Source organism: Impatiens glandulifera, chromosome 1 (assembly GCF_907164915.1).
Source record: "Impatiens glandulifera chromosome 1, dImpGla2.1, whole genome shotgun sequence".
NCBI lineage: Eukaryota > Viridiplantae > Streptophyta > Magnoliopsida > Ericales > Balsaminaceae > Impatiens > Impatiens glandulifera.
In genome coordinates, this window is record NC_061862.1 from 12,999,689 (window position 1) to 13,060,636 (window position 60,948).

The following is a 60,948-nucleotide window of genomic DNA, read 5'->3' on the forward strand; positions in this document are numbered from 1 at the left end:
ATCCGTCGTTTGTCCAAATTAAATAAAAATAAAAATAAAAATAAATACCTTACACCAGATTTAGTGGCCCAAACATTTTAAAGTCTTTTTTATCGGCCCACACCTTTTAAGCTTTTTTTTTTTTTTTTCTCAATTTGAGTCGCTTATTCTTTTAAATTTATTTTATTATATATTATTTAATAATCTTTTTCTTATCCCATGTTTTAATTTGAAACCAAGTTTCTAAAATTTACTCGTAAGATTCTAAAGTTACTTTCGAGAATGCTTTGCTTGAGCCTTCTATTTTTAGAAAAAAAAATGTTGGATGACTTCGATTTAGAAATTAACATATACAATCAAGCTATATATATTATATAAATAAAGTTGATAAATTTTATTTAAATATTATATTTTTTATAATTAATTGTAAAATGCAATGGAGTTAACTGACAGTTACTTCCTCCTTCCTCTAATGCAACTTAAATAGCTAGGTATCAATAATATTAATATTATTATTATTATTAAACCAATTAAATTTAACTCATTAAAGTGATAAGAATTTGGACTTAAAAGAGAAATAATTATTTCTTATTCTCTATCTTATTAACAAATCATCTAATTAAAATAAAAAATGTAAAATAACTAATTTTCTTTTTTGAGAAAAAAAACTAATTTTCTTACACGCACAGTTAATTAGTTAGGCTAGTAATATCATTGTACCCACTTTTTTTCGTTTAATAATCGTTACAATTTATTTTATTATATATTATTTAATAATATTTTTCATATCCCACATTTTAATTCGAAACCAAGTTTCTAATAATAAAAATAAGATACTTCCGTTTAGAAAATAAAATAGGTGATAAAATTAAAATGGATAAATGACAATTTTTAGTATACATAGGAGTTTTTGTTAAATTTAAGACTATCCTCAATTTTTTTTTTTGTTTAAACAACATTTTTTACATTATTTTGTTATATTTAGAATTCATACTTAATTCGGTTAATTATTTAACGTTAATTATTAATTTTTCTTTATTATAATTTTTAATAAATAAAAATCAATTGTCTTTATTTCCTCGTTTCCATTGACCACACAATAGGACGTTCTCCACGGTAATTTCGTTTATGAGTCCCTTTGATGGATTAATTGATTCTCAACGTCTTATGGTCATTATGTTTAGTTTTGTAGTATTGCTTTGTTTATCTTGATTTTTCATAATCTTAAGAACTGCAAAATAAATATAGAGATCTGAAACAGACATGCGATTAAAACATTATGTTTAGCTTATGTCTATTTCGTATAGTACATTGGTTGAACTTTAGGAGATGTTTTGTTATTAATATGTTTATCAGAATTCGTCCCAACATTTTATTTTCACGCGTTTCTTAAGAGGTTAAGGATTTTCCTATGTTCTTTTCGCTAATTTGTGCTTGTCCGACATGAAGATGAACCGGGTAAACAAGTGAAAAGTGTTGTTAGGATTAAGAACACCAGTAAGTCTCACGTGGCTTTCAAGGTAATAATTTTGATCTCTGTTTCATTTATCATATACATATATATAGGTGTTGTTTATTTTAAACTAATCTTGTTAAGAGAACGTGCAATCAAATAAGCCCATCATGCTAGATATATGACCTATAAGAACATATTTCTTCAGATTAAAAATGCTGATTTTATATTGATAGGTGTTATTTATTTTAAATTTGATCTTGTTAAACATTTTTCTAATTGACCAAAACATCAAAATGATGATTTCTCTCCATTATTTCTTTTCTAGTTAGTCAAAAATTATTTCATAAATTGGTATTTTTTCTTTAGAAGGTAGGTGGTGTTTAATAAAACGTTTATTGACATGATAACATTTATTTATTAACTTGAGAGCCCAATTTATTTATTTTTTTGGCCCCTTAGGTTTCTAATTGTTCGTTGCATTATTAACACCGATATAATAGTGAGGTTCTGAAATTTTTTTTCTAGTCAACTTATATTCGTGTTATAATTGATTAATTAAAATAAGAGAAATGCAGTCAAATAAGTCCATCAGGCTAGATTGTCTCTAGCTTAAAAATCGTTAGATTGTCTCTAGCTTAATATAAGCTAGTGACAATCTAACATGATAGGCTTATTTGACTACATTTTTCTTATTTTAATTAATCAATCATAATATGAATATAAGTTTGACTAAAAAACAAATTTCAGAACCTTAGTGTTATATAGTGTCAATAATACAGCAAGCAATTAGAAGCCTAAGGGGCAAACAAAAATTTGGCTGTCACATTAATAAAAATATGTTATCAGGTTAATAACCGTTTATTTAATGAGAGCAGATCTGTGTCTCACAAGCAGGTGTCTCACACTTTAAAATTTAATTCATTTTAAAATTAATGTGGGTCTCACGTCTACATTTAATGTATAATTTTTTTTAATTTCGAAGTGTGGGATATATAAGGGATTGCTTATGAAACAACATATCTGTCTCCACTATTTAACAACACCTACCATCTAAATTTATGAAATTATTTTTGGTTAACTATATAGGAAAAGAAATCACGATTTTGAAGTTTTGGTTAGCCAAAAACATGTTTAACAAGATCCGTTTAAAATAAACAACACTTCTCAATGAAATAATCATTTTCAATTTGAAATATCTCTTCTTACAGCTCATATATTAAGCTAGAGACAATCTAGCATGATAGCTTATTTGACTGCATGTTCTTAATTAATAAGATCAATTGAAAATAAACAACACCTATATGCATAGTGTTAATACAAGATAACAGTTGAAAAGAAAGAGAACAGAGATCAGAATTATTACCATGAAAGCCACATGAGATTTATTTATTGGTGTTCTTAATCCTAACAACACTTCTCACGTGTTTGTCCGGTTCATCTTTGTGTCGGACAAGCACAAATTAGCGGAAATAATACAGGAAAATTCTTAACCACTTAAAAAACGCGTGAAAATAAAATGTTGAAAGGGAAATTAAAGGATGAATTTTGATAAACATATTAATAACAAAGCATCTTATATGTACTATATGAAGTAGACATAAGCTAAACATAATGCTTTAATCGCATTTCTATTTCATATCTCTACATTTATTTTGTAGCTTTTGAGACCATGGGAAAATAAGATAAACAAAACGGTATTATAAAACTAAACATAATGTCTATGAAATTCTGAGAATCGATGAATTCATTAGAGAAAACTAAAAGAAATTACCGTGGAGAACACCCTCTTCTGTGGTCGTTCGCCAAAAAAGAAATGTGGATGAGAAATGGAAGTAGAAGGATTTTGTTGTGTGGTTGGTCGCCCCTATTGTGTTCGCGTAAGTTTAAAGGATTTTGTTGGTTTAAGATCGCGCGCGAATGCGGAAAAAAATATCAAGCGAATGCGGAAAAGAATATCAATGAAAATGAAGAAACGAGGAACAAAGAAATTAAGGTTTTATTTATTAAAATAAATATAATGATGAAGAAAAAAATAATTAACAGAATTAAAGTAAGAGTTCTAAATCTAATAAAATAATATAAAAATAATTTTTTAAATGACATAAGAAGAGTGAAAATTTTCTCGAACAACTCTACTAAATTGATTATTCATCCTAAATTAAAATATAGGATCAAGCTATATATTATATTATATAAATAAAGTTGATAAATTTTATTTAAATTTCATATATTTTGTCTGATTTTGAGATAATTAATTGTAAAATGCAATGGAGTTGACCGACAATTACTTCCTCTTTCCTCTTATGCAACTTAATCTCTAAGTATCAATAATATTATTATAATTAAACCAATTAAATTTAACTTATTAAATTGATAAAAATTTGGACTTAAAAAGATTAATATTTTTTTATTATATTCTCATTAACAACCCATTTAGATAAAATAAAAATGTAAAATAACTAATTTTCTTTGTAAAAAAGAAAAAAACTAAGTTTCTTACTGAGCAGAGTTAAGGCTAGTGATGTCACGTGCCCACAAGCATGTGGAAACCTTCTAACTTTAATTAGTACAAATTATTCTTTATATAATGTAAAAAAAAATAATAATTAAAAGATTTAGCATTTAGGTTTTTATTAATTTTTTAATTAATCACTTTTTAACAATTATATTATTCATTTTATTAATTAAAATACTAAAATATTATATATTTTAAATTATTAATTTTATTTTATTTATATATATCAATACATTTTAAGTCTTTTTACTAAAAATAATCATCAGTTCCTCAAAATCATCCTCAATCGTTATTTTTTTTCCTCTAGATTTAAAAAAAAAAACTCAATCCAAACAAGACCTTAAATTTTTTTAATGTTTTGAAAAATAAAATAATAATAATCATGTGAAATTTAATAAAACAAATTATTTGAAGTAGGGACAATATACTAATTTTCTTGAAAAGCGTGTTATATAATGAAAATTAGGTTACCTACCCTAATAAATGAATAGCTTAAAGTGAGATGTGAAATTGTTATCTATTTCTTTGCGCATCTCCATATAATCAATTGATTATTTATATATAGGGTGACTTAAAAAATTGGAGAAAGGTAAAAAAAAATTACAGAATTAAATATATTTTATTTGATTTATTTTTTAATAATTAAAAGTACGGGGATTTTCAATCCAAGATCTGATCTTTCGGAATGATGCTATAAAACTCCTCATGAATCATTTATGTATATGGCCTTTTGAAAAGAGTGACTATTAATAGAAAGAATAAAATTTAGAATTTTAGACATTGTTATATATAATAAGATAGATGTCAGAGAGTTCTCATTAAATACATTTTTAAGTTTAAAATAATGTCATTTTAATAGTCAACTTTTAAAAGATAAAAAATTATCATTTTAATTTTTTTAAAACAATTTAACTTGAAATGAATGTGGGTATTACTAATTTTTTTTTATTTTTTTTATACTCAAGACTATAGATGACAATGGAACGGCGATCATTTCCGTTTCATTTTACTTTGGAAATTTTTTTATTATCATTCTTGTTCTGTTTATTTTGAAAAATCCATGCAGTGCATTATTATACAATATTTTTAAAACAAAAATCATTGATAAAATTATATAAACGATTTTTTTAAATATTATATATATTATAAAATATATAAAAAATTATATTATTATAAAAAAATATATTAATTTTTTTTATAAAATTTGAAAAATAAATATATTAATAATGTTATATATTTAAGTGTGGATTAGTGTTTTGAGCAGAATCATTGTGAGATCGGAGTATAGTCGGGTAGAGAACACAAATAACATTCTTATTTATCCTCGGTCAACTACCGATTAAACTGGAGAAAAACCGTCTCTAACTGAACAATTCAAATCGAAAACGGCTGAAGAAATTATCCTTATTTACCTGTGTTATTGTGTAATGCTACCCTCCAAATATCATTTTGATTATTATGATATGTGGAGCATCATATATGGTTGCATTTACAAGCATATGATTTATATAATGATCAATGATTCTCTTTAATTTGTCTGGAAAAAAAAATGAATTTTGAAATATTTAATGTGTCATGTCATGCCTAATTCAATAATAAACTTTAACTTTTGAAAGGTTGACATAATTCTTTTAAAATTGATGCTAGTTTCGGTTTTTGTAAGGGTTTTCAGATAATAAACACTGATCTAAAAAAAAAAAAAATCAATTCATTATAAAATGAATTAAAAAAACATTAGTATATATGGTTAGGTTAGACTAAACTATTAAAAAAAACAAATTATTGTAAAGTAATGGAGTAAATATTTAAAGTCAAATTAGTAGTTAGGATCAGTATACTTTCCCTCTCATTTTTAATTAAACAACATTTATGTCCCCATTTCTAAAATCATTGTTTAGTTAAAATTTTAAAATAATTTCAAATTAATTAACATCATTTAATTTCAACTTTTATTAACTATATTCCTCAATTTATTAATTAAAATATTAAATAAATTTTAATTTCATTTTATCAAAAATACTTTATTTTTTTAAATTAAGAATCGATTCTTTTAAGGCGTCATAATTGCTTACATACATGAGTCATGATAGGTAGAAATGTGGAATACATATATGCACATCAAAACCGTGAGCATTGGTCTACTAAATTTCAAAACATCAATTTATATTTAAATAATAACAACTTATACCTATTTTCTTTTATATATATATATATATATATGCCTGGTTTGTTTCAGGTTATTTAAATAACCTAAAAAGAGAAAATTATGATTATGGATAATGATTTTGATAAAATGATAATTTTTTTTTTATAAAAAAAAAATCTAAAAAGTATTCATATATATAAATAAAATAATAATAATTTTAAATATAAGGTATTTTAATATTTTGCTTAATGAATTAATTGATTTGATGGATGAGAGAAACAATGATGTAATAATTAATTTTGTTAGGTTATTTAAAAAACCCGAATACGAACCAGACCATATATATATATATATATAAATAAATACAAATATTATTAATAAAATTCGATAACATAATTCATATATCACTAACAAAATTTCAAAAACACAAATAAATATACTAAGATTTCTTTTTTATTAAATCTAATACTAAAAATAATTAACAATTATGAAATTAAATTGGTTTACTAATAATATTAATATTTTTAATAATATACTAACAAAATTTTAAATTCAATGATTTCTTTAAATATTATTAATTTAAATGTATCTTATGATTTAATAGTTATAATATATTATTTATAGATTTGATTTGTGTTCCTGTCTTATTTAAATATTTCATCGGTGACGATGAACCGACAAATTGAACAGTAGTGAATTCGATTTCACGATGATTTAGTTAGGCCCTTACATATGGTAGTATATTAATGCTAATGTAATAAAAAAAAACAATTAAGAGATTTCTCTTCTCTGTCATAATGAAAATGAGAGAGAGAAAGGTCCATTGTTGTTATTATTATTAATATTATTTGTCTTTACTAATCTTACCTACAAAAGATTTCTCCAAACATGAACAAGATTTTTCGTCTTCAACCTCATAATTAATGCTCACTGACACTCACTTCAACACTTCTTCTTCTTCTTCATATATACTTATTTGATTTTGCAGGAAATGGATCATAAAACAAGCTTCTTAATTCCCAGCAACATGTATTCTAATTCATGGCTAACCTCTCCCCACTGTTCATCTTCTGGCATTACCAATTCTCCATTACAATGGCTGAGATTCATTTTCCTCTCTTCATGTCCACAAAGGGTTTTGTTTTCCATCACTAATTCCATTTTCCTACTTACCCTTCTTCTCCTACATTTGATTCAAAGACAAACTTCCAGAACCAACTTGAGTAAACCCTTGATTGAATCCAACAAATCCAGTATTAGACTCACCGGCTGGTTCAAACTATCAATTGTTTTCACAGCTCTCCAAGCAATATGCTTCACATTGTTGAGCATTTATGCTCTTATTCAAGGTCAGTTTGATCAACCATGGCAGATTATTGAAACTGTTTTCAGGTTACTTCAATCAATAACCTATGTTTCTATATTGATCTTGATTGCCCATCAGAAGAAACATTCACCCATCATTAGGGTTTACTGGATTACCCATTTTCTGCTTGTTGTTTTGCTTTCAACTTCAGCTATAGCTAGATTTAATGATCAAATTGATCCGAGCTTGAAACTTGATGATTATGTTTTCTTACTAATCATTCCTATATCCACATTCCTATTCATCGTTGCTGTTAAAGGGTTTTTTGGAGTTGTTAGAGATGATTCGAGATCAAGATCGAGTGATCCGGTTGATTGTAATCTAACTGGCTATGCAACAGCTTCTATTCTTTCTAGAGCTACATGGGCTTGGTTGAATCCATTGATTAACAAAGGATATGAGAAAGCTTTAGCAATTGATGAGGTTCCTTCGCTTTCGTATGAACACAGGGCGGAGAAACTCGAACAATTGTTCGAATTGAATTGGCCTAAACCGAATGAGAATTGCAAGAATCCTGTTAGAACAACATTGATGCGTTGCTTCTGGAAGGAAGTCGTTTTTACTGGTTTCTTAGCGCTTGTGAAATTAGCTGTTACGTTTGTAGGTCCTGTATTGATTAAGGATTTTGTTAGTTTCGCTAGTGGGAAGAGAAGTGATAATCCATGGGAAGGATATTACTTAACAGCCATCCTTCTTGTTTCGAAAACTATTGAAGTTCTCGGTTCTCATCATTTTATTTTCCATTCACAAAAACTCGGTATGATGATCAGGAGCTCGTTGATGACTGCGTTGTACAAGAAAGGTCTTAAACTTACTTGTTCTTCACGGCAGGCGCATGGGATCGGTCAGATTGTGAATTATATGGCTGTAGATGCTCAACAGCTATCTGATTTAATGGGACAATTGCATACACTTTGGATAACTCCTCTTCAAGTTTTTGTTGCTTTAGGTTTACTGTATTACTACTTTGGCATCTCCATGTTCTCCACAATGTTCTTAGTTTTGGCAGCTTTGACGTTTGTTATGCTTCGTACAAGCCAGACGAATACTTACATCTTCTCATTGATGACAAACCGTGATTTGAGACTCAAGGCCACAACAGAGCTGTTGAGTAACATGCGCGTTATCAAATTTCAGGCATGGGAGGAGCATTTTAAGAAACGGATTGAATCCATTCGTGAAAAGGAATTCAATTGGCTTAGCAAAACATCTTATGCATTCGCCAGCAACATGATCGTGCTCTCGAGCATGCCTGCTTTCATGGCGGTTATCCTTTTCGCTGTTTCGTTATGGTTAGGCTATTCTCTTGATCCAGGAACAGTTTTCACAGCCACAACGGTTATTAAGATGGTTCAGGATCCAGTGCGAACGTTTCCACAAGCTCTCGTATCGTTTTCACAAGCGTTCATATCTTTTAAAAGGTTGGATGTGTTTCTAACGAGTCAGGAACTGGACGATGGATCGGTGGAGAGAAGAGATGGATGTGATGATGGTAGGATGGCTGTGCAGGTCACTAATGGAAGATTTGCTTGGGATGATGAAGGAGATGAAGCTGTTCTGAAAGGCGTGAATCTTCAGATAAAGAAAGGAGAGGTTGCTGCCATTGTTGGAACTGTTGGATCGGGGAAATCTTCCTTGCTGGCTTCGATTCTCGGCGAGCTACATAAAAAGTCTGGAAATGTATGAACTGAATGAAGCTGAACTAATATTATATACACACATTCTTCATTGTTCATACTTTTCGCTCTGTTTTGCAGGTGAGAGTTTGTGGAACGACGGCTTACGTTGCTCAATCATCATGGATACAGAACGCTACAATCGAAGAGAACATCTTGTTTGGATCGTCGATGGATAGGCAACGGTATACGGAAGTGATTAAGGTTTGTTGCCTCGAGAAGGATCTAGAAATCATGGAGCATGGCGACCAGACTGAGATAGGTGAACGTGGAATCAACCTGAGCGGGGGACAGAAACAGAGGATACAGCTAGCAAGAGCAGTTTATCAAGACCGCGATATATATCTTCTCGACGACATATTCAGTGCTGTGGATGCTCATACAGGTTCAGAAATCTTCAAGGAATGTGTAAAAGGCGTTCTAAAAGACAAGACTGTTTTACTCGTCACTCATCAAGTCGACTTCCTTTACAATGCCGATCTCATATTGGTGATGCGAGATGGGATGATAGTTCAATCTGGCAAGTATAATCAACTTGTCAAATCTGGAAAGGATTTCAGTTCAATCGTGGCTGCTTACGAATCATCCATGGAACTCGTGGGAAAGAATATAACAACAACTGTCTCGACTGAAAATCCAGAGGAAGTGCTGAAATCACCGCATGCCCCCTCATCGAGTGTAGCTTTGGAAAGATCGCGATCGGAAAAGGGAAGTGGTTCTAAGCTGATAAAAGACGAAGAAAGGGAAGTTGGTCATGTGAATGCAGAAGTTTACAAGGACTATTGCACAGAGGCGTATGGGTGGTGGGGGGTGGCATCTGTGGTGGCGGTGTCATTGTTATGGCAGGGATCTTTTGTGGGAAGCGATTACTGGTTGGCGGACGAGACTAAAGCTAGCAATAGTAGTTTCGCTCCGCCTCTGTTCATCGGCGTTTACACAATCATAGCAGTTATATCGTGCGTTTTGGTGCTTATGAGAGGTGTTCTAGTTGCATTTTTGGGTCTCAAAACTGCTCAGAAATTCTTTGATCAAACTCTTCATAGTATACTTCATGCTCCCATGTCCTTCTTTGATACGACACCTTCTGGAAGAATCTTAACTCGGGTCAGTTTTTTTTTTTGAAACAAAAAAAGAATAGTATGTTAGTCATGTTTGTTTGTTTGTCTATTTCAGGCATCAAGTGATCAAACCAACATTGATTTCATTATTCCAATGTTCTTGAGCCTTGCACTTGTGATGTACTTTAGCTTTCTCAGCATTGTGGTGGTTACCTGCATGAACGCTTGGCCGATAACAATTCTTGTAATTCCGCTCATATGGATGAATATTTGGTATCGGGTAAGAGAAGAAAACATTCTATTAAATATGAATAATAAAGAAGAAATTTAGTTTTGTTTTTTTGTGAGCTGCAGAGATATTATATAGCAAGTTCTAGGGAGTTATCGCGTCTTGATTCTATAACGAAAGCACCAGTGATCCATCACTTCTCGGAAACAATAGAGGGTGTTATGACGATTAGGTGCTTCAAGAAACAAAACGACTTCTTTGGTAAGAATGTGGAAAGAGTGAATGCAAATGTAAGAATGGATTTCCACAATAATGCTTCAAATGAATGGTTTGGATTTAGAATGGAACTTATTGGGTCCATATTCCTCTGCATTTCTGCATTGCTTATGGTCTCTCTGCCTAGCTCCTTTATCCAGCCAGGTATTTAATTTAAATTAGTTACTAGTAATTAATGTTAAAAACTAACTAACTAATACATTGTTGATCGCAGAATACGTAGGATTAGCGCTTTCATATGGGCTTTCCTTAAACGGTGTGATGTTCTTTGCGGTATATATGACTTGTAGTGTTGAGAAGTACATGGTTGCAGTTGAAAGGATAAAACAATTCATAAGAATCCCATCTGAGCCAGAATGGTGTAAACCGGAGTCCCTTCCTTCCCCAGATTGGCCTATTCGTGGGGATATTGAAATACAGAAGTTGAAGGTACGGTATAGGGAAAATACACCTCTAGTTCTGAAAGGTGTTATGGCAAGGATTGAAGGTGGTGAAAAGGTGGGGATTGTTGGGAGGACTGGAAGTGGGAAATCAACTTTGCTTCAAGTCTTCTTTAGGCTGGTTGAGCCGAGTAGCGGGACCATTATAATTGATGGGGTTGATATTTGCAAGCTCGGGCTTCATGATTTGAGGTCTAGGTTTGGAATCATCCCACAGGATCCTGTACTTTTTGAGGGAACCGTAAGAAGCAACATTGACCCTCTCGAGCTTTACTCTGAGGAAGAGATTTGGAAGGTAAGTAGAAATTTGAATAATAATAATAAGATTCAAGGATTTTCTTAACTGGCTTTGAATTTTTTTAATCAATGTAGAGTTTAGAACGGTGCCAACTGAAAGAGGTGGTTGCTGCTAAGACTGAGAAGCTCGATGCTCCAGGTAGGTCTCTTAATTTGGATTTTTTATGCAAAATGGTTTTAGCTTGATCTAATGTTTTGCGTTGGTTGATTGTAAAAAGTGGTGGGTAGTGGAGATAATTGGAGTATGGGGCAGAGACAGTTATTGTGTTTGGGAAGGATAATGTTGAAGCGAAGCAAAGTTTTGTTTATGGATGAAGCGACGGCTTCAGTTGATTCAAAGACCGACTCCATTATCCAAAAGATTATTAGAGAGGATTTCACATCTTGCACCATTATAAGTATTGCTCATAGAATCCCCACTGTTATGGACTGCGACAAAGTGTTGGTCATGGAAGCAGGTAGGTCAAGTGTTCTATCTACTGTTAATGTATTTATTATCACTTTTTGTGACAAATAATTGATCGATTGTGTAGGATTGGCAAAGGAATTCGACAAGCCCAGTCGATTACTTGAGAGGGCTTCATTATTTGGTGCACTTGTTCAAGAGTATGCCAATAGATCAGAAATGTGAATGAAATGAATGGTTGTGTTAGTGAGTGAGTTAGACAAGACTTTAGGATCATGGGATGAAAAGTTTTTTACAATAATAATAATAATAAATATGTATTTTATAATTTGCTTTTGTAATACATTAAGACATTTGCACTACATATTTCATTTGTTACCTTAAAATATTACAATTCATTGCAGTTGTTCTGATCCAAACTATGTTCAACTTAACGGTCAAGTAGCTTCTGAAGAATTACCTGTAAAGTTTACAAAACTTAAATTTTAATGATGTCAAAGTTAAAAGCTAGATCTTCATTTCATGCATGAGTAAAGAGCTTACCGGACAGGAGCGATATGACTTGAGGCCATCATAGAGCTCGTGGGAAAAGATAAGAAGTTTGACGGGGCGAAATTCAATAGACATGTTGGTTATTCTGTTGTCTGCAAAAGCGATTAGTTCGCATTCTAAAAGATGCTCAAACGCCTGTCAGGATCAGTGACAAGAATATTAATCAATTTTTATAAAGCCGAGTGGAACTTAAAAATCAAAAGCAGTGTTCAAACGCACCCTTAAGCAGACGTGCCTCGAATAAGAATCTGATGTCTGAAAAGAATTCTGTATGTCTTTGTACTCTGCCAGCCATGTGTGAATACATTCATATTCAATGGATATTCAAAACATATTTGTAGCAATAAGTGAAAGGGAACCAACAATAGATAATAGCATAGATATATATACAGAAATTAAAGAGAGAGAGGTATAAGTAGACCTTTCATGATAGAGTTGAAGTTGTATGACTCTTGCTCTTTGATTTCTAATCTCTTCATGCACACTAGAATGTAGAGTTCAAGAATCGAGCAATCTGATGAAAATAAGTTCCAATTTACATTTGGAAATTAGTTCTCCACAAGGAAGTCTGGATTTTCTCAGGGCCAAAAGAATATACCCTTATTTAACAGGTCATATAAGCAAGTTCTATAAAAAAAAATGGCAAAAAGAAAATATCAATAACTCTACCATTAAGATATTCCTGCTTTGGCTGCCTTTTGGAACTTAAAAGAGCCGAATTGAAGTTATCAAGTGACAAAAATCCAGATTTCATATCCATTGCAGAAACTGCGAGAAACCTGCACCGAAAAAATCAATTTTATATCTTTACACGAAAAATATGTTTCATAAACCTAAACAGATGTAGAAAGATACTTACAAGAATCTTAGTAGATGACTGAAACTTGAATCAATACTTGTTAAGTTATTAATTATTTGTTTGAATTTATCATCATCTAATATTTTCTGGCAAAAAGAGTCAAGGATTCGCTGATAAGGAAGAAATTTGTAGATGCTTTTGTAAGCTTCAACTTTAAGTAAGCTATCTAAGTAACTGTGAGAAATATATGTTAAAAGGATACATGAAGCTTGAGATTAAATTGTTCTACATAGCGGGAAGGCAGACTTGAGTCCTTTGGAAGTAAAAGAACATGCTCCACCAATCTGCACAACCGCTGTCATATTCATCATGAAGCAAGAAGAACAACAAGACAAAAGTTTAACATGCAAATGCAAGGATAAAGTCTACCACCTTAAAGAGTCTTCTTTCGAGGGGGGAACGAACAACAACTTTCGATGTGAGAAACGAGATCTTACTCTCTTCTCCAAGAGCTGATCAGCATCCTGCAAATAAATTCCAGATTGATCAACTAACTATCTAAAAGCTTCTGTTGCCAGTAAAAATAATTCTTTCAAAGAGAAATTTCGATAAAACTACAGCAATGCGAATCACGCATCTCATGTAGCATCACATACCAGATACGCACAAGATATCAATAACTCACTGGAAACTGAAAGAAATGAAACATACCAGTCGGCAACTTAGACCAATAACTACAGCTTGCGATGAAATAGATTGCAACGCGTCCAGCAAGCTATAAAGCAACTTTTGTTTACCCTAAAGAAGTAACAAATATTAACATGGGAAATATTGGAAATCATAATAAAAGAATATTGGTATCGCGCGATTATACCTGTGCAAACAAGTCAAACTCATCCAGTATAAAAATGAGCGTTCTATGAGCCAATCCGCATTCCCTGTGACCGTAAACATGTGGATAAGAATATGCAAACAAAGAGAAAATCAAGACAAAGTTGATTTCAGCAGGAATTTTGAACATGGCCATAAAAACGGTACAAGGATTCACCTTAACATGGCTATCATGAACTGCGAGTTTTCATCAAACGATGCCTGCAAAAATAATACATCAGTGTCAAAACAATGATTATTACGGGATAAAACTACATTCTATATGTTACATACCATTTTTGAGAATATTAACTCATTGTCCAAACAAAGTTGATTAGCAATTTCCTGAATGATAAAAACAGAAGACAAAATTGTCATTAGAGAACTACATAGAATGGAACTATAAACAAGAAAGTTAAAGAGTGTAACGAGCAATCACACACAACATGTCAACATTAAGTCTTAATAAAGGTTGATTACATTAAAGTATTGTCTCACCAGTTATCAAACTTTACAAATTCTATCTCAAATCTACATAACAATGTTTACAACATGAATTAGAAGACTACATAACAATGCATGGAGCTCTAGTTGAAGAATCTCATAAAAAGGTGAAAATGAAGTCATTCCGCTCTCCCATTTCAGTCTGTTAAATCAATTTAAGGTAGATGGAGCACATAAAGAAGACCATGAGAAATTGAGAACCCAATTATAAACTTAGTCTATGCCAGAAGATCTATGATAAACTAAAATTCTGTAAAGCCTCTTAAAAATGTGATGTGCCCTTTATCTATTCCTGCACTAATGATCTCCTAAGATATAGATAAAGTTATGTAACCGATGAATCACTACTATGTTTATGCCACGATCCTTGATTTCATATCCTAAAAATAAATTAAGAGTAATACATACAATAATAATGTATTATAGGAAAATGACTAACCTTGATTGCACTATTATCATCACTGTGTAAAAGCCCTTCGAGTTTAATCTATCACAATAAAGAGCAAAGTTTTCAAGCCAAAGTATAAATACTATATTATAGGAAGCAAGACTTTTAATTTAACAAGCTTGCAAGATAATCAAACCAAGTTTCATAGTAAAACAGCACATACCACCGATATCATTTCTGGATAATCTTTGAGTATGTCTTCAAGAACAAGCTCCAGTATCTAAAAGATCAAAGCACGATAAGGTCACACAAGGCTTGCAAAATACAGACGAACAGTTTAAACATTCTACATATAATTTATAAGTTGAAATTTAAACCTCATTTTGTCCACATCCACGAGGACCAAGGAGTAGAACTGAGTTGTTGCAAGCCTCGGAAACAGAGCTTGATATAATGAACTTCAACTTACTGCATCCATCAGAAGAATAAGTAACAAAATCATGGAATAAGAAACAGATTGTGCAAATAAATAGCGGTTAATTTGATTTTCAATGAGAGGAAGAACCTGTAGTTGCTTTCGGGGGAATCGGAGAAGAAGGAGAAGATAAATTTGGGATCGCAAATCCTTTTGCGAAGGAGAATCAAGGATTCCGATGACAGTTTGAGTCGGTCTGCCATTGTCGTTTGATGAGAATCCGTAGAGCTTCGGCAATAATGACGAAACTTCAGTCTGCAGTTAGAAAACCCGATAATGTGAGAAATGGCGGGAATAGGCTGATTACACCTAAATAATATTTGTTCTTTTTTCTATTAACAAACCAAACTGGGCCTTGGCCCATTTACAAGTTCGGCCGTATCATTTATGTCTTTGCATCATCTATTTCGGAAAATATATGTAACACCATCGTTTATACTATTTAACAAAAAAACAAAATGCTATAAAATAATTTAAATCTTTTTATATAATATAAATAGTTTAATATCTTTATAATTATGAAAAATAAATATAAAAAAATTACAAACATAAATATATTAATAATAAATATTATATAATATATATTTATCAATTTTTAATATTAATAGTAGACAAGGATCCATATTTTGGTAACTACCAATCAAACCATAAAAGAATACTTTGATAATTCAAAAATGAGTTACATATTACATAAAAAAAATGAAATAATACAAAATAACATCTAAAAAAAATTAAAATAACTAAATAAGAATGTAGATATTAAATATATAATAAATTTATAAAACTAAAATTTCAATTTAAAAAATTTAATTAAGCTGAACAAATTAATTAAGCGATATCAGAAAATTTTTACTAAATATTTTGAGCGGTAATAAAAAATTTCATTGCCCGTGGATAAGGATGGTTAAATAGACTTGAATATTTGGGTTAACAAAAAGTTATTAAGTTATTTTGGAGATAACTCTAGATCTAAAAAATACAGACAATAGAATACATGAGTCATCTGACATTGACGAATGCATCTGGATCACCCCTATCATTGATGAATACACTTGGGGCACCTCTAGCATTGACTAATTCACATAGGTCATCACTGACATTGACTAATGCATTTAGGCCATATTGACATTGACTAATTTATCTGGTCCACCTTTGACATCGACTAATGCATTTGAGCCACCTCTAACATTACATTATACATCTGAGTCACATCTATCATTGACTAATGCATTTGAGTCACCTCTAACATTGACTATACATTTGGATCACCTCTGCATTGACTAATAAATCTAGATCACATCTGGCATTGACTAATGAATATGGGTCATCCGACATCGACGAGTGCATATCATCCAACATTGACAAATGCATCTAGACTGTTCAACTTTGACGAATGCATCTGTAAAGTTGTCTTAGGACAACTCTGGATCAGAAAAAGAGATGAGATAAAATATATGAGCATTGATTAATGTATTTGGGCCATTTAGGAGAATTCAAGTCAAAGTAGAGATTTATTGACTTGTCTTGAATTGATGATACAAAGAAAAGGAATATTGAACAAAAGAAAAATATATATTTTGGTTTATAATCTTTATTTAAAGAAATAAGATTAACACAAAAGAAAATCTAATCTTTTGTTATGGTAATATAATTAAGAAAATATTGTGATAATATTTTGGAGATTTTTTGTCAAGATATTAGTGTTGATCTAGTTGATGCTTATTTATACGTGTAGTCAAACACTTTAGAAAACCGAAGTCATTGCTTTGAGAGCATCGTTTTCAATCCCAGATTTATATCTATTAGAGTTTCAGAGGACCGAGTATTATATAAACTTGTATCATAACCATAGTCTGTCATGATTTAATCTATATTTTGTTCTTCTTAATAAGATTCTCTCTTCTAGTGAACGTAGCCAAATTTTATCTTGGTGAACTGCGTTAAAATTTGTATCTCTTTTATTGTTTACGTTGTCTCTCGTATTCCTGTTACAACAAACTAGTATCAGAGCCGATATTTAAATTCAATTGTTTGTTTTTTAATTGAGACGATAATAGTAAAAATTAAGATCGACAAATTCTAGAGAAGAATATAACGTGGTATATGAAGATGTGGGTTCTACTAAAATGATAGGGTTTATGGGATTGCTGAAGTTGTCGGTAAAAGAAGAACCCTTGAGATGGTCATTCTGGAGAACAAAATGACAAATCAAGATACGGACTCTACTGAAATAACATAGCTTATGAGAGTAGAGTATGGTCTCCATCTAATAGAAAACTTATTTTGAGTAGAAGCATCATCTTTTGATGAGAATTTTACACTTAGCTCAATTGTGAGGTCTGTAGTAGAAAATAGTAGTGTTGATAAACATGTGGAGTTAGAGTTTTCTCTAAAAGAAGAGGAACACCACCACGTTGAGGTTGAGTTGTCAAAGCCTAAACTATTAGATTCTCAATGTTAGAAGTTATTCATTAAAGTGTAGTTAAATGTCGTCAAAAAGGATTGGAGTTAGACCACCGTAGAGTTATGGTTATGAGGATATGGTTGGTTATGCACTATATGTTACTATGGAGAAGGTGGATACATCAGAACCATCCACTTACAAAGAAATTGTATTCAATTTTGAAGTTACACAATGGTTTGCAACAATATGAGTATTCAAGTCAAGGTGAAGATTGGTTGAATAGACTTGAATATTTGAGTTAACAAAAAAGTTGTTAAGTTGTCTTGGAGACTGCTTTAAATCTATAAGAGATAGACGATAGATCATCTAGGTCATCTTGCATTGATTAATGCATCTATGCCACCTCTAGTATTGACACAACCTCTAGCATTGACTAATAAATCTAGGCCACATCTGGCATTGATTAATGTACCAAGGTCATCTCTGTTATTGACTAATGCATCTAGATCACCTCTAGCATCGACTAATACATTTGGGTCACCTCTGGCATTGACTAATGCATTTGGGCCATATCTGACATTGACTAGTACATATGAGTCACCTCTAGCATTGACTAATGCATTTGGGACACCTTTAGCATTAACTAATGTATATGGACTACCTCTAACATTGATTATACATCTGAGCAAAATATGACATTGACTAATACATCTAGGTCATCTCTGACATCGGCTAATGAATCTGGCCATTCGACATCGATGAGTGCATCTAGGTCATTCGACACCGGTGAGTGCATCTAGGTCATCCGACACTAGCGAGTGCATATGGGTCATCTAGCACCAGCGAGTGCATATAGGTCATTCGACACCGACGAGTGCATTTGGGTCATCCGGTACTAACGAGTGCATCTAGGTCATCCGGTATCGACGAATTCATCTAAGCCATCTAACATACATGAGTTCATCTGGGCCATCCGGCACCGATGAATGTATCTAGGTCATCCGACATTGACAAATGCATATGGGTCATCCAACTTTGATGGATGCATATGTTAAATTTTCTTAGGGTAACTCTGGATTAGAGAGAGATGATATATAATATATATGGGCATTGAAATATCTCTCGACAAAATTTATTATGTGTACTAATGTATTTGGGGCAACTGTGAGAATTTAAGTCAAAGTAGAGATTTGTTGATTTGTCTAGAATTGATGGTGGAAAGAAAAAGAAATATTGAACAAATGGAAAGTATATATTTTTGGTGTATAATCTTGATATAAGGAAATAATATTAACACAAAAAGAAATCTAATTTTTTGTTATGATAATATAATTAGAAAAATATTGTGACAATATTTTGAATATTTTTTCCAAGATATTAGTATTGACCTAGTTGAAGCATAATTAAATGTGTAGTCGAACACTTTAGAAAGCCGAAGTCTTTGACTTAAGAGCATAATTTTTAGTCTCAGTCTCCCAGATATGTATCTGTTAGGATTTTGGGGGACCAAGTGTTATATAAACTCATGTCATAACCTTAGTTTGTCATGATGTAATCTTTATTCTATTCTCCTCAATAAGATTCTCTATTCTAATAGACATAACCAAGTTTTATTTTGGTGAAACACGTTAAAATTCGTGTCCCTTTTATTTCTTACATTCTCTTTCGCATTACCATTACAACAAGGATGATAATGGGGCAAGATTACGTTTATCATCATGCCCCATTTTACTTCGGGAATTTTTTTTTTTACTACTATCCCCATCCATTCCATTTCGGGAGTCCCCACAGGGTACCATTATAACATATTTTCTAAAAGAATACAAAAAAATCTTTGATAAAATAATATAATTTTTTTAATTGTAATATATTGAAAATTTATATTATTATGTAGAAATAAATTTCAAATTCTTATAAAATATGAAAAATAAATAAATATATTTGTGATATTATATATTTAATTTTGTTTATTATTGTTTTGGGTGAGATCAGGACAAGAGATACAAATATTATCTTCGCTCCATCCTCGGTAAACTACCGATCAAACCGGGGAAAACTATCCATAACGGGGTAATTTAGATCGGAAACTTCGAGCTAAATTATAATAGTCATCGTTACCCATGAGTTTATAAGCAACGTTTAAATTTATTTTATCAAGTGATAATTGTGAATTTCCACATATAATTAAAATAATAACAAAACTAATAAAAACGAAAATGATGATATAAGTGAATATTCAAATAAAAAATTATTTTAAATAATTCATTATTAAAAAATGAGAAATAACTATACATATGACAATTTCAATAAATACTTAAAAAATTTATCATCAAATTAATCGACATCGACATGTATAAGCAACAAACAACGCACCAAATACTGATAATATTATTAGGATTATAAGAATTTGAGACGACAAATCTAATATAATATAATTAAATATTGTGTCAAATCAAACAAAATAACACCAACTAAAAAACGAGACATTCTTCCATACTAAAAAATCAACTAAAACCCAAAAACTCATTTTACAACTGTATATAATAATAAAATCATTTTTAATGCATTTTCAATCCTAAGAATCTCTAATTGAATACTAGAAACATGAATTACATTTTTTTTGTTTCTATATCTTTATTTTATTATTATTATTTTGATTATTAATTTTACAATTAAGTTAACTAACTTAAATATTTAAAAACAACAAACAAAATTGTCCAATCAAAATGTGTATTTAGCAATAATGCATATGCAAAATAATCATTTACTCTACTAACAAAACACATGGACATTGATCATGCTAAAAGCTAAACTCACATTCAAGATAATCACTCAAGCCAGCTAATTTAAAATTTCCCAACATAATAAGCTACATGTCTTAATCAATATATAGTTGAACCCTAAAGTTTAGAGATTCGATTCATATGTGTTAATCGATATATAGTTTCGAACTCTAAATGTTAGAGATTCGATTCTCATTTATAACATATTAAATAGAATTTTTGAATGTTAAATATTTATTTCATCGTAAAAAAAATATATATATATATATATTATGCATTAACAAAATAAAATGGTTGTGTATAATATATTTTAAAAAAATGGAAAGATTTGAATGAAATAGGTTTAAGAATTAAGATTTATCGGAAGATTTTGTATGAAAAACATAGTTCTTTTTGTTATTAGATTTTCCGTAGTACTACTTCTTTCTAAAGCCGCCGCCTATTCGATATCTCGCATAAACAAAACTTCCAGATGCGATTTCCAGTTGTCTATCTAATTTCAATTTAGCTATTATCGTATTGTCAGAAAGATTCAAGCTTTCTTTTTGCGAATTTAATTTCCCCCCTTTCTTCAGCTTCACTCCTGAAACCGCAAACCCTAAATTCGCCCAAAACTCAAATTCTGTTTCATATTCTTCTTCTCCTCCCCAATTATCTGCAACCCAGATGTCTACGGCGAACGGAATCCATTAGATGGGGACTTACATCTGTCTAGAAATCCATGGTTGAACAGATGGGTGCTCTAACGAGCAATAGAAAGCGCGGGGATTACTCCAGTTTGAATAAAAAATCTCCATCACTGCAACCACTAGATCTTGCTGATACCCACATTGCGAAGAAGCCGAAACTCTCCTCGCCTATGCTTCAAATCTCCGATCGATTTGTATCGGCGAAAGAGAAAACCTCAGCTTCTTCGAGGATATACAGGTACCCGGAACCGATTAATCGGCTAAGGAGGGAAGTTCACGCTCCTTGTAGAGTACGTAGATTTGGGTTTTCTCTTTCTTGCAGAATAGACCCGAACAGGAGTTCTGCTGGCATCACCCCTAAAGCGGGCGTAGACGACAACAACGTCGTATTCATGGGAAATGTTCTCAGTTCGCATAATGACCAGGCCAAGAGTTATTCGGGTCAGAGTTTACGGAATTGGAGAAAGGATAAGGAAGTGATTGATGTTGACGACGATCCAGTTGAAAATGATGAGGAGGCGGAGGTTCAGAAAGAGGGAGGAGGAGAAGAAGAACAGGATAATAGGATTGAGCCCATTTTGAAAGTTCAATCTGCAGAGAAATCGATGCAATCGCTTTCAATTGATGGAGAAGTGAATGGTTTGAATATCCCAGTTCACAAAAAATTACTGGAGACAGCAGAAAGGCGGAATTCGAAACTGAACTCATTGAATTTCCTTATCGAAACTCATGAGAAACGTCGGGCTAAACTGCAGTTACTTCGTCCAGTGAAGAAAGTTGAGCAGGAAGAGGTGAATTCAAATCCCACCTTAATGGTTATCTATTCCTAAGTGTAAAGATTTATGCTAATTCTGTTAGAATTTACAGGAAATAATCACAGATAATATCCAGGAAGCTTTTGTTCCTCTCACCCAGAAAGAAGAGGCTGATGTAAAAGCTGCCTTGTCTAATTCCAACAGGTATGGGTTGATAAATCCATTGTTTTCTTCTTCACAGAGAATATTTTGATTTTATTGAAATTGAATTTATAGGAGGAAGTTATTGGTGAATCATGGCCCCTCTAATATTGATATAACCGGAGAAACAATAATGTGCTTGAGGCCCAAAGCATGGTTGAACGATGAGGTAACAAATGTGTAATCAATGGATTTCAAGAGTATTGCAGTTTTTGCTTAATAATTATTAACGCAGTTTCTCTGATATTTCATAGGTTATAAATGTGTACCTAGAATTGCTGAAAGAAAGGGAAAAGAGGGAACCAGAAAAGTTCTTAAAATGCCATTTCTTCAATACATTCTTCTACAAGAAGGTAAGATTTGTCCATTATCCATTAATTCATTCATGAATCATGACTTATGATGCCATATGTGCTTATTTAAATGAATTTCCACTTTCAGTTACTTAATGCAAAGACACCTAGTGATTTTAAGAGTCTCGGTAGATGGACTACTCACAGGAAGCTTGGCTACCATCTCGTTGATTGTGACAAAGTATGTCCTCCATTGATTTCTCCACTTTCACTTTCATTTTCACTTGCTAAAACTCGACTTCTTATACTTTCAGATATTTATTCCTGTACACAAAGAAATACATTGGTGCTTAGCAGTTATTAATAAAAAAGATCAGAAATTCCAATACCTAGATTCACTGGGAGGAACTGACTCACGCGTGCTGAATATCCTGGTATGAACTTCTTCTGTACTTAGTTCGACCCAGATCCAGATATATAGACCTGAAATCATGCTAGTATCTTACATTAAAGAAAAAGATATATAGACCTGAAACTAGTTTCTCAATTATTTACCAGGCTAAATACTATGTGGAAGAGGTTAAGGGAAAAAGTGGACAAGACATTGATGTTAGTAAATGGAAGAAAGAATTTGTTAAGGACCTTCCTGCACAAGAGAACGGGTGTGTTTATATATATATATATATGTGCATTGATTTGTAGGTTCCATATCTGTTTATGATCTTAAACCGACTGTCGAATATTCGTAGGTTTGATTGTGGCGTGTTTATGATAAAGTATATAGACTTCTACAGTAGAGGCGTCGGGCTCTGTTTCAAGCAGGTAAGCAGCAATTTTGTAGTTAAGAATTTATGTAAGATTTCATTATTCCCAATTTCTTTATTCGTTGTTTTCAGGAGGACATGCCTTATTTTCGGCTTAGAACAGCCAAGGAGATCTTAAGGTTGAAAGCTGATTGACCCACATCCAAATAACAGCTTCTTTGAGGTTCTGTTTTTTGGAGTTCTGAAAAATTTAGTGGCTAGGTTGATTCATATTTTGTGTGTGAAATTGAGGTTTGGCTTTTGTTATTGTTTTACCTCGGATGTTTAGCTGTTCAAGTTTTACCTTGTGTCATCAGATATTTAGAACATAGTCGATTTGAAAACTGTTTTTTTTTGTCAGTTATAGTGAACTTTTTGTTTTAATTTTGGGAATTATATATAAAAAATGTGATAAACTAGTATGATTTTTTTTTTCCTACTTTTATGTTTAGTTATTTCTGTTATGCACACAACAGGAAAGAAGCTGTAGGGGATAATAATAAAATTTCATAAATAACACTAAAAGTGTAATGTAATATTCGAAAATGAATTGTAAATCTAATAAAAAAACTAAACCCTAAACTAATAATTATGTCTAAATTCTTGTTATTTCAGCACTTGACTTCTTTCAAAGCATGGCCGAGATATAAAAATGTCGGGTCAGTTGCACCATCTTTGTAGTAGGCAAAGACTAGAGTGGCGTCGTCGAGCATGCTCTCTCCAACAAAACTGAAAAACAAGTTAAGATTTTTACATCATTTAAAGTCATTGCATCAAATACAAAATCTCTAGAATAACAAAGTGAATATTTTTCTTACAATTGGAGGTCATTGATTTTGGACAACAAAAATTTGATAGCTCCTTCGATGTTCTTCTTGAATACCTCTGTATTAGCAGTATCCAACTTTGTTATCAACACTTTGATAAACTTCTTCATGTATGCCATAAACTGTCTCTTATCGAAAGCAGGTTGCTCCTGAGAGTTATACCAATTTGGTTTGGTTCATTAACATTCATTCAAATAATGTATAATCTACAACAGTCGAAAACAACTAACCTGAAGCCTGAATGTGTCAACAATATCGACAACTTTGACAGATTGATCGTCAACACCCTCATCTTCACCACCTTCTTCAGCAGACGGGTTAGCACCAATGTCCACATCCAAAGCACCCTTTACCACCCACTGTAATAACCAAAATCAAAACAAGGTTCATTCATGATATCTCTTGATAAATTGAAACTGTAACTAGTTATTGTACTAACCTTTCCTTCAACTTCCCACAAGATCCCATTATGAATTTCCTTATAAGGGAAGGAGTCTGAGAGAAGCTCATCCCCTAGAAGAAATTCACCAAAAAGTCATATTATTTAAGAAAAGATAATGATGATATATTTTGCATAGAAATTGCAGTAGTTGTGTTAAACAATCAAACATATTTCAAAGTCGCAGTTGAGATCGAAGAACATATGAATGTAATAAATCAAATTTGTATGAATGATGATCATCATCATCAAACTAAACATATTGATTGAATGAAGATGCACATAGAAAGAAAGAGAGCTTACCAGTTAGCAAGTCCTGGTAGAGTAACATGATTGATTGCAGGCTAATTAAGAAAGAATTCCAGGAGGGATTAATTCAGATAGATGGATTTGAAAATTGCAACTCTCTATCAATATATATATATATATATAAATATTTGAAGGTGGAATCCGAAAACGATGCTCTAATTCAAATTCCTCCTTTTCCTTATGTAATTTTATTTTATTTTATTTTATTTTGAAAAAGTATTTTTCAATTATTATCAATAATTTGTTAATCTGTATTTTTCTAAGCAGTTGCTGAAAGAGCTTTGACCAATCTCTCATGTTAGTTGTTGACGGATTAAAATACGGATATAAGTTACATTCTTATTCAATTATATATATATTAGTCAAAAAAATTCTATTTTATATCACATTAAAAAAAATAAAAAAAATAAAGAGAATATTAACATAGTGAATTTCCACTTTCCTCTCTTATCTCTTATGTGAACCAAAACACTTAATATATATAATTTTTATTATATTATTCCGAAGAAAGAGCTTTTTATTTTGATATTTAATATTTTAATTTAACAGTTAATATATTTATATGTATAGTATTCAATTAATTAGCTAATTAATATATATAATTAATATTATATATTATTAATTATTACTATTATCATTAATATTATTATATATTAACTAACATTATTACTATTTATTTATATACAATTAATTGATATGATTTAAATATAATAAAATAATATATAATAATAAGTTAAAATAATAATAATGTGTATTAAATAAAAATAGTGAAGATAAATATTCAAATTCAAATTTCAATATAATTTTAGTTGAAAAAGTAAATATATCTTTTTATAATTATACTACAATATTATATTCCAAACACAAATTTATAAAATCTTGGAGTCATATCTATTACTATTTGTATTTATCTCAAATTTAATAATAATAAAAAAATTATTCACATTGATTAACCTAATGCATAATAGCTGTTATTTTAATAAACAATAATTAATGGACAAATTATAATATAGTTATAATTTCATGAAATTCCCATTTTCTATCCAATTATAAATTACCACATTTTCTATCCAATTATATAATTACCACATTTGCTATCCAATTATGAATTACTTTAATGTGGCCAATAATTGTGAATATACACAATTTAATGTCATAACTATATATAGTGTAAACTTATATGTACACTCTTAATCCCATCTTTGATTTTCTCCATTTGTAAGAAGGTTCAAAGTATCATTTTCAACTTATAACTTCATTTGGTTATGGCGTCTGCAACGAAATGCACCATTTGCCAAAAGGCTGTCACTGTGGGGCTTGGTCGGTCCTCGACCAGGCTCATATGTGGTCATTGGTTTCATCTTGGTGCGTTTGTATCTTTTTACCAACCTCCTTTAAGTTTTGTTTTAAAATAGTTGATTTCTTCTTTGATAACACAATTAATGTGATACGGTGAGTTTCATAATATATTATTTTTTACAACAGATTGTATTGGATCGTATTTCAACTACCAAAAGTCTATGGCTTGTCCTAGATGTAACATAGCGGAGGATGGGTGTTGGCTCTATCGAACCGATTGCTCTAGGGTTGTCATATTATTAAGTTTTTCATTCTATTATAAAAATCACAAGATGATAGGTATGATATCACTCAGTTTGCTAACGAATTACTTTTCAACTGGTAATTAGGTTCCGAGTAAGAGTAACAAGATTTCGCAAATCGAAGATGCTCGAGGTGAATACTTTTTCAATTTTAATTAATATACACATATATAAAAATTGTTTTTATGCATCTAATTGGTGATAATACTATTGTAGTCTCCACTCATCATCCAAGAGAACAAACAAATGACTTTGTTACCCGATCACCGGCCAAACATTAAAGGAAATAGAGAAAGGATGGTATAAATTGAATCAACAATAGTCTTATATTTCTCATTATTTGTAATAGTAAAATTTGAAGTTTGATTAATTAAACTTTTATGAAGGTATATTAAATTTGGGTAAATTTCCTATTTGATTGTTCAAATAGTTTGGGTTAATTTATTTTATTAATAATTGTCATTAGATGAGGGATAAGGACTACATTGAGTCAAATGCTTAAAGTTTGGGACTTCATTTATCTTTGTTTCAAAGTTGAATAAAATTTTAATTGAGATTAACAATTCAATCCTGGTCATAAATTATTTATGCAATTTTGACATTTTTTAACACGATTAAATAATATGTTGTTGATTTCCCTAACATCCTAATGAAAATCAAAAACTTTTTTACTTTTTTTATTAAAAATATTTTGGTCAGACTTTTGCAGCTTAAATTATATACTAATAGGTTAAATAAAAAAAATTATGTGTTAAAATAACTATTTCAGTAAAGTATTTTTTGATAAAATAATTTATCGCTTATTTAATTAATTAAAAAATTGTTTTAAAAAATATCATTAACTCAAAAATAGTTATACATGATATATTATTTTTTAAATAATATAAAATAACATTAAAATAATTAAAATAATTAAATGAGAATTTAGATATTAATTAGTATAATAAATTTGTAAACAATAAAATTTTAACGAAAAACATTCAATAATCTTACCTTTATTTCAAGAAATAAACATTCAATAGTCTGTATTTCTTTTGTTGTAGGTGGATTACATGTTGATTGTTAGCCCATGTCTAAAGTCTGTTATGCATGTATAAAAATTGTTTTGTAAAAATTTTGACATGAAAGACTTAGGTGATGCTAAGAAGATTTTGGACATGAATATCATTAGAGATAGAACACAATTTTCTCTTGTGTTGAATCAAAGTGCATATGTTGCTAAAATTTTGAGTAAATTTTTTATGTCTTATGCTAAATCTGTGAATGTGCCTCTTGTTTCCCACTTTGTGTTAAGTAAGGATCAGTCTTCAAAGACTGAAAGTGAAATAACTGAAATGAAGAATGTGCCTTATTTCAATGTTATAGGCCTGATATAGCATATAAAATTAGTTGCTTGAGTAGATTTATGTCTAACCCTGATATGCCTCATTGGAATGCTTTGAAATAGTTTTTGAGATATCTAAAAACCAATGTTGATGTTGACTTGATTTTTTCTAAGTGTTTTGTAGGTACTAAGTTGGTTGGTTATGTGGATTCCAATTATGCTAATGATAGGGATAATAGAAGGTCTATTACTTCCTATGTGTTACTTTGTGTGACTCTTGCATTAGTTGGAAGTCTCAACTTCAATCTATTGTTGCTTTATCTACTACAGAATCTGAGTTATGTAGCTGACACCGAAGCTTTTAAGGAAACAATTTGGCTTAAGACTGTTTTGTCTGAAATTGGTTTTCTTGACAAAAATGTGGTTTTGTTTTCTAATAGTTAATCTGCTATTCAACTATGTAAAAATATTGTTTTTCATTATAGAACTAAGCGCATTGATGTTAAGTTTCATTACATTCGGGATATTGTTGAAAAGGGCATTGTTAAGTTAGGAAAATTTCTTCAGAATTTAATCCTGTTGATATGGGTACTAAGTGTTTACCTGTTGAAAAATTTATTTCATGTCAACGGATTTTAAACTTTGACTTAGGGAAAGCTCTTTGAGGTTCGTTCTTTGTGGACATGGTATTCTTTGTGATCTTGCCTTCAATCTTTGTGATTTTCTCATTCTTTGTGCTCTTGCGTTTGATCTTTGTGATTTTCGCATGATTTGTGCCCTTACGTTTGATCTTTGTGATTTTCGCATTCTTTGTGCTCTTGCGTTTGATCTTTGTGATTTTCGCATGTTTTGTTCTCTTGCGTTTGATCATTGTGATTTGCGCATGTTTTGTGCTCTTGCGTTTGATCTTTGTGATTTGCGCATGTTTTGTGCTTTTGCGTTTGATCTTTTTGATTTTCGCATACTTTGTGTTCTTGCCCCTGTTCTTTGTGACACGAGTTTACCTTGGGTATTCTCTTTGTTGCCTCGGTGGTAATAAATTGGCGATGATGTGTCTTATGATTCCGTGATTGTGTTTTGTACTGATTTGGGACAAAGGTGGAGATTGTTGGAGATTGTTGGATATTGGTTGGCCCAACATTGTGGTTCAATCTCTAGTAACTCACTTACTTGACTTGACCTAATAATATAAATAGATATTACTCTCTTGATGAGAGACAGACGTCAAGCTCCTTTGTGGTGTTTGTAGACTAGAGAAAGGGCTGTCATCTTTGGTGAGGTAGTGGTGCAACGAAATCGATAAAGAAGAGGAACTGAGCCAAACTTCAATCGCATTCACACCCAACACTAACGGTAAGGAAAAGATAATACAGACAAAAAACAAGTCACATGAAACTAGAAGAAACAATAAACTAGGTTGAATATTAAGATGGATTGTTTATCATTCACAAGTAACAATCACAGAAAGCATATGTTGAATTGCTAACATATCCAAATTAGCATATAATGAAAAAGTACATAAAAAGATGCATAAGATCATTAACCTTTTAGGGAAGCTCGTAGAGCCTATGCTCAATGAACTCGGTAAATTCTATGTCTTCAAGTTCCTTAAATACATCACTGCGTTAATTTTCTGCCTCTTAGATTCTCTACATATGTCATTTGACCTGCATCTCGGTCCAATTAACAAAATTAATTTGTAACCTATTTCTTGTGCAGTCTGATAAAATTAAAGGTCAGGAACAACATAAAATATATGCTTAATTGAATAAACCCTAGCTTTTGTAGTTTTTATTGATGATATGTTAGGAATGTAAAACGAATGTTAAGAATAGATAAATAAAAAGATAGATAGTGAAAATTACGTAGCTGAGAGATAGTGAACGAAGATATGAGTGCTTTTGGAGAATGTTAAGAGAGCATCTCTTAGGATATAAATATCTCCTTCCGTAGAAATAATGTTGTGAAGGAGAAATAATCGTCTGGCGGGGAACTGTAGGTGAAACGACACAAAGAGAGTGAGAGACGCGCGAGATTTGGGGAAATAATTATAAAAGAGAAATACCGAAAGTTTTGTGCCAAAACTATCGCTTTTTCCCATCCGAAATAATACCGAGAAATTTACACTCCCAAAACTGTCAGTTTTACACTCCCGTCCAAAGAAAAAATTGCGTGCCTTTTCGCACCTTACCTTATATCGACAACTTCTATAAAACTATCGGTATGGGATTAATATTTTTGACAGTTTCTAAATCACTGTCGGGATTTAGATATATACCAATATATTTTGTGCATCGTAGGCAATATAGTTGGAAAAGCCTATCTTTTCACTAGTCAGGTCTGTTGATTCGTTGAAAACGGTGAAAAGGAGATCGATTGTAATGTGGATGCATCAGCCATTTGAATCGGTGTGAGTACTTTTAGAAGGAATGTGCATTTACTTTGAAAAAAGAAGCGAAGCGATGCCGTATTTCGATTCTATGTGATTCTTGCCTTCATTTCCCATGAATCATGCAAATTTTCTACTTGATCTCGCCAATTGTACGCGTCTTTTCTCTACATAAAGCCATCATCTTTTTCTTTCTTACTCATTTGAATCGTATTCAATGCATAATAGATTCATAAAAAATGACAAATAATACAATTTTTTTAATTATAAAGGCCACGTATAGTTTTTTTTACGGATTTCTATGCCGGTTAAGCAAAATCTCATTTTGTACAAATTTTACAATGCAGACCCCCAAATTTTAAAGTTTCAAAAGAAGTGGTCTCAATTGGCAAGTAACCCCAATAAGGAGCTCTAATTTATTATTTTGGCCTAATATATAATATATTATTCTATACTATAATATGCGACCAGAGTTTCTAGTAAGACATAAAAAATCACACATAGAGAGAAATAAATAAAAGTAAGGGTCAAATATTCAAAGTTTCGGTGAAATGATTGAGCAGACGAACTATGTCGGTTTTGGCTTGAATCATAGGTGGTGAATCATTGTAGAATTCACTAAAATCTAACTAGTCTATATTTTTATTTGAACTTCTCTCATATACTCGTTTAAGTATTACACATCGGTGAGATATTTTTTTGTCATTGTTCTTGTAATCCACTGTTGATGGTAAAATCTTTGTATTAGTGAACCTCTAGAGTGCTACAGAAGATTTTTGGTGTAACTCACTACAATATAGTAAATGTTCTTTGAAGAGGCATATAGTAGGTCTCGTATTTTTTTATCCTTATAGGATTTATCACGCTAAAATTGATGTGTCTTAATGTGTTTAATTTTATTTATTGTTATTTGATTTAGTTCTCATGATTGTCTCATTGTGGCAAACAAATAGGAGATTAACAACTATTCTGCCGTTGTTATCAAAAAAGTTTTCCCAACAACAATCAATAATATTTTCAATCATTAATGAAATCTAATCGGAGCAACCATTTCTCGGTTTCGAGACATGTTTCCCTCTTTCATATAACTCTACAATAGATTATTTAGTTTCTTTAACTAACAACATTGGTAGTTGTTTGATTAAGGACTTGGGTGGAAAATATACGAAAAGGATGTGATTTTATGCACATTAAACCACACTTTAGTCATTAATTCAAAAACCTCTCCAAGGGGGGTTTTTGTTTTAATCCAGTGTTATATTATGTGTCGAGAATTTTATTAAGATATTCTCATTGACATCATAATATAGCTCAGAATACAATGATTCCTCGTCGGACACATAGTGAATAAAAATTGATAATTAATGATTTTTAATTTCAGAATAAAGGGTTCTAATAGGAGTTGTTTGGATTATGTCTTCCATAGGTGACAAACATCTTCTGCCTAATCAATCACTTTTTGTTCGGACAACAAATCTGAAATAGGATAGGGGTTGATGACCTCAACTTTTGATACTTCACCATCCGTAATATTTTACAAGATCTCGTGACTAGAGAAGAGTCGTCTAAAATTCCGTTTAGATCATATTTGGCAAAGTAAAAATGGGGGCACCCGTCTTGTTCCCTAACAATCACTTGTTGCACTCCCCTTTTCAACATGCATGATGGAATCGCAACTCGAGGGTTGTGGAAACAGATACTCGATATGCGCCAAAAGAAAGAGAGTGAGTTAAATTAGGAACATCTCACTTCTAATTGTATGTGTTAAGCATATTGTTTGGTTTGTATTTGAATGGGTCAACTATGTCATTTATACTAATTTTTCTTAGCATCAAGAAAATATGTTGGCTCATTTAATCTCTCCTCATCCTACACAATATCTTTCATTCCCATATCAAATCTCTTTAAATTTGTCATCTCAACAACTAGTCTTTCAACATCCACAAGGCTATCCATATGGATCTGGTCAACGTAAAATAGAGTTATCACCGACTCTCTTGTTTTCCTAAACAAAGTCGATAGATCCAATATAGACATATTCAATGTGTTTATTCAGGATGAAGGAAAGACGACAACGTGATGTTAATATCATACAATCACCCTATACACATGTGTTCTACACATGTGTTCTGTTATTAACACATATAGATTCCAGATAACGAATATGTGAATTAGAGTGATGCACCATCACTCTAACACAATTAGTCTCCTATAATAAGTAGTGTTCTCATCGAGCTCAATAAATCTCTCAAGATTATTACTGTATCGACTAAGAAGATCATTATTCCACATATTTGTTGGCATTCCAAACAATCAAGTTCATGTACACTCCCTATCTATGTGGGGTCTTATGATGTGTTTTGACGCAACAACCTATGGATTCTCAAAACTAACTAACAGACCATCAACGAGTCGTTGAATTCCTCCTCAACTAAGGTTTAATACACTTATCAATTGTCATGATAAATGTTTTAAATTCATTCCATAAAGCAACATATTTTTCTCGAGAATTGAACTCGTACCAAAAGACGCTCTAATTAGGTTCGAGCCTAAGACGCCCTCAATTTCAAGTCAATGTTTAAAGAGTTTGGCGTAATAGTTTTAATTAGATAAGTCTATCCCAATCGTTCTTCTTTTCTCATTCTTTATTTCTGAGTAGCTACAACTCCAGGGCGCGCCTCTAACATTTGAAATTCAATTGGGTCCAACATGAAATGTCTTTGTCTAGTCTACCCAAACAGTCTGTCTCTCGATGCCCACTACTACTGCAAAAGTCTGAGCTTCGACCACACAAAGTTCTAGTAACACCGCTCCGAGCCAAGTTTGTTGCCTAATTTGGTTATTGAAACGGTGTCTAGTCGTGGACTGGTCCCTTTCTTGAGCTCTCCATATACCACCAATGATAATAACATTACAACGCATAGCCTCCCCAAACGTGAAGTGCCCTAGAGGTGCTTTACCCTCAAAACTCAACTAAGGTTATTCGTTCAGACCGCACTAATCCACATACTTACCAAAAAATCAATCTTCGAAATAATATGTCCATCGAAGATAGACCTCTAGTTGTTATTTTGAGGTTGTGACTTTACAAATCTCACTCCCTCATCTTTTTATACAAATCTTTTTTTTAAAAGTAAATTTTATTTAAAATTACTTTTTCTAAAGAAAAACATATATCAAACATGGCTTTGAGGGATCATCCTAATATAAAAAATAAAAATAGCCACCGTATAAAATCTTTAGTACCTATAGTCATCCTGTACCTTTGGACTTGGAGGCTTGGAAGGGAAGGGAGGTTGAGAAACGGTTGTTGACCGTCACTCAAAGTGGCGCGGTGGCACCATACTTTTGATGCAGATCTTCGGCTTAAGACGACGGAGGTACTAAACTCACATCTCGCTATCTCCTTTGTGGTTCTTAGGATCGGATTCTGAATCAAGGTAGCGTTGTTATTTTGATTTCTCTGCAAATGTTGATACTTACGCTACTGGGTTTTTGATTACTTTGTGTGAATGATAAGATAACCCATCTGGATTTAACGATCTAATTTATAGTGTAGGAGACGACTTTAGTTTATTTCGTTTTCCCTTTGTCTGATTTTAGGTCGTTTCCGATTGAAGCTGCAAATGAATGATTCCCAGTTTTGTTTGTGATTATGGAAAGTAACAAAGACGAAGCCGTAAAGTGTGTTTCCATTGCCAAGGAAGCAATTGCTGCAGGGAATAAGCAGCGTGCGCTCAAATTCATTGGTATTGCTCGTCGTCTTAATCATAATTTGTCTGTTGATGATCTTCTGTCTGCATGTGAAGACCTAGATTCAGCTTCTTCCAGAAATGAAAAACCCATTAGTAGGTCGAAGTCCGAACCAGCTTCCTCCATTGTTGATGAAATCTCGAATGTGGGAAGGAGTTATACTGAGGAACATGTGCAATTAATCAGGCAGGTCAACAGGAGTATGGGTTACTATGAAATCCTTGGAGTGGAGAAGAATTGTTCAGCAGATGAAATCAAGAAGGCTTACAGGAAACTATCTCTGAAAGTTCATCCAGACAAGAACAAGGCACCTGGATCAGAGGAAGCCTTTAAAAAAGTTGGAAAGGCGTTCAAGTGTTTGAGTGTCGAAGATTCAAGAAGACAGTACGATCAGACAGGTTTAGTGGATGAGTTTGAAAACAATCAGCAAACAAACAATGTAAGGAGGCGTAGGAGGAGAACAGGGAATGACTTTTTCGACGATGATTTTGATCCAGATGAGATATTCAGGACATTTTTCGGTCAGAGTGATGTGTTTGGTTCGGCTCGTGGTGTTTATAGAACTAGAAGAAGAACAACAAGAACAAATCAACATCAGAGGGGGGATAATGAGGGTGGTGGAGTTGGACCAATGTTGATTATTCTTCAGATTATTCCTTTTATGTTGATAATCTTGCTTGCTTACCTTCCTTTCACAGAACCTGATTATTCTCTACAAAAGAACCAATCTTTTCAGCTCCCCATGATGACCGAGAAACATGATGTGGAGTTTTTCGTTAAGTCGCAGGAATTTGACCAAAAGTTTCCTCCAGGAAGTTCTGCTCGAGCTGAGATTGAAACTAATGTGATAAAAGACTACAAAAATATGTTGAGCCGCTACTGTCATATAGAACTACAGAGGCGGCAGTGGAGCAGAAATTTTCCGACTCCTTATTGCAACAAGTTACAGTCCTTTGGAGTAGCAGCAGCATCATGAAGGTTGTTTCTTTTATACAAAATCATCGTTTGGACTCATTCGTGTTGTTTTCTACCTATTTTTTCATCAGACGGAGTCAGTCTACAGACCTATATGGTGCATATTCTGATCTTTGATGAGTTATGACTTTTAAGTGTATTTCTTTCTATCTTGAAATGTTTAAATTTTGTGAGAATTTTATTTTGTTAAAGGAGACAGTTTTAGCTTTCAATAATATTATCTTCAAGTTTGTAAACTGGTTAGAGATTTATACTTGTTCTTGTAATATATACTTTCAAATTAATTAAATCAACCAAAACAAGAGAAGATATTTTTCATTTGCTTTTAAATGTGCAAAGTAAGGTTTTTGATCAGGCAAAATCACAAGATGTGGCCAAAAGATTAGAAATAATTTATGCATATGATTTAAATTGGAACTAGAATGGTGTTGGTTAATTCAAAATATAGTAAGTAATCAAGTTATATGGATAAACAAGATTATATGGCATTGTTTGATTTAACTGCAAATCACAATTAGTATTAATTTGTAACTAAGCTGAAAAGTTCAAATATTACACATTAAACCAACAGAATAAGTTGGAATCAAACCAGACCTATGATTAATGGAAAAGTTTAGTTTTCCTCTCAAATCCTGGAATTGGGTACCAGTCAAGCTACACTGTTTGTCCATATTATAACTGCCTCCTTCATTTTAAGGCCAAACATCCATTCATGGAAACTCAAATCATTTTACCAAAGGTATCAGCTTATAAATGAATCTGATACAATAAGTATTCGCTTTTTGTATGGTAAATATGAGGTTGATGCGTGACCAAGCTATTATAACCTCCTAATTATCAACTTAACATAAAAAGAAAAGTCATTAGCCGTTTTATGCATAACAGCCCATGGGAGAAATGTACTGATGATGTGTGCTAGGGCTTTAGAGGTATAGCTTTAGTACTGTGTTTTCGAGCTCTTTCAACCTTTGTTCCGGGGATATAAATCTGCTTATCAATCCACAACTGATAAAATTCATCACTCTGCAAGAGAAATTAAATGCAAGATATAAAATAAGGGATAAATCAACTCTTTAGATCATTAAGTTCATATCTCCATAACAGCTCTAGTGGTGCCTTAGTAGAGCACCAAAAGTGGAAGGATATTTTTTTTGTCAAAATAGAAACTTCCATAAATAATCAATCAGACCAGAAGGTCAGTGTACAAGATATTGGCCAATTCAACTGGTAAAGGCTCAATCCTACATACATAATTCAAAAGAGAACAAAGTTATAAACTAAATAAAATTTATAACTTCTAATCCAATAGACTGGATAGAACCACCGACCCTTCTTTAACATCAATCACGTTTGAATATTTTAAACTGTTTTGGTGCATGTGTCGAAATCACTTCCGTTTACGATTCATCCAAGTGGAAGTAGTTGAAGAAAGATGATCGCGGTCATTTTAGCACAGCATTCTGTACGTGTTAGGGCTAAAATTTAGGGTAGTAGTTGTGATGGGCCTCGTTGATGGGTTTTGGACTAATATTGTTAGTTGGCTTGATTTCTGTTTACGGTTTTCCAAGCCCAGTAACAATATTAGCCCAAAGCCCACCAAAAAGGCACATCACAACTATTACCCTAAACTTAACCCTAGTGCACATCACATTCATTTGTAAGGGAAGGAATTGAAATAAATACAGCCGTACAGAATGCCGAAAATAAAACTCTGGAAACAACTTACGACATAGTTATGAAATTGGATTTGGACATGGATGAGAGCTTTATGTGGAATTTAAACAAAGTATGCAATGAGCGCGGAGGCCATCAGCGCCGATTGGAAGTCTATCCCCCTAGTCATGTGGTGGATAATTTGGAAGGAATCAAACAGGTTTGACCTTTATTAGAAACAAAAATCTATGCAATGATTATTTTTGGTCCAAAAATGGCAGTTGTAATATTTATGGTCCATAAAATATTTCCACAATAATTTCTAACATTTCTTAGTATGAAGCTCAAACTCAACCAAAGATGGCATACATATAATTAATTCAAGCTTGCAATATCAATAATTGTCTATGTTTGTTAAAATATTTGATATAAAAGGAACAAAATATATAAATTAATAATAACGAGGTGTCTCATAAATACGACTAACCAGGTTGTTCTTCATTGATTTTCTCCTTTGAATCTCGCATTCGCTGTTATTTAAGCACCCAGAAAACAGGATCTTGACATTTCTGTTATATAGAAGTAGGTAAGAATCATCTTTTTAATAATAATAATAAAAGTGTAATAAGACATGCAATTGTAGAACAAAGCATAAAGGCACATACCAGATAACTGTCTCTGCTGTCAGTCATATCCTCTACTTGTTTGTGTACCGAGATCATCTTACATTCTGAATTTTATAATCATTTTGATAAAAAAAAAAGGGAGCGAGATTTCTGAAATATTGGATTCCATTTCTTTGTTTTGTATTTCAAGTAAAAAATGAATAGAAGTACATTGTAGTCACTCTAAAAAGTGATCCCCATAGAAGAAAAAAAACATCATAACTTTGTAGGAAATTTGAAGCTTTCAATAAATGTCTCGGATTCTATAAAACCTACCAATTTGGATCCTAACCAACCAATAGAAGCCTGGAAATAAAGTTTAGTATCTCATATAGCTTCCAGTACCTGTCTGTCGCCAACAACTACTACATTTTTATGTATCTCCCCCTCGTCTGACCCAAAGAGGTCAAACATCTAAGAAGTCTTCTTCTAATACATAACAAAATTGCAAATCAAATCTCCTTTTTGTACACATATACAGAGGTATTAGCTTTTGTAGTCTCTCTGTAGAATCGAGTCCTGGCTTCCTTTTTATTCTTTACTGGCGCTGAAACCTTGGCGACTGATGGCTTCAATTGCAAGACGAACCAGACGAACAAGTTCCTCAACATCCTGGAAGCTAAAGTCTATTACTCTCTTAACAGAAGCAATTCCCTCTCTATTCTGAGCCTTTTCGAAAATTACTCGAGCAGCTGCAAAAGCATTGTGAGATTTTCTGGAAGCTTCCATACCACGGCTTATGTCCTTTGTCTGCAAAAACATGTTTGAAATCATTGACAAGCTCCAATGGGCTTAGATAGTTTTTTTCATAAAACTAAAACATGAAAAAACAGAACACTTACAAAATCAAGCAGACGAACCAAGCTGGGACGATTTCGAGCAGCAATAACATGATTTCCAGCATAAGTGGCATTCATATCCTTAGCCTTATCCAAAGCAGGTTGATTGTTTAAGTTATCAACATCTGATGCAGAAGATGATGGAGATTCACCTAATCAAATGTTCAAGAAGAAAAAGTACCACATAATTAACAAAAGAAACAAATAAATTGCACCGCTATATGACATGGCCACACTTTTTCAATGATATCAACAAGGGATAGCAAGTTCTTAAATTTTATATCATAGGTGTAGTTGTTTGACATACTAAAGTGTATAAATTCACATTCAAGTGATCTAGAAAAGGAAGCCACACACAGGATCTCTAATAACTAAATTTAACCATCTACTCTATGTTACATTTTAAAACTGCAAGCAATATCAAGAGTTAAGAGGGAAAAATACCATTACTTCATTCCAACAAGAAAGGAAGTTATGGTCCCAGTTTGCCTTATACTAATACAACAAAACAGTACTGAAAGTAAATAAACCTTCTTCATACTGAAAAATCCTAGTTAAATACCTGGAGGAACCACTTGTAAACTTGCTTGCAAATCATGCCGGTCTCGATTTGTGCTGGTATTTTTGTAATAAACTACCTTCATGTAAGCCACCTCCATGCATTTATAGACCAGTGCAGCTGCAGCCATTTCTTCACGATTTTCATATTCATGGACACATACTCTGGCAGATAATTGGAAGGATAAAAATCAAATATTAAATTAAAACATTAGCTTTAAAACTGAAAATTATTAAACTTCTAGAATTCCTATATATGCAATAGATGTGTGTTGCCATACGCAAAAAGAAGAGACTCATAGAATGATAGAGGCAAATAGAGCTGAGATTAATATAAATACAGTATCTTATCAGCAGAATTGTGACACAATAACTTAACCATGTAAATTGAATTTTACCCATGACTAAAGCTGAATAGATAATATGGACCAAGGAAGGATAGGATCATATTAAATGGCCAACTAAGAATGCAAGAACTGCAAGATTATAAAATGTGATGGTAAAAAACCAGGCATATTGACTATCCAGAAAGAAAAAAGAAATCTACGTACATATGAACCATATTGAGCCTATTTGGAAACGTGCATTTTCTCTCCTTCTCATTTGGGTACGGGTACATACTAGATTACCATTGAACAATTGTTTAATTTGTTTCAATTTCTATATATTTGGTTGGTTCTAAAACTAGTGTGGATGCTTTTATGATAGAGAAATGGGAAAGGAAACAAATGGGGCTTCCATATAGGCCCCATTATTTGTCACCACCAGAAGTGGGTGTTTTTTATGCATATTTTTTTTTGTTTTTGACAATGCATCATCTCTTCTGCTCTAAAGGGATGAGTTCTAGAGTATTCATTCCTTACGAGTAGCCAACGAGTAACATCAACATTTAAAGTCCATAACATTGATTTCATTTCTTTCAAACTAGATACGCATTGAACACTAGGGCAGACCAATCGGGCATGATAATGTGTGCTAGCAAATAGAAGTCAACAAGAAATATTGCTCCACTACTCAGAAACAGAGACTTTTCATAGTGAAGAATAGTAAAAAATGACAATGCATATGTAACAATGAGAATGCTAAAATGAAATAGAATTATTTTATAAAACTTACAATTCAATAATTGACATATTCTATTAAATCTTCCTGACAAAACACAATAACATTCATTTTCCAGGGACAGTAGTTTATCAAATTAGCAATCAAATATGGATAGTTTATGTACCTTCATATTAAGAAAAATATAAAAAAGTACCTGGCAGAAATATGCATTTAAAGAAATAGATGTAAATTCTATAATTTTTTAATTTCCTTTGTTTCATTAGATATTTCACTTTTATTCTAAAATAAATGAATTTGGATTGGCTCACGTTCGTTTAGAAGATGTAGAACCTTGATCAATCAAATCACTCGTATATCCCACTTCAACTAAATTTGATATTACATATTCTTGATATAAGAAGAAAATCTTAAACTAAATTTCCAATTATCCATAGAATTACTACTGCAAAGCTACCATGACATAGTAGAGGACAGTCTTCTCAAATATATATCACTTACTCGCAAAGTTTGGCCGTATTGCTATAGATTTGCATCAGAGTCAATTCCCCTTGTTTATTGTTATCACTGCTACAAGTTTCTAGGAGTGAAGCACCATGAAGAAACTTCAAAGCAGCTTGGAAGTATGTCTCGTTGCACTCATACACAAACCCAGAGCCCTACAAAAGTAAATATCATTAGAGCATAGACACAAACTGTGTTCCAAAGGAAAACTGTATTTCTTTTAGGAAGGATGGAAATAAGAAAAAAAAAGATGGATCAAAAATAAGAACCTTAAGATGATCTGCATAATCTCTCAGACCTTCAGCCTCTTTCAGGACATCATTAGCAATAGAACTAACACCATCCTGTCTTAGTGGGTTTTGATCAGCCAGAACTTGGGATACCAACCGGCTAGAAACATGTCCTTGAGTGGAGTGATCGCCTTTCTGATGAACAAATCCAGGTTGTTTAACATTCTCTGCACCACTATCAACATATGGTTCCTGTGTTCCTTCATCTTTGTCTGTGTGGTGATGAGGTAAAATTTCTGCTTTCCCACTAGGCCATTTGGAAGAAACATCTCTACCAATACTTCTATTATCCTTGATAGTTCTTGTGCCAGATCTGACATCATTAGACACCTCATGGAGGGATTGTGGAAGCCGAATGACAGTTTCATCATCCTTCAGACTCTTTAATGCACTTATATCTCTCTTCATGCCGATTGTGTCAGAATTTTTTAGCCTCTCAATACTTTGATCTGACATTTTATCCCTGTCCTTCAACTTTACCTTTCCAGATTTTTGTTTCAAATCAGAGAGACTAGGCTTTTCCAAAACATGGGTATTGTTAACCGGGCTGTTCTGAAACACTTGAGGACATTTACCACCTGACTTTGCATTATCATTGTACTTCTTAGAATCTATCACTGTAGAACGAACAGGCTCGGAATTAAAAATTCCAACAACATTACACTTCCTTGGTATACTTAATTGAACATTCTCCACATTAACATCACCGTCCATAGGTTTCCTTGCACTTCCTATCATAAGAGTATTACCTTTCCCATAGGCATCTTCTCCTGCAGTCATCCTTCTTGCAGGTGAAAGCTTCCCTAATTTAGACATTCTCAATGGAGATGAAGAGACTGATTCCACTGGTGAACCTTTTGCTTCAGGAAAATGGACCCTAGTTTTACTGGAATCTGACACCTTTGATGAGCTCGAAGTGGCTGGCAGGGAAAATTGCTCAAACCCCAGATCATTTTTCATCGAATGCACACCAACAACTGAAGGCCTTTTTAAGGAGACTTTCGTTTTATGCTTCCTTCTCAGTTGATCCTTCTCAGCTGACATTAATTCTATATTATGTTCGGCTTTATCCCCAATACCCATGACAATGACTTTCTTGAAGCTGGTCTTTCCATTAATTCCATGATCATTATCAAGGATGTTGGATTTCTCTATCCTTGACAATTTCAACTTCCTCAACTCACTATCACTAGACTCCTTTGTAGAGACCATGCTATTAAATAGGTTTTTCCCATTGTCTCCCAGCATGTCTACTTGACTTTCGCTATCCTGCCAATCCCTCAATTTTCTTTTCTTCAAAGATATGGTCTTGTCCTCAGACAAACCTGTACTCAAGGGCCCAACACGTGATACATTGTGTTTTTGTACAGATATCTCTGATTTCTGACTCTTGCCAAACCTTGCATCATTAGAGGAGGGAAGTTCATCTTTTTTCACCATATTCTTTGAGGTTGCCTTAGTTGGTAAAGAACCATCAGAATCAGGACGATCTATTTTTCTGTTCAGATCCCCACCATTAGTTTTAAATTTCTTTGGGTTCGCATTGTCATATGAACATAAGCCCCCTTCTCTTTTGCTTTTTAGCTTTTCCTGTTTGCCATCTGCTGAAAATAATATTAGTCAGATGATATATTTTTTTATGGCACATGGTAAACTAAAAATTGCCAAGGAAGAACAAGAAAAACAAAAGAACTGCAAGCTATGATCACCATTGTTTGAATGCTTCCCTATCAGAACACTATTGACTGGCGAGTTTGCTTGCAGAAGAGGCTGATTTGCATCATCTATAAAATTGTTCATAGATTTTGAGATTGGAAGTCCACTGCTAGTGCTACTAGATTTATTCATTTGTTTTAATCTGTGTTTCTTCTTTCCATCATGGCGTATATCATGAGAAGTTGTCAGGTTCTGGCTCTTTCTGTCAAGATTCTGTGTATTGGCTGATAATGTTCCCTGTGAGGCAGAATGACTATTATTGTTGATTTGAGTTCCAGGAAGCGGATCTGGAGCTGCATACAACGCACGCAAAGCATTTGTTGTCACTTCATCACTGATATCACAGCGGTTCATTCCAGCCCTACATGAAATTAATATGAATTAAAAACTATCAACTCAACAATTGAATGCTGAAAGTATTTATTATATCAGACTAGTTGAAGTACAGGTAATTCTAAATGCATGACATGATTTGGTCTATTTAAACTGAGAGTTTAAGTAACACTAACTAAACAGTTTCAAACTTCTATATAACTTACAGCCAATTAAGCATACTGCACAACCACTTCTCAGGAAGATGCTCCGTCTTCATTCCATAGGGTAGAAGACGCCACTTTTGACATTTGTCACAACAAACCCAGTCCTCTTCAATAACGACAGGATTCACAGTAGCTAGTTCAGTTGCCAATTCTCCTCTAGTCAGAAAATCACTACTTGCATTTTTTAGGTCTGTGCCAGAGAACTGAGCCTCGCTTTTTTTATTCTTGGTTTCCTGCTTTTTAAAATTGGAATGTTTCTGATATTCTTTCTCAGAAGCTTCACCCTTTTCCCTAGGCTGAACACCTTTATGTGACACTACTTTATCAGGTATCTGCAACAAATCTTTGTATTCGTTACGAACCCTTTGAATCTCCTTACTAGCCCTTAAATTATTTGCTTTATCAGATTTCTTATTTTCCTTGAGCATTGTACTGACTTGAGCTACAGAAGCTATCTTGCTAGAGTTACGAGTATCCTTAGAGCTTCTTTTGCCTTCAAATGAAAACTTTTTAGTACCATGAGATGTTTTCACTTCTTTCTTATCAGTACTCTCTTGGGAATTACAAGTCACTCCCATATTCAAATCTTTGTTGCATCCGAAAAGATTGTTCTCAACTTTCAATCGATTGCGGATTCCATCAGTTTTGCACCATTTGTCTTCCCTGGAGCTACTTGCAACATCCTTGAGACTTTCCCCGATCCTCTGCCTTGACTTTTCATATTTGCCACCTTTTATGCCAGTTATTGGCTCCAATGATATATTCCTAGTGAAAGAAGTCTCTATATCCTTTGTGGATCCATTAGGAACTGGAGCTGCTTCAGCCACGTCTTCAATAACATTTTTCATGGTAACACTTTTCAATCCTTTGCTTGAAAGGACAGTCGCACTATCATCAAAGTCCATGTTATAACTTCCTTTTAATCTTGCCTTCACCGAATTTAGAGCCTTATCCTTAGTTCTGACTTTCTCCTCCAATTTTGAACCAGTGTCTCCTTGATTCTCCACTAACAAGGTAGGTGGTCGGAGAGTTTCCTCCCTTGTCAAGCGAAGCAGGGTTTCATCAAGAGGTGATAGTATTAATCCCCCTAGAATTGCAGATGACGTCATAATCTGTTCCATAACAAGTGAAAAAAAAGAACATGTCAATTTGTGGTCAAATTCCAAATAAAAGAAGTTGAGGAATGTAGGCTTCACCTGAACAATGCTGGTAGGAGATATATTGGGAGTCTCTTCAGGACTATTCCCCATTGATGAAGATGGAGAGATGAGCCCCAAGCCGCTGTAAATTGCGGCATTTGATTGAGCAGCTTTATCAGAACCCATTATTATTCGGACTTTCAAATTTCTGTAGTCAGAGGAGTTAGATGGCTTATTCGAAGGTAAGTTATTCTGCGTCAAGTTCTTATTGGCTTGATAAGAAGACAAACACTGGTCTGGCTTTGCTGAAGCACTAGCAGATAAGACTTTTTCGAAGGTCAGTGGCTGCAAATTCCGGGTGGTGCTAGTTTCAGGCTTCAAAGATTGAACAGCATCCAAAGGAGGACGACTATTCTGAGGAGTTACCTGTATAGGTAACACAATCCAGAAATTCATATGCCAAAAACTTGGTCATCTTAACCAGTTTATCGTCCTAAGTCAAAAGATCAAACATAGAATATTCCATATACCTCAAAACTTGAATTATTGGGTGACCTTGGCATGCTATAATTTTGAACATTCTGTGGAGTCTTTGGCTGACACCAAATTGATGGAGACCTTTGATATGTGGGTAAAAATGAACCATAACCACCATATTTAGCCCCTGCCAGTAATGAAAATTGATGCTATCAAACACCAAAGAAAGAATAACTCTTGACCACTCTTTGAAACACTATAACTCATACAATTTGTAACATACCCAGATTTTCTGCAGAAATGCCGCCTTCAAAATCTTTTTGAAAATGGCCCAGAACATTCTGAATCTTTTCATCCTTCAAATACACAAAAGTGTTATTGTTAGAGTAACTAATTCCAATCACTCAATTAGAAGAGTGGTTATAAAATGTATAGTGATCGGTTCTAATAACGAATGCCCTCTGTTTTTAGTACAATTACAAACTACATCCTTACTTTAGCAACTAAATCCAATTTACATTCCTTCACTAATCTCAGTCTCCCTATGTGGCTACATTGAACTAAGCAACCCCAAGTAATCGAATCAACAATAACATGAATATAACAACAACAACAACACAGAATGGAATTCTTACAATGTAAGAGAGTGCAATATCAGGATCAATGAATTCATCTTCCTTATAATAACAAGCCTCCCCTTCTTCAATCTCATCAATGTCTTCCATTTCAAGTCTCCTTCTTCTTGCACTAACCCTAACCCTAAACCGAAACCCACCTCCCCTTAAACACTACGACCAAAACCCTCTTTCCCAAAAGTCCAATATACGCGCCTATGAATAAGTACCCACAAAAATACTCTAGAAACCCAGCAAAAAAAAGAAAAATATTTTGTCAAACCAATAAAATCGCAAAGCGTAACCGACCCTCATTCAACCCGATTGATCAATCAGATGTATGTATATCAGTATATACAACATATCTGTAGATTAATGTGCATAATACACAAAAACGTAAAGAAAATGAATAAGTTCGGGTGAATAGAATCGATTTCTTAATAATCCATAGATGTTAGAGCGAAGATATATCGATTTCTCAAGAACCCACTTCGATCGGCAGAGGAATTGATCGTGTTGATATGATTAAGAGAGGGAAGACGCTTGGAAGATGTGTTCACATAAACAGCAGAGAAAAGATAGCTGCTGCTGCGTATATTGCTGTGTCTTCCCTCTTTCCCCTTTTTTGAGACTTGATTAAAAATTACTGCTTTTTGTTTAAGAATTAATAAACCCTCTATTCTCGTGATTTTTTCTTAATAATAAATTAATTAAATCTCTAAACCTACATTCCATAATATAGGGCTTTATAAAATCAAACAAGGGCCTTTTTTTTCTTTTAAGTTTTAGCCAATTTAATCTCATTTAAACTATATAACAAAGACTATTATTCAACAAGTTGTAATAAAAAAAATTGTTATTAAAATCCCTAAATAATAGCAATAAATATAGTGTTTACTTGTTATTTACATACAACACTTCTGTTTTAACAAAATAAAAGAAATACATAATTTGTAGGTTTATTATTTAAGAATATTCTTTGAAGTTAAAAGGATAAGTGAAGTCTTGTTTGAGTCATATTGCATTCTTAAATATATATTTAAGGGTTATATATATTGAAATAAATTATGGGTAATATATTGTTTAATTTACTGGATAAATTTTATTTATTCAGTAATAAAATATTTAGGGTTTCAATTCATCTCGAAATATATTATTAAATATGTCCGTGAGCCCATTAACGATTTTCTAAACGAATATTTTCACCTCCACGAGTCTCTAAACGAACATGCTCATAAGCCCATTAGCGAGTTTGTAAATAAATATATATGTTCACGAGAGCCCGAATCTAAAAGCTCTATATTGACTCGTAGGGCGTCGTAGGGTTGAACTTAAGATAAGTTGGATAGTGCCCCCACTTTTATAGGCTCTAATTTTTAATATTTAATAATATTATATTATTAATATTATTTTTTCCTTTTTTTTCTCCTTTAATATTAAATATATATTATAAAAATAATTTTTTTTATTTCCTTTTTAATCTCCTATTTCGTATTATAATATATTAATTATTTATATCTCATTTAATATTATTAAAATAAAAAAAATAAATAATATTTTGAGGGCCCAAAAATTTAAACTTGCATCTCAGGCCAAGCTAGGCAACCGCACAACTTCTTCGGCCCTATAACTAAAAAAAATTCTTGTTTGAACCGACAACCTTAATATCACTATTAAAGCACTTAATCAATTTGACTAAATTATATTTTTTTTAATTAAATAAAAAAAATATTATATATTATTATACTTTTGAGTTGAAGGACTACAGGGTGTTATTTTAGTTATCTTTAAGTTTTAGTCAATTTAATCTCATTTAAACTATATAACAAAGACTATTATTCAACAAGTTGTACTTAAAAAAAATATTGTTATTAAAATCCCTAAATAATAGCAATAAATATAGTGTTTACTTGTTATTTGCATACAACACTTTTGTTTTAACAAAATAAAAAAAAAAAATACATAGTTTGTATGTAGGTTTATTATTTAAGAATATTCTATGAAGTTAAAGGATAAGTGTAAAGTCTTGTTTGAGTCATATTGCATTCTTAAATAAATATATATATAAGGGTTATATATATTGAAATAAATTATGGGTAATATATTGTTTTATTTATCCAATAATAAAATATTTTGGGTTTCAATTCATCTCGAAATATATTATTAAATATGTCCGTGAGCCCATTAACAATTTTATAAACGAACATCTTCACGAGTCTCTAAACAAATATCTCTAAACGAATATGCTCATAAGCCCATTAGCGAGTTTGTAAATAAATATAATGTTCACGAGAGCCTAATCTAAAAGCTCTATATTGACTCGTAGAGCGTCTCATGGTAAAGCAACATATGCAGTTGCATAGGGTCCCCACTTTTATAGGTCCCCAATTTTTAATATTTAATAATATTATATTATTAATATTATTTTTTCCTTTTTTTCTCTTTTAATATTAAATATATATTATAAAAACAATTTTTTATTTCCTTTTTAATCTCCTATTTCGTATTATAATATATTAATTATTTATATCTCATTTTATATTATTAAAATTACAAAAAATTACTATTTTAGGGGTCCAAAAATTTAAACTTGTATCTTAGGGCCGAGGCAAGCTAGACAAACGCACAACTTCTTCCGCCCTTACAACTAAAAAAAATCTTGTTTGATTCTACAACCTTAATATCACTACTAAAGCACTTAATCAATTTGACTAAATTGTTTTTTTTTGTTAAATTAAATAAAAAATATTATATATTATTATACTTTTGAGTTGAAGCGGTAAGGACGATAAAGTGTTATTTTAGTTATCTTTAATTAAAAAAAATCAATATAACATAAAGTTAAGTAAAAAATAATAATAACTTACCAGTCATGTTGACTTGTTTAAATTTTTTAACTTTTAAATGGATTAGACTTAGGTAGTTAAGACTAACCGAAGTCTGAACTTTATACCAAGTTTTGAATAATTGTTGAGTAGTTTTTACATCCCTATATATATTGAATCAAATTATGAACAATCCTAATGTATATAGAGTTTCATTGACTAGGTTAGTAATTAAATAATTAAATAATGAAAAATAAATTACTTTTAACTTTATATTATATTTCATATATATTTGTATTAATAAATTCATGGTTTATATAAAAAAAATACAAGTTATTGATGAAACATTTTTTTGCCAAAGCTTTTGATAATGTAATCTTGCTGAAGTCATATTTATCCTTTAAACATGTTATAAAAAAATATGGTAACATATTTTGTATGTAAATATTTGTTTTAACCAATAATCAATCATATGATAAAATAACATTTTAATTAAAGTTTTGAGAAAAAGGATTACATCCAGAAAGGCTTCAGCGGATTGTTGACCAGGATATTCAAAATTAGACAAACTGTAATATATCTGGATGTTTTGAAATCTTAATTTAATATATTTTGTTAAGATATAATATATAAATTTATTAAAAATTTAATTAGTGTAATAATATATTATTATATATATTAATAATCTAATATCTATTAGACATAAATTATATAATTATATATAATATAATGGTTATTTTATTCCTTCACTTCATAGAGTGTTTTAATAAATTTATTATTGTATTTTTTTTAATATATATATTTTTTAGATGTTTTTATTTTATATAATTATTAAATTTGGTGTTTTTTTTTACTTATTTATAACTATTTAGTCAACAAAATATCGTATTGATGTTGGAATGGAAATAATACTCACGGAGTCACGAGTAACATCATTTTCATTTTTAGTTGTTATCATTATATATATAATGATGCTTAATTTTTAAAGTGTCTGAATTGTCGGGTCGAGAGTTGTGGTTAATTTGGATATATGTGAGAGTAAATGAATACTTGGGTCGGATTGTGGGTTGACCCGCCATAAAAATTTTACGGTAATATTTTTTTCACGGTTTTTTATATTATTACTCGTGCAAATACACGTGATAAATGCTAGTTTAATTTAATAGTTAATATCCATAAATGCTAGTTTAATTTAATAGTTAATATCCATAAACTTTTACGTTGTCGTATATCTCATACATATTTAAGAGTGTGCTTTAGCTCACCAATATTTTTATTTTTTAACGGTAATATATAACATAATTTCTAATTTTTTAATTTTTCAATTTAATTAACTATTTACTTATCTCATTCTAAAAAATAATGGTAAAATCAATGTTCATACACTCGTTTTATACATTATTTTATTTTATTTTATTATTAAATCAAACCCCATTTTTTTTAAATCACCCCCAAACTATAATTAGTGAATAGTCCAGAATAGTCCACACAAACACGTTTGAAGAATATTATATATCATTAACATTTTAAAATCTCTTCTTTAACAAACTTCAAGATAACAATTTTGTTTATATTTTGAGTTTGAAAAAATATATTAACATTTTGAGATTGAGAAAAGATGTTAAAGATATAATATATTATATATTATCATAATATTATTATATATTTTTTCTTATATTAAAAGGTAACTAATATTAGACATAAATTATTTAATTTTATATATAATTCAATAAGATGTATCTCTATTTTAACCTACTTAATTAATTATATCAATCTGTATAAACCTGTACATAACTGTATATTACAATTTTTAATTAAGTACTTATATAAGTTTTCTTGTGTGGTCACATTTTCAGTTATTTTATTTAATATTTAAATTTAGAACTTATCAACAACAATCTACCCTAGAAAACAAAACAAAGACAGGGTAGTGTTTGAGGATGTCCCTTTCAACTGCAAAAGAAACTATAATTCCTAGTTCAATTTTGGACAGAATAATGAGGATCTACTTGTTACAAATTCTGGTGAGTTTGGTCTGGTTATCGAACAATCTTTTGTTTCGGATCAAATTGAGGAGTAAGGTTTAATTGCATAAGACATAACCAAATTTAGATTTAAGGATAAGACTTCGATTGTCACCTTGAAAAGGATGGCAACAATAAAATGGATAAACTATATTACAATGGAGGACACTCCAACAACAACAAAAAAATGATAATTTCAAAGGATTTGAGAAAGGGTTATATATCATCTTCATTTGTGATGGGGAATTACTTTTCAGTATATAAATGAGTTATTTACTAATTAAAATATAATGAGGAAATGGTATTAAGATATGTGATGAAAAAAAAAGAAGCTAAAATATATATAAGTTATGTTCAACAGCTATGTTACTTCCAAATATATGCTTGAAATGCTTGACAATTGTTATTATATTTATAAAGTTGCTGAATTTGTAAATATATATTTTTTCCTGTGATGCTACAAAGTTAATAAAATGATGTAACGTATTATTATTATAATCTTTCTTCTTTTTTAAGTCAACTTTTTTATATTAAAAAAAACACAAGATTACAAAGGGAGAAAGATGGGAAGAAGAAAACCACAACTATTGTCTAGTTTGGGTAAAAAATTACAGCTTGATTTTTGAATTGCATTTTTATTCAAATTTCTTATTTATTCTCACATTATTACAATAATTTTGATTGTATATATCATAAATAAATATATATATATATATATATTAAAACACAATAAATACAAAATTATATAATTACAAAAATCTATCTCTATCAAATTTTCTCAAAATTTTCCTCAAATTGTATATATATATAAATTAAAATACTGAAATCTCAATAAACAATATTCAATCTTTTCAATCTTTTAAAAAAAAATATATATTCAAAACGTCTCTAAATATTATTTCATTTTAAAACGTGACAAATCATGAAAACAAATAAAAATGATGTATTAAAATAAGATGATTGCACGTTTTGTTTTATCGAGGCTAAAATTTTGATATTTTAAACCTATATGACACCATTCAAAGTCCGGACCTCATAGAGTGAAATCAACCCAAATTCGAGCTTCAAATAATAATTGGGCCTAAAAAAACATATTTTATCTCATAGACTCGTACCATTGATGTATCGAATCAGTAATTCCGAAGAACTATAAAATAAAAAATTGCACTACAAGAAGATTGTCATATGAATACTTTGCCTAAATCAGTGCTCACTCATGTTCTGTTATCAGGGCAAGTGTACCTTATTTATGTGTCACAGAACATCTAAATGATCTAATAATAAGCCATTGCATACCATTAAAGGTCATTGCAGAAATAATAATAATAATATAAACTTTTAACATTTAAAAGGAAAAATCTTTGGTTAGATTTTCCTTAAAGATTAAGACTATTTTTTAAAGGTAATCTTTTACATAAATGGATGGCTTTTTCCAGTAAATAGCTTAGCTTACAAGAGAGAGTGGGAGCACAAATATTTATCAAAATGATTTTAGTCACTCTTTAATTAATTTACACACGACCAAACATTGGGTTTTATACCTTCACACAGGAAAAGGCTTTCGCGGGGTTGGCACCCGATTTTCCATAGACTGCAGTCTCTGCTTTAGATGAAATACTTCAACCTGCACATTAAATATAACCACGCTTAAATAAGAAAATGTTAAAAAAAGAAAGTTTGCACAAATTATACATACATTTAACTGGAATGCTCGCCCTCTTTCTCCTGCGAGAATTCCTCTAGTTGAATGTAGCTCCTAGAGTAAGTTGGAGATAAAAGATTAATTATTTTATATAGGAAATTAAAAAATATATGGTTTTGTGTGATTTTAATTTACCTTCTGTGTGTCATCCAAAACAGCTTTGAGAAAGGCGACGTCATGTTCCAGCCTTACATTATCGGAATGAACAATATTGGCCAAGTTATTGGCCTCTTCATGAGCCAACTCAACTCCTGTTAGTTTCTCTCTTAATAATTCCACTTCTTTCAATGCATCCATCAATTTTTTTTCTGTTTCTTGCTTGTTCTTCAGAACAGAAGATACATTCTTTTCTGCACCTTCTCTACTAGCTATTTCAGCTGCAAGCTGCCCTTCCAATATCCCATTCTTTCTTATCAGTGCAGCCATTTTAGTTTCGTATAGTTCGTAGAAATTTGTTGGGACTGTGGCTGATCCTGATCCTGATGATCTGCCCTCTGGTTCTAGTAAAACCACAACGTCATCTTCGTTAGACATAATGAATCCATTTCCTTGATTTTTGGGCTCGACTGGAGGAGATGTCTCCTCTGAACTGCTTTTACCTGCATTAGTATTGCTAGTCTGTGTCCCAATGTCAAGTTGTCTTGTTCTTTGCTCTCGCACCTGACAAAAAAAAGTTACTTCCATTTATTTTTTCTTAGATCTAGATCTGGATCCAGATTCAGAAACAAAGTTTACTTACTGTTTGTTACCTGTGAAAAATGTTCAGCTTCTGAACTTTTTGCTGTCTTGATAATGGTCTCTTCTTCGCAGTGAAATTGCTTGCGGAGAGATACATTAGCTGAATCAGCAAATAAGGACTCTGACAATGATCTTCTGCCAGAACCATGTTGCTCAATGACAGATGCCAGATTCTGCCTTGTAACGTTTTCAGCTGGGCCGGGGACAGAAATATCGGTTAGATGTGTATATAACATGCCTGCTGCGGATGAGGAATGATTTGAAGAAACCAAAGGTACTTGAACTTTTGAGAGAGTTGACCGCCTTGAGGAAGATGAATGTTTTTCCATGATCAACACTTCAACCTGTGAAAGAGATGTAATTCATAAAAAAATGTCATCCAACAAGATGAAGAGAGATTTTTTTTATAAACCTGATTTGATGCTTCCTTCTTGAATCCTCCAAACGCAACAAGAAAATCTCTTTCCTTGTTTGGTACCAATACAAGGCTGAATCCCTGCACAAAACATGGTCAGTAAATCCAACATGGTCAGTAAATCCGATTGTCTAAATTGAAGCAAAGGATCAACAATGTTACCTTGTTGGTAGTTATAGAAGATGGAGCCGGGACTGCAGCAACTGACCATTCATTCTTCAGAATATCAAATATCAAAGTTTCTGAATGGCCTGAAAGGATGAGAAAGATGAAATCTAAGATAGGCCAGTCTATACATGAATGAATAAATACATAACAGACTTAATTTGATTCAAAGTTAATTACAAGAGTTACTATAAGTTTTGTTGGTTTTAAATTGGGGACAAACAAACTCAAAACCACTAGACTACAGAAAAAGAAAAATAATAATAATCTTTTAGTTATTTAAAAAAACAAAATATAAGTTTTATTAATCTCGTATAAATTCAACTAAAACAGATTCTTCTTAGAAGTTCAAATCAGATTATGAATGTTTTGGGACATACGTTTTTTCTTGCTTCCACCTCCAGTAATGTACCATTTAGTTCCACAAAGGACACCACAGCAACCAGCTCTAGGTGGTGGGTGGAAACCATGTGTTTTGATTCTTGACCATATCATCTGGAGAAAATGTTTGTAACAACAAACCGTAAGGCTGAGAGAATATATAATCTAATTACTGTCTCAAAAGACTCGGGAAGAAACATACTGCCTCAAAGTCAAGGGAGTACAAGTCGTTCAAAGTTCGTGACTTTGATGCCCCACCAAATATTAGAAGCATTTTATCATCATAAAGTGTTGCAACATGATTGCACCTTGGAGATGGTCCTGCTCCTCTGCACATGCACAACGTAGCAGAGACTTGGTAATTCTGTAAGCTTAGCATATAAATGTAATTGTTTTTCCTAACATCTTGAATGCATCTTACTCACGTGCAGTGAAGAGGAAGCCAGGTCAATGACTTCAGGTCAAACATATGTAGATCATTCAGTTTCCTTTTCTTAGCATCCTCACCTCCGAAGAGTATCAAAATGGAGCTTGCTCGAGCAACTGTATGACCACTACGAGATATCTGCAAATAAATCAGATGAAATGTGAGTTCCACATAATGACGAGAAATGCAACATCAGCGACTAATCCATTATCAACCAATAGGTACAAACTAAAGAGTGCAAAATACATCAAGATGCTGTAAACTAAAATAGTACCGGAATATCTCCTTTAGCTTCCATAAGTGACCAGCATTCAGTATCAGTGTCAAATGCCCACACTAGAAGAGTCGGAGAATGGAACTTCAGATGATTTAGAAGGTCTAATGGTGTCAACTTAACATTTAATGATAGGAAATCAATCAAAAACCTGATATTCTATCACTTGGTGTGTCGGTCCTTCCTCCAATCAGCAATACCTTCTTCCCCCATGACACCTGTTATGAGCCAATGATAAAATAAAATTTCCTGAAGAACCCTGGTGTAAGAAGCAGCCTAGATTATTCAAGTTTTTTCCCGTGTACCCCCAAACGATTTGCACCAAACCACAGTTATTGATGTAGAATTTCAATGAACCTCATTGATGGAAAGAGTAGAATTTCAATGAACCTCATTGATGGAAAGAGAAAGCTTATCATGTACAAAGATCTCTAAAAATCGATGCATAATTGCATATGCTCTTTAAACTGCCCCTTAATCGTTCCCATTCTTCCGAACTCAGAAACACTAATTAAGGTTGCTTTGAAGCTTGCACTATGACTGAATTTTTCATATTTGGCACTGAATTTTCTAAAAATAACATGACACTAATGTCACAAAAAAGTTATAAGTTGAACTCATTTTTGTGGATAACAATCTTAGCGCTTTCTAAAGTTATTAATGATTTTTCCTTTTAAAAAACATATAAAATTATGTTATAGTTATATTTTCAATAAATTAAATGTTTTTCATTTCAAACTTAAATTTCTATACATTAGTAACTTACTAGAACTTGTTGCTAAAAAAGCCTACATGACACATCAATGTGAAGTTATACCAGACAATGACCCTTGCATCCAGGAATTTTTAGAGGTAGATTTGTTGGTGATAGATAAAGCTTTGATGAAGCTGCATTCCAAGTAAAGTTATCAAAATTCAGCACCTGAAAACAGGAGAAAGGGATTCAAATCCATGGAAAATCACACACTTGACTGAAACCCTTCAATAGTTACAATAGTGTAGTCACTTAAAGTACCTGCACATCGTCCAACAATCCGCTAGCAGTTTCACCGCCAACAACCACCATCTTGTTTCCAGATATAGCTGCTGCATGCTATTAAGCTAAAAGTAAGATTTATGTTGCTAAAAATAAACCATTATCATGATTATGCTCAAGATTAACTCAAGGAATGATTACATTGAAGCGAGGTGTGGGTTTATCCCCTGAAGTAGATAACACCATCCAATTATCTGAACTAGAAAGAGCTCCATTACTAAGCTCAGTTGGTGCAGTTGATGATTGAGAAATGGGTTCATCAGGTTTACTGATTGGAGGTGGAGCAGTAGCTTCAGTCTAGAACATATTAAGAACTTAGCAGAATGACTTTTGATGAAACAAGCAGATAAGATAGAAAATAACATCAAATCCTCACATTCTGATTCTTATTGCGTTTAGGCTGCCTGACTGGACTCTTCATTCCATGAACAGAATCAGACATCTGAACTTTCAGTCTGAAACAACACAATATTGATTATCAAGTTCTTCAATAGTAGAACTTCAAATTGCATTACAACTAAATCCAAATAAATATGTTCTTGGCTAAAAAGACGAAGTTAAAAAACAGAAAGGAGCTAAGATAATCAAATCACCTCCCAAGCTTCATTCGCCTACGAGAGAAGCCGAACATGATTCTGCTTCAACAACACAGACAAATAGAATCTAGAGAGAAAGGAAAACATAAATTTGATTATAGATTTTTCTCAAAACAAACCTATCTAAACATTATTAGCAATATGAATACCAGAAGAGATGAGCAAAAGAGCTAGGGTTTTCAGATCCAAAGTACATTCAAGTTGCACAATGATGAGGCAAATGCAAACACCGACGAAACAGCCACATTTTCGGATTGGAAATGACACACAGTAGCTGTCGTATTGTTTTGTGGATTATTAGCTCGAATCAGCAGTAATCGACAAAAGTTCGTAAAAAGTGTGTCGTATTTTTGTTCGTAATAGCAAATACACGCAAACTAGTTGTGTGTGTGTTTGTGTGTGTGAGAGAGAGTGATAGAGAGAGAAAGTCTGTGTTCTACTTTTTACTGCAGGTCTGGAGTTAGAGAGAGAGTGAGCTGGGGAAGAAGAAGAGGTGCGCAGGATATGAACAGTTATAACTGGGATCAATAAGCCTTTTCCCGTGTAATGATTCTAAAGTGCGCTGAGAAGTAATGTACGCCTTTTTGAGAAAGTAGAAAAAGATAATAACAGTTGGGATTTGTTTTGATAGAGAGAGAATGCATTTATTGTGCGGTAAAGTGGACCCGACCCGTCTTGGAAAATGTTATTGACTCTTCTTCTTTTAAAAAGAAGGCTTTCTTTTTGTTGTATATATTTGTCATTCTCACGTGTGTCATTTTTTTACATTTTTTCAATACAACATATAATCATGGCTAATTATAATAATTTATCAATTATTTTTTAAAAATTGACTTTGATTTTTTTTTAAATGTATTTTTTTATTTTTAATATTTTTAAAGAATATTAGTATATAGTGATAACTTAAAAACATGCTTAGAGTGCCATTAATGAAGTATTGTCTGAGTTGAAATGTTTAGATAACTTTTATTTTTGATTTTATCATTAATTTTGTATTATCTGGAATACTAACATCTCCACAATCAAGATTTTCTTGTTAATGAAATATTTATTTTAGAAGGTAAATATATATATATATATATATATATATAATAATAATATGAAATTGTACTTGCAAATAGCTTATATCATTAGTCTTATCAATTACATTTTTTCTTATTTCTCCATTTCATGTTTTTTTTTTTTTTAAATAAGGGTGTTTTTGTATTTTTTTCACCTTTTAGATTTTTTTTTAATCGAAAGATAACTATAATAACACCCCAGTGTCATGCTTCTCACTTAACTTCAAATCGTTTTCAAATAAAATTGAACCCGTAATATTTTGGTCTCTGTTAGATAAATTCAGACCGGTTCGAATAAACTTAACTTAAACAAACTTCCCATGCAGGAACAAGGAACCGGACCGGATGAACAAAAGAACAAACTGAAGAAACCGAACCGGTCAAGCTACCAAACCGATCAAGAGTATTCGGAACGTGACCGCACAAAGGAAGGATCGGCCAAAGCTCAAAACCAGAACCATCAAACAGCCGATTATCCACAAGACAAGAATAACCGGAAGAAGTCCGGTTACTTCACTATCAAAAGACATTCGGCCAAGTCAAGCGGCCGACCAGTACAAGAAGACAATTTGGGTATCTGTTGAGAATGATACCAAAGGAACAGACTGAATACTTCCATATCCATGCAAGTCTGAGGAAAGACTGTAGGCTGCAGAAAACAGTACTACCGGATCCTTCTACTTCGGGATAAGCCAGAAAGGAAATCTTCAAAGTACAGACAACTGTCCAAACAGACAGTGCCTACATTGAGTAAAAGACAAACCCAGCAGGTCTGTCTTACAAACCGGAAGAACAGACCGGCAGGTCTGAGACGACCGCAGGTCTGAAACACTGAATCACTGCACTTCTGATCAGCCAATCAGATTCAAGGCATTGAAATATGACCGTTGGCATATTTCACCTATAAAAGGAGGCAGTTGCAAAAGAGTAAATGCGGGACATTAAGCCAGACAAGTGAAGCATTGAGAGCATTTACTACAAGTGATAAAACTGTGATATTCTAAGAAAGCCTAAGTGCTAAATTTTAAGTGTGTGTTACAATATCTGTGTGAATTGTAAGAGTGTTATCGAGCAGGAAATAAGTCTCGATCGGATTGTACTTGTATTCCTTAGTGAATATCCTTCTCGCGGTTTTGAGAGGAAGGGGTGACGTAGGAGTTTTATCTCCGAACATCCATAAAATCTGTTGTGTTATTTACTTTCTGCTGGCTTCATTATATAACCGACTAACTTAACCATACCGCTCCAAACCGATTCTATACTAACCATACCGAATATCCAGATTACCGAAACCGACCCACCATTCTTCAAATCTCCATCATCCGAAACCGATTCCGCCTATCATACAAGTGTGCCGCTTCAACCTGAAAGCAAACCTCTTCCGCGCTTGAACCTAGTTCAAGGGTTTGTGACAGGTTGTGTAGTATTGAAACCCCGGTGTTAATCTCTAACCGGATTAACCACCACCCTACGAGTGAGAACCGCTAACCGGTCCAACCCCCGGACCACCAGCGGCGACCTAGATCCTAACAGTCTCTTAAGTCGACTCTTATCACTGAACTAATTTGTTGGGGTCATTCAGATTTGAGTTGATGTATATTTTGTTTGATATGGGATCTTATTTAGTTAAATAGAATTTTTTATCCCGGATTTTTGTGATCTAAATAATTCTCTCAATCTTCAGTGGATCATTTCCTACTCATATCTTCCAATTGTGTTGATGATACTTTTTCGAGTCTGTGTCCGTCCTCTTTTTAAAAACAAAAATATAAAATTACCAAATCTATAGTTATTTTTCATGTTTCTAATCAAGAGTCACCGAATAAGAACTTTCAGTTGAACACTCTCTTACAATTATCCTCCCATTATTTATAATGATTTCTCATTTTTTTCTGACTATATACAAATGATCAGTTATCAATTATCACATGGCATGACCTTTTTCGGGGTTACTTACTATCACTCGGTCAATAACAAAATTCAATATCACTCAAAATATTTTGCAGAGATTCTTTCGACACTTGTTGATTGGTTTGTTCGTTTATTTCACTTCATCACTCATCATTACGAATATTTGGAGTCACCCTAAAAAATTACAAGATTGTTCAATCTTCATCATTATAATTTTAATTATTACAAATATATATGTCATAGTATTTAATACCTATATTTTATTTAGTTGTTTTGATTTTGTTGACATTATTTTATAATTTATTTTTTTATATGTAATTCTTTGTTTGAATAAATGAAAAATAATTTATTTTCCAAATATATATATATATATATAATGATGCTTAATTTCAAAAGTGTCTGGATTGTCGGGTCGAGAGTTGTGGTTAATTTGGATATATATGTGAGAGTAAATGGATACTTCGATCGGATTGTGAGTTGACTCGCCCATAAGATTAAAACGGTTAAAAATAAAATTAAAAATGATATAGGTATATTTTGAACTTACAACATAACAAAAACAAATATAACCTTTTAACCAACTAGGCTAATACGACTTTATATTTTAAATTCAACACCAAATTTGATGAACGTGTGACATTTTAATAATATAAGTTCAACTTTTTAACTAACTAATCTATATATATATATATAAAATGATGCTTAATTTCAAAAGTGTCCGGATTGCCGGGTCGAGAGATGTGATTAATTTGGATATATATGTGAAAGTAATTGGTAATTGAGTCTAATTGTGGGTTAACCCACTCATAAACTTAAAACGGTTAAAAATAAAATCTAAAATCTTATATATATGTTTCAAACTTGCAACCTAACAAAATAGGTACAACATTTTAACCAACTAGGCTAATAAGAATTTAAATTTTAAATTCAACACCAAATTTGGCGGGACATTTTAACAATATAAGTTTAACTTTTTAACTAATTAATATATATATATATATATATATAATGATGCTTAATTTCAAAAGTGTCCAGATTGTCGGGTCGAGAGCTGTGATTAATTTGGATATATATGCGAGAATAAATGGATACTTGAGTCGGATTGTGGGTTGACCCGCCCATAAACTTAAAACGGTTATAAATAAAATTAAAAATGTTACACGTATGATATATCTATATCTGTAACCGTACCCATTTATACTCACATAAAGATCCAAATCAACCACAACACTCTACCTGACATTTAGAACAACTTAATAATTAAGTATTATTAGATATATGTGTAGATTAAAAATATAAGATTTAATATATAAAGAGAGAAAAATTTATATATTTATATATGGATAAATGAAAATTTTAGTATTGTACTTGGACAGTTTTATCAAATTTAAGATTCTTCTAATTTGTTTAAAGAACTCTACTTGTATTATTTTGTCATATTTAAAACTCTCACTAACCCTCTCACTAACTCTGTTAACTTAATTAATGTTATTTATTTCTTTATTATAATTTTTTAAGATCAATCAAACAAAACATAAATTTATTTATTTATTACTATTAAACAAAAACTAAAACTTAACCTAGACTATTGCTTTTTTTCACTATAGCCGTTTGTTTAGAGAGGAGCTAAAGTTGGTGTCCAAGATAAATAGGGTGCACGGTATTCATTTTCGATCGATCATCATCTACTAAGGGAAACCCTAACAGACTATGAGACAGAAAAAGGATTGGAAGTCGGCGACAATGATGGACGGTATGTACACCAAAGAAGGGAGGTCACGACGAAAAATTCACTTGGTCCGGCAACGGTTATTCGCCAGTGGAACAATGGAGGGTCTCCACTACTTCCTTATGATCAGCCGCTGCTTTTTATCGTAACATATTCAACAATGGAGGGTCTCCACCCTTCCTTATGATGAATTGGTTTGTTTCTCAATGGTGTCTTGCCCGCCTTTACACACTCTTGCTAACCCATAATGGAAGTCCGCCACCGCTACATGGTAATTCAATTAATTAATTTCTTATGGTGATGATGTGGAGAGACTGCATTAAAATTTCATTAAAGAAATTCAATTCTAGTGAGTGGAGAGTACAAAGGTGAAGCACCAAGTTGTTGTTTAATTGAAAATAATAAATACATGAATTTAGATTATATTTATTTGATTGTTGTTAATAAAAATAAATAAATATAGTAATAACTTAAATATTTAACAGAGTTAATTGAAATTCTAAATGTGACTAAATAATGTAAGGTGGGTTCTTTAATTGAAAAAAAAAATTAGGAGAATTCTAAATTTGACAAAAACACTCCGGTCCTAAACTTATCATTTATCCCATTTATATATATTAATGTAAAGGAA

At 32.0% G+C, this 60,948-nt stretch overlaps 7 protein-coding genes across 12 annotated transcripts; 3 read left to right on the forward strand and 4 right to left on the reverse strand.

Annotated features, from left to right (window-relative positions):
• Window positions 1-7,062: 7,062 nt before the first annotated feature.
• Window positions 7,063-12,172, forward strand: LOC124918940 (ABC transporter C family member 4-like). The gene is made up of 8 exons (XM_047459016.1): window positions 7,063-9,142; window positions 9,220-10,242; window positions 10,312-10,476; window positions 10,551-10,845; window positions 10,916-11,436; window positions 11,514-11,577; window positions 11,657-11,896; window positions 11,972-12,172. The coding sequence occupies exons 1-8, from the start codon at window positions 7,088-7,090 to the stop codon at window positions 12,067-12,069; spliced, it is 4,461 nt and encodes a 1,486-aa protein (XP_047314972.1). The 5' UTR covers window positions 7,063-7,087; the 3' UTR covers window positions 12,070-12,172.
• On the reverse strand, window positions 12,142-15,721 carry LOC124918942 (origin of replication complex subunit 4). Its single transcript, XM_047459018.1, has 16 exons — window positions 15,523-15,721; window positions 15,335-15,425; window positions 15,181-15,237; window positions 15,009-15,056; window positions 14,360-14,410; window positions 14,244-14,287; window positions 14,070-14,133; window positions 13,907-13,993; window positions 13,628-13,719; window positions 13,458-13,539; window positions 13,256-13,341; window positions 13,066-13,175; window positions 12,818-12,910; window positions 12,616-12,680; window positions 12,388-12,531; window positions 12,142-12,304 (listed from the first exon to the last, which is right to left on the reverse strand). The coding sequence occupies exons 1-16, from the start codon at window positions 15,633-15,635 to the stop codon at window positions 12,275-12,277; spliced, it is 1,257 nt and encodes a 418-aa protein (XP_047314974.1). The 5' UTR covers window positions 15,636-15,721; the 3' UTR covers window positions 12,142-12,274.
• Window positions 15,722-21,036: 5,315 nt separating this feature from the next.
• On the forward strand, window positions 21,037-23,742 carry LOC124918941 (ubiquitin-like-specific protease ESD4). Its single transcript, XM_047459017.1, has 9 exons — window positions 21,037-22,099; window positions 22,176-22,267; window positions 22,340-22,433; window positions 22,519-22,617; window positions 22,706-22,798; window positions 22,872-22,991; window positions 23,116-23,219; window positions 23,307-23,379; window positions 23,454-23,742. Exons 1-9 carry the CDS (start codon window positions 21,341-21,343, stop codon window positions 23,514-23,516), a joined length of 1,497 nt encoding a protein of 498 aa, XP_047314973.1. The 5' UTR covers window positions 21,037-21,340; the 3' UTR covers window positions 23,517-23,742.
• Window positions 23,743-23,937: 195 nt separating this feature from the next.
• Window positions 23,938-24,957, reverse strand: LOC124921910 (translationally-controlled tumor protein homolog). Its single transcript, XM_047462617.1, has 5 exons — window positions 24,930-24,957; window positions 24,627-24,700; window positions 24,418-24,546; window positions 24,179-24,336; window positions 23,938-24,089 (listed from the first exon to the last, which is right to left on the reverse strand). The coding sequence occupies exons 1-5, from the start codon at window positions 24,955-24,957 to the stop codon at window positions 23,972-23,974; spliced, it is 507 nt and encodes a 168-aa protein (XP_047318573.1). The 3' UTR covers window positions 23,938-23,971.
• Window positions 24,958-33,490: 8,533 nt separating this feature from the next.
• Window positions 33,491-35,299, forward strand: LOC124921248 (chaperone protein dnaJ 49-like). 2 transcript variants are annotated; one of them, XM_047461875.1, is made up of 2 exons: window positions 33,491-33,629; window positions 33,853-35,299. In XM_047461875.1, exon 2 carries the CDS (start codon window positions 33,905-33,907, stop codon window positions 34,976-34,978), a length of 1,074 nt encoding a protein of 357 aa, XP_047317831.1. In that variant the 5' UTR covers window positions 33,491-33,629; window positions 33,853-33,904; the 3' UTR covers window positions 34,979-35,299. The 2 variants fall into 2 exon arrangements, with proteins under 2 accessions (XP_047317831.1, XP_047317830.1); XM_047461874.1 differs by having other exon boundaries at window positions 33,497-33,689.
• Window positions 35,300-37,407: 2,108 nt separating this feature from the next.
• On the reverse strand, window positions 37,408-45,649 carry LOC124918946 (cysteine-tryptophan domain-containing zinc finger protein 3-like). Of its 3 annotated transcripts, none has more exons than XM_047459031.1 (11): window positions 45,055-45,649; window positions 44,703-44,775; window positions 44,473-44,606; window positions 44,000-44,368; window positions 42,804-43,915; window positions 42,258-42,625; window positions 40,528-42,152; window positions 40,256-40,413; window positions 38,697-38,857; window positions 38,138-38,259; window positions 37,408-38,045 (listed from the first exon to the last, which is right to left on the reverse strand). In XM_047459031.1, the coding sequence occupies exons 1-11, from the start codon at window positions 45,142-45,144 to the stop codon at window positions 37,827-37,829; spliced, it is 4,431 nt and encodes a 1,476-aa protein (XP_047314987.1). In that variant the 5' UTR covers window positions 45,145-45,649; the 3' UTR covers window positions 37,408-37,826. The 3 variants fall into 3 exon arrangements, with proteins under 3 accessions (XP_047314987.1, XP_047314986.1, XP_047314985.1); XM_047459030.1 differs by having other exon boundaries at window positions 38,138-38,286; window positions 40,528-42,149; window positions 45,055-45,648; XM_047459029.1 differs by having other exon boundaries at window positions 38,138-38,286; window positions 45,055-45,648.
• Window positions 45,650-51,202: 5,553 nt separating this feature from the next.
• Window positions 51,203-56,086, reverse strand: LOC124920649 (acyl-CoA-binding domain-containing protein 4). 3 transcript variants are annotated; one of them, XM_047461187.1, is made up of 18 exons: window positions 55,766-56,086; window positions 55,614-55,683; window positions 55,397-55,475; window positions 55,162-55,317; window positions 55,000-55,077; window positions 54,802-54,906; window positions 54,136-54,202; window positions 53,985-54,046; window positions 53,709-53,848; window positions 53,486-53,612; window positions 53,283-53,397; window positions 52,900-52,988; window positions 52,735-52,818; window positions 52,334-52,666; window positions 52,184-52,244; window positions 51,720-52,084; window positions 51,579-51,638; window positions 51,203-51,506 (listed from the first exon to the last, which is right to left on the reverse strand). In XM_047461187.1, the coding sequence occupies exons 2-18, from the start codon at window positions 55,649-55,651 to the stop codon at window positions 51,426-51,428; spliced, it is 2,040 nt and encodes a 679-aa protein (XP_047317143.1). In that variant the 5' UTR covers window positions 55,652-55,683; window positions 55,766-56,086; the 3' UTR covers window positions 51,203-51,425. The 3 variants fall into 3 exon arrangements, with proteins under 3 accessions (XP_047317143.1, XP_047317142.1, XP_047317144.1); XM_047461186.1 differs by having other exon boundaries at window positions 51,720-52,244; window positions 55,766-56,085; XM_047461188.1 differs by lacking the exons at window positions 55,397-55,475; window positions 55,614-55,683; window positions 55,766-56,086 and having other exon boundaries at window positions 51,720-52,244; window positions 55,000-55,070; window positions 55,162-55,248.
• Window positions 56,087-60,948: the final 4,862 nt, after the last annotated feature.

What these genes read in the sequence shown, in the direction of transcription:
- LOC124918941 (XM_047459017.1), top strand. Translation starts at nt 21,341, where the DNA reads ATGGTTGAACAGATGGGTGCTCTAACGAGCAATAGAAAGCGCGGGGAT. An exon ending in AAGCATGGTTGAACGATGAG is followed by an intron (nt 22,434 to 22,518) that starts GTAACAAATGTG and finishes GATATTTCATAG; the next exon opens with GTTATAAATGTGTACCTAGA. An exon ending in CTTCCTGCACAAGAGAACGG is followed by an intron (nt 23,220 to 23,306) that starts GTGTGTTTATAT and finishes GAATATTCGTAG; the next exon opens with GTTTGATTGTGGCGTGTTTA.
- LOC124918946 (XM_047459029.1), bottom strand. Translation starts at nt 45,144, where the DNA reads ATGGAAGACATTGATGAGATTGAAGAAGGGGAGGCTTGTTATTATAAG. An exon ending in TGCAGTATGCTTAATTGGCT is followed by an intron (nt 42,626 to 42,803) that starts GTAAGTTATATA and finishes AATTTCATGTAG; the next exon opens with GGCTGGAATGAACCGCTGTG. An exon ending in AATACGGCCAAACTTTGCGA is followed by an intron (nt 38,858 to 40,255) that starts GTAAGTGATATA and finishes ATTATCTGCCAG; the next exon opens with AGTATGTGTCCATGAATATG.
- LOC124921248 (XM_047461875.1), top strand. Translation starts at nt 33,905, where the DNA reads ATGGAAAGTAACAAAGACGAAGCCGTAAAGTGTGTTTCCATTGCCAAG.
- LOC124921910 (XM_047462617.1), bottom strand. Translation starts at nt 24,957, where the DNA reads ATGTTACTCTACCAGGACTTGCTAACTG. An exon ending in TTGACACATTCAGGCTTCAG is followed by an intron (nt 24,337 to 24,417) that starts GTTAGTTGTTTT and finishes TATAACTCTCAG; the next exon opens with GAGCAACCTGCTTTCGATAA. An exon ending in AAAATCAATGACCTCCAATT is followed by an intron (nt 24,090 to 24,178) that starts GTAAGAAAAATA and finishes CTTGTTTTTCAG; the next exon opens with TTTTGTTGGAGAGAGCATGC.
- LOC124918942 (XM_047459018.1), bottom strand. Translation starts at nt 15,635, where the DNA reads ATGGCAGACCGACTCAAACTGTCATCGGAATCCTTGATTCTCCTTCGC. An exon ending in GTGGATGTGGACAAAATGAG is followed by an intron (nt 15,238 to 15,334) that starts GTTTAAATTTCA and finishes TTGATCTTTTAG; the next exon opens with ATACTGGAGCTTGTTCTTGA. An exon ending in AGTTAATATTCTCAAAAATG is followed by an intron (nt 14,288 to 14,359) that starts GTATGTAACATA and finishes TTATTTTTGCAG; the next exon opens with GCATCGTTTGATGAAAACTC.
- LOC124918940 (XM_047459016.1), top strand. Translation starts at nt 7,088, where the DNA reads ATGGATCATAAAACAAGCTTCTTAATTCCCAGCAACATGTATTCTAAT. An exon ending in TACATAAAAAGTCTGGAAAT is followed by an intron (nt 9,143 to 9,219) that starts GTATGAACTGAA and finishes TCTGTTTTGCAG; the next exon opens with GTGAGAGTTTGTGGAACGAC. An exon ending in TGAGAAGCTCGATGCTCCAG is followed by an intron (nt 11,578 to 11,656) that starts GTAGGTCTCTTA and finishes GATTGTAAAAAG; the next exon opens with TGGTGGGTAGTGGAGATAAT.
- LOC124920649 (XM_047461186.1), bottom strand. Translation starts at nt 55,651, where the DNA reads ATGTTCGGCTTCTCTCGTAGGCGAATGAAGCTTGGGAG. An exon ending in GATTGTTGGACGATGTGCAG is followed by an intron (nt 54,907 to 54,999) that starts GTACTTTAAGTG and finishes TCCTGTTTTCAG; the next exon opens with GTGCTGAATTTTGATAACTT. An exon ending in ACCAAGTGATAGAATATCAG is followed by an intron (nt 54,047 to 54,135) that starts GTTTTTGATTGA and finishes CGACTCTTCTAG; the next exon opens with TGTGGGCATTTGACACTGAT.